Source organism: Vanellus vanellus, assembly GCF_965231255.1.
Source record: "Vanellus vanellus genome assembly, chromosome: 5".
NCBI lineage: Eukaryota > Metazoa > Chordata > Aves > Charadriiformes > Charadriidae > Vanellus > Vanellus vanellus.
Window position 1 is genome coordinate 51,343,391 of NC_138910.1, and position 69,670 is coordinate 51,413,060.

Here is a 69,670-nt window from a genome sequence, read left to right on the forward strand (position 1 = left end):
CTCCTAGATAATACCTACAACCACAAACACGTATCCGAAGGCAAAGAAATGTAGTTAACCTAATTAGAAACCACAGTACACAAGGGTACAGCTGATAAGGAGGTAAAAATCTTTTAATAACAAGAGCATTTGTAAAGAACGATATATATTGGCAAGGTTCTTGGAGGGGGGAAGGCTTCAGAAGAGAATTCATGGAGATTATGAAACTAATGGAAATATGATTATTTTTTTCTCATTAGTAAGACATTGCTAAGAAGAAAAAGTAAGATTAATAATTTGGGACAAATATAATTAAATATCTGGCTCAGTTAAATGTACAAAAGAAGCAGTTGTTCTTAGTGTGGTTTGTAGATGGAAAAACAAGGACCCCTATGAAGGATGTAGCAGAACATTGGGGGCTTCTTTCTAACTGATATATCTAGTGTCAGGCTAAGGGGTTTTTTCTTCACAATAAATAATAATAAAAAAAAGCTGTTTGCCCTGTGTTGTACAAATGCGGGTTTCATTCTGTTTCTAGATCATTTGTTACTGCAGATTTCCTTGGTTAAGCATTAAAATAAAATAAACGTTCACCATGCCCACGAGGGGAGTGCCAGCTCCTGGACCGAAAGCCAACAGAAGGAATCGGAGCGGTGTCGGGCGGGCAGGCTCGGTCGGCGAGGACCGGTCAGGTAGGGCTGAGCTTGGTGGTTGCCAGGGTTGTACATCTGACTCTCTGTCCTTCCAGTTTCCCTTTAAGAGCAGGATGCTTCTCTGCATTAAGTTTTGCCTTTATTTAGGCAATTGCTGGTATTTTAGGGTGTTAATATCTTTGCAGCAAGATGACTGCTAGCAGTCTGTAAGAAGGGAAATGGCTTTACAGAAACAGGCAAACTGTTTACAGCATCCCTTTGTGTTTGGGTACCTGACAGCTTGGCACAGTCGTGTGACTAGTGCTTCGTCTCCCATAGTTAGAAGGTAACTGTTGTTCTAGGCTTCACCAAAGTTTTAACAACCACTAAAAAAGGGATTAGCTGCCTGTGTTCTAGATGGAGTTGATCCTGCTTCGGGATAAGGGAGTAAACATCTTGTTGTGGTTTTTCCTAGCCCTGTATTTTATCATTGGTTTTGCTTTCTCTTACCAGCAGAATAAATGCCGTTGAAACGGTTCTGACATGCTATTTTGCAGAGATCCCCAAGCTGAGGGGTACCTCAAAGATGCTTCACCACATCAGGCCTGCTTCTTCCTCCCTGGAGCACAGTTTTGTTCCAGAAGAGGTTTTCCGAAGCCTGACCTGTGCCAGCACATCTCTCTACAGAGCAGAGAACTTATGGTCCCCGCAGACCACCAAAACCCCAATAGGCTTCAGGGTGAGCGTGTTTCCATCTCCTGCCTTTTTCTGTCCAGAATTGTCTGTTCATTCCCTGGGCAAAAGGAAAGTTTGCCGACCTTGTAAGATAAAATTATCTTATAATGCATCACTTTTCTGATGGTGCCATTTGATGCAGATACAAAGCGCTGCATTCCAGGGACCTGCAAAACGTGCTTGCACCCTGGTCCTGCTGTGAAGCTCTTACCAAGGCTGTTTTGTCCGCACCAGTTTCTTTAGCCCTGAGACAAAAATAATGATGCAGAGCTTGTTTAGACAGCCACCCTGACCTCTCCCACTCCTTGGCACGTTTCTCGCTAAGAAGTGACAGCCACGTGTGCCTTGTCTGCAGGGCTGCCTGCAAACCCCAGATCGGCTTTGGCATTATCCTAATCGTCGGAGCAAGTTCAGACACCTGACAGACCACCCTGTCAGTTTGACAGGCGCTGGAAGGTAAGCAAAGAAGGGATAAGGAGCCCAGGGCAATGGGAAGACGTTAGAGGTGGGAACACAGAGCTAGGTCTCTCCCTTGGGCTTTTTTTTATGGTCGGTGACTGCGCTGCCTAATGGACCAGCTGCCCCGTCTGAGTTTGGGGTGAAGAGATTCGAGGGAAAGATGTTTTGGGCATAACAAATAAAAGAGTTGCTAAACCAGCAATTCTTGGAACAATCCTTCCAAAGCATGCCAGACTCACAGGGATGCTCTGTGATCCATGATTAAGGAAAGAAGCTCTTCTGGCTTTAATAGACTTAGCAGGGAATAGCTTTACACTTCTTGGCAAATAAGAGATGCTTAATGGTGCTAGGGAGTGAAAAACGTTTTGCTCTTTATAGGACATTGGATATGTATGTGATAGGGCGTTGGCAGCAGAAGTGAAAAATGGATTGACAATGCCTAAAAAACATGATCTCATCTGTCTTTTTTGGCCCAGGGGAGGGAGTCCTGGCCATGAGCCTGGCCTCAAGCTGAGCAGAACAAACTCGTGTGTGGCTTAGGCTGGAAGTTGGTGGGTTGCCTGTGGTCTGGGTCACTGAACGAGATCTTCCTCTCCATTTCAGGGATGTCTCTTACCTGTGCGACGTTGTGACTGGCCAAGAAGCTAAGAAAGCAATGACTAGCAGAAGCTCTTCTTTTGAGGGTCGTCAGGACCGGAGAGGGAGCCGTGGTACAGTCCCACGTATTCCTGTGAGTGCTGCCATTCATGTGTTTTTCTGTGTCTATCACTAGGTGGGAGAAAGGAGGTCCTCATATGCATGTCCTGACGTTACCCTGGTCCTAAAACTCATCGGCTCTCCTTGCAGCTCGCAGCTCCCTGGCTTCCCCACCGCAGTTCGGTGTAGTCATTTCAATCTGCTTTCGGATGTAGATTGTTTCTGTTGGGCTCTGGATGCGTGGAGCAGGAAAGGGAAAAGCAGTATGAAAAGCTACGACATGAGCTTCCCTCTCCCAGCTGCCAAACCCATGTCCTCTTCGGGAAGGAACCAGGAGTGTGTTCAATCTTTTACGCTGATGTCTTGTGCTCTCTCTCTTTTCCATCCCTAGCGAGCAACCCTAGCAGATAGTCTGGTTCCCAAGGAATTTCATATTGTGAAGAACAGGGGAGTTTTGCCCTTGAAGTACTTCGATGAGTGAGTGATTTCTGGTTTGTCATCAACTATTCAGAGTGGGGGCATAAATGATGAGAGGCTGAGGACACTGGCCAAATACACCTCTTGCTGTTGGGAAGGGGAGAGTATAAATGGGAGGTTGTGCAAATCCTGTGCTAATGACTAGGCTGTGGTTAATCACACAGTGAAAGGTGTGACACTCCTTTTCTTTGTCCCTGCTGCTTCGGGGTGGCTAACAGAGATTTCCCTGTACAATACTACTGCTTCTCAGGGGAGTTTCAGTAGTTGGACACGAATGTAGAAGCTGAAGTCTGGTTTGATCCCTTGAGGCAACTTTTGGAAGTTTTTTGCTGTTGCCTTTTTTTTTTTTTTTTTTTTAACAATCTTGATTAGTTTTCCTGTTTTTCTTTTAGAACTGCTTTCTGCCAGAAAGCTGGGTGGGCTTTTGGTAGTTCTTACTCTCACTTTCTGCTTATATAGACCTGCTGACATCTTGAATCTGACCACTCTCAGTGCTTTTTGTTTGATTGTTTGCGGTTTTTTGTTTTGTTTTGTTTTAATTCTTCAGGCTGTATGTTTTGAATTGAGTTTACCAAGCCTTGCCTAAAAAAGGCTACTGAGAGTCCCCTTGGTCCCTCTGGACAACTTACTAAATTTAAAGGAGATTCTTTCTCATTGTTCAAGGATTAAAATACTAAGATTAGGAGTGAAATCCTCACAGCTTCTTTGTCAACATGATGTAACAGAACATTGTCGTCTTATTTCGATGGTCTCCTGTGATCAGTCTCTGGGTGGGTGTGATGTGGATATGTGGTGCTTTTCTGGCCCCACCAGCAACTTTTAAACTCACTGATCACTTCTTAGCCGAGTACCATGAGAGTTCTTAAAGGGAGAAGGTTCCTACAAGATTTGTGTCATTAGCAGCAAGAAGAAACAGCTCCAGCTGGGGAACAGCTGCAGGAGGTCCAATTCTCACATTAGGCTCTAGATGCTCCCACTGAAGAGCAACTCCATAGACCTTTCGCTGCCTCTCCAACCTTCATCAGCTTGTACATGGGACAAAGAGATTGAAGGAGAGAGTGGGATCCTGTAGCTAGCACTGGAAGGATTGCTTTCTAATCAAGTTCTAACATTTGTGTTCATTTCAGTAAATACACAACGCTGCTTGAAGACCGTGAAAAGAAACTACGGCTGTTCCCATCCATGTAAGTACCACTCTGCACGAAGTTGCTGATGGGAAAAAAACCCAACAGCTGTGTGAATTTCATTTCCTGGGAAAATATCGTAACATGCTATACAGAATAATGATGTGTCTCTTTCTGGTCTGTCAGGAAACCTTCTGGGAGATTAGAGGTCATCCAGCTGATGGAGGTGATGGACAGCATGTTGGAAAAAGCTGGAGTAGACAAGATAATCAGAGTAACAGGACCTTCACAGGTGGATAACTCACTTGGACCCGAACAACTTTCTTGTACCCAGAAAAATAACATCCTGTTTTCCCCAATGTTTATCCCTGCTGTGCTTAAGGTGCCTCCGAGCAGCTAGTTTCTGCCCAAGCCAGCTGTCTGTAGGTACTGTAATAAGCAGGCGTTTCCTCTCCTGAGCTTCTGTTCATCTGATCCACAAAGAACAAACAGTTAGCTTGCTGGTGTAGGAAGTTACATTTCTGGCAAAAATGCCAGAAAGGAATGCATTTGTTATTACTACTATGGAGGAATGAAGGCAGTAGTTGTCTCATCTCTTTGTTGGGAGACAGGCTGCTGTGTTACAAAATGGACTGTTGGAAACCTTCACACACCTAAAAAGCAGATGTCAAAGAACATGTGTACCTTGCTTGGCCTTATTTTCTGTTATTTTTGCACAGCAATGGAGAAGGTTTAAATGGATGGGGAAGGATTTCTGAAAAATGTAGGGCGTTGCCTCAGCAGGAACTCCAGCTGGAAGCAGAGAAGCTCCAATGGATGTTTACAAGAGGGTAGTCAGGATGGTCCACAACATATTTGAAAACAAACCTGTGAATGCATGCAGGATGGCTCTTTCCCTTCTCCTTTATACCTCCACCAGTGTTTTGTCCTCAAAGGGAAACCTACTTCAGAAGAAATGAGAGATCTGTGCTAACCTGTGTTGTTAAAGGAGTAGGCAGGCCAGGTTTGCAAGGCTGTGATTTTTCTTTCCTGTTTTGCCAGCTGCACAACGCGCTGGAGCTGATGAAAGCAGAGCAGAACATCTACAACATCGTTTTCCATGAGCTAATTCGGCAAGTCAGCGTGGACTGCGTGGAGAGAGGACAGCTACTTTCGAAGCTCAGGTCATCGTTAGCCAACTACCTTTAATCTTCCTCTTGATTTATGGCAGCGTTCTCTTGGGAGTAGCATAAGCTATTGCAGGTTGTTCTTAATGTCCTTGCCCAGCAAAGCTAGCCTGTCGCAATGTAATCGGTGTGGGATCTGATGCCAGGAGTGAAATAGGATTACCCCGCCTAGTTAACAACTGGGGCTAATAAGCATCTGTTAGGTAACCTGGGGCTTGACAGTGTGGGCACCTTATTGGTGTGACATTGAGTGGAAGTTTTCACATGTGAATAGCTGGCACTTCCCTTGCAGCTGGTGTTCCCATGCTCAGATTACCACTATTTGTAGCAATTAAATTGTTCCAGAGTGTTTAAAATCCCCAGTCCAAACACTCAAAAATTTGTTTTCTAGATAGCTTCCTGTGCAGTGAAAGGAAAGGGTCTTCAGATGGGGTAAGAGAGATCTGCACTCTAAGGTAAATACCCTTTTTTACCCTTTTTACTGCAGGCAGAGATACGTGGGACTCCTAGAGAGGATTCCTGAACAGATGAAGACCCTCTGCAAAAAAATGATGGCACAGCGGTTGGTCAACAGACATACTACAGAAGAACTACTCTATTTTAAAGAATCTGTTAGACAGCTGGCCAGGTATGAATCCTGCCTGATCCTAAGAAATTATCTCTATGCCCTAGGCTTAGTCCATTGATTTTGTTCAGTTTTCTAATCTTCCTCCCATAGGAGCAGGAAGATAGTGTTATGATTTGAAGCAGAGCTACAGGGGCCACACTTGAGCCTCCTCACACTCTCACTGAACCCTCTTAGTGCCAAATAATATCAAAGCCACCTCCTTTCCTTTGCATGCTGGAGGTTCATTGGTGGGGGACTGCAGAAATGGGTTGTTGGAGCAATATGCGTGCAAGGGAAGAGGAGGTCTCCAAGATATGTTTCACTCCTACAGTGAGATGACTATGTAGGAGAAAGAGAGCCCTGCATGATAGTGTACAGCCCACCAGTCTGTGACTGCCAGAGTAGACCTTTGGGTTGAGCTAAGTTGCATTAAGAACGTTCCCTGCTGTTTCAGTGAGCTGTGTGAGGTACGAGAACATGACCGCAAGGTGACCAAAGAAGCAGAAAAAGCTCAAGAGGAGCTAGCTGCAGCCATGCAGGAGACTAAGGCGAATGTAAAGTAAGTTGCTTTCAAAGTTGAAGCTGGGAGATTTCTGTGATGTGCTGGTATCATTCTTTTGGGGTTGTTGGGAAAGAGGTAAGGACAGATTTCCTCCCGGGAAAGAGAACTTAGCTGTTTATGACAAATGCCATTATTTTTAATATAAATCCTAAACTCCTCAAAAGGATAGAAAGCTGTTCAAAACTTTTCTGGTTTTAAAACGTGGAAGTTGCATTTGTTGCTTAGGGTCTGGTGCTCCGTTTTCTTCACCCCACATTCACAGCTGGTGAGCTCTCCATAGTCTAGCAGAGCCTGCAGCTCTGAACTTCTGAGGACCTGCGGACATCCTCAGATACCTAAGAAATTGAGGATTTACATGGCTGGTATCAGAGTTGTGGTGAGTGAAGAGGCAGATGGATTCACTTACAGAGATTTGTATTCATACTGATCGGAAACTCACAATGGAAATAACAGAAAAGTGTTGTAAGGGCTCAGGGAAAAGGACCTGTGAATTTACAGACTTTGTGGAAGGTGACCGAGGAAGGAAGGAGGAGGAGCAAATGACTAAGAAAACCCTTAGGAATTGGGAGAAAGACTTTAAACGCAAATGAGAAACATAGGTGCACACATTTCATTGTTTTTCCCTTCTTCTAGCCTTTTGGAAGAGTATCGAGAGTTATACGAGTTACAGAGAAGACGACTGGAAGAGCAAGTTCTGCTGTTAGCCCAAGAAAGAGACATTTGGAGCTCAGCAGTGTATGACCTGGCTCTGAAGGTAGGTGCAGGAGATCAGTGATATGTTGCAAGGTATAAGCCATGGTAGCTAGCAGTCTTGTTCCAAGGGCAGATTTAATCCTAAAGAAAATTTTTATTCAATACGATTGGGTAGCAACACATCTTATACCTGCCCTGACCTCATTTCCTGAGGTCTGTTGTATTTCACGTGTGTTTTTTTTTTTAAATGAAAACCAGTTAATTTACACAGCATTTCTGGTACTGATCTCCAGGTTCCGTGCAGGAAGAACTGTGAAACTAATATTTCCATTCAGAGATGGGTTTGACTAAGAAGTTTCCTATTCCTCATAATTTAGAATATCGTAGCCAGATTCCTTATACTTCCTTACAAAATATCATTCTCGGTTTATTTCTGTGCTTCCTTGTTTGTGTGTCCCTCTTCTTTGTGATCTCCTACTTTATTCCATTCAAGTTTAAAATCTGTTCACAGAACTTCTGGGGCTGTTGGGGAGGTCAGAGGTTTAATTGTAAGGAAAGTGGACTCAGCCACTTGATCTCCATTTCATTTACGGTAAAGCTCCCATGTTACTGTCAGATGCCTTTCCTCTCAGAATAAAACAGGGCAGATAATAAACATTTCTTTCAGATAATAAACAGAAACCAGCTTACATTGGTTCGCAGGCTTCATGTTAGTGGAAAGACACTGACCAGCGTTCTCAAGCATTTCATAGTCCTCTTGGCCTCAAAGGTAGGGGCCTGTCTGTGATGGGTGCCCGTTCAAAGTGTGTGTATGCGTGGTTTATGTAGCTCTACAGTTCTCAGTAAAGCATTCGGTACTTCACTTGTTAACTGAAGTTTCAAATCTCGGTCTAGTTTCAAACAAGCATTAAAATTTGAATGAGTTCACTCTCTGCTTTTCTCTCTTTACTCCATGTCCCCTTTTCTCTGCCTCAAACTTTTCTTTCTCTTCTGTTTCCCCTTTTCCTTTGTGGCTTTATTCCCTCTCCCTGTTCCTTCACCATAAAACCAAAACAGATCCAGGGTAGTGTAATTTTGGCCTCATTGGTATGGGGCTGCATGCTATCGCAGTAGCATACAAGCAACAAGGAGTCAAGCGTTCAGTTCTGGCACGCCCAGGGAGGGTGAGCCACCCTAGTCCTGTCTCAAAGGGTTTGTGAGGGCTGTGCTGTGGAATTACAGATATTTCCCAGATCTCTGATATGTACATATCTCAAAATAGCTAGAGCAAAGAGAGAAATCCCTCCAACTCAGATCAAAATAATCATGACAACAGTCCCGTTTCCCACCCTCTTGCCCAATGCATGCAGGACACAGGAGACCTGGCTGATCTGCAGGAAGAGACCGAGCAGTTCAGGGAGAGGTTGAGTCATGTTGGAGCAGAAATAGAGCGTTCCGAGGAGTCCAGCCAGGGGAAACTGCAAATTGTCTGCAGCAGCCTCAACAAATGGCTTCAATACTTCCATTGCAGTGACTCGTGAGTGGCCCAGAGGGACCTGGGGTAGAAGTCAACTCCCTCAACCTTCACCTTGTGACAGTAGGTCTCACTGGCCCAGCACAAAGTGTGCCCTAACTCTCAGGTGCAGTGAGGTTTGGTGCCATTTGTATGTCCCTCACTGCTCTGCTTTTCTGCTCAACACATGTATTTTGATAATCACGTCCCTAATGGTAACTCCAAGGAGACAGTGTGGGTTTGTGGCTGAATTCAGTGGAGCAAGGATTGTATCCCCCTTCTGTGAACCAGAGTGTCCTTTTTGAGGCTGTCATTGCTTTAATAGAATTCTTCTATTTAGTTTGGTTCATTTTAACTTGAATGCACACACATTAATGCTTTGATATAGCCTTCAATTCTCTAACATATAGATACAAAATGAGACTCTGAGACACATGATGTTTCAAATCCAAAGTCATTTTGTATGTTAAGGTGATTATATTTTGCAGGCTTTTTTAGTTCATTGTGATATGTTAAATAAAACAAAGTATAAATGCAAGTACAAAACGCAGAAATATACACAGTGTGTGTGTTAACAAAAGATATCAGTTTATAGATTTCAATCATAGAGTTAATAATGTCTGAATTTTCAATATGTGCTTTGATTTTCATCTTTGCTGGAAGTAACGTATTTTCTTAACTGACACCCAGTGTCTGTGTTGTGTTGAGTGAGATAACAAAAATCTCTGGTTGAGCACGGCCTGGTGGGTTTCAGTTCTCTTTCAAGTTACAATTTGTATCACAAACTTGGTATGTGTAGAGTATATATCTTGACACTCGGTTTTACCTTGGCTACTAAAGGAGTCTTTTCCTCTCAGCTCTTATCCCTTCTTTCCCTCTGCTTTAGCTCCTCTCCAATGAATGAAAAGCTACTGGATGAAATCCTACAAGATATCAAGAACCTGATAAATGTAAGATTTTGGGGGGGTTGGACATATTATTGAGTAGTATCTGCTCAGCAAATTACCATGTTAGCTGAGCCACACCGAGCATCTCTGCCTATCACAAATGTGAATGAAAACACGTTAGCTCAAATCTTTTGTGCTGAAGCTTAAACTAAGAGTCTACACATGAGAAGTAATAATTGACCAATACCGTGGTTCAGCCAGTGCATTAAACTTAGTCACACATTAAGCACTGTCTGACAACAGCTTTGGTGACTGATAAATGATATTAATCTGCAGAAGTGCTCAGAATTGTGACCGATAAGTTTCCAGTTTATTGCGCTATCTACTCACTGTAACATCTTTATGCTCATGGATTCCTTACACTTCTCTTATCTGATTTCCATCACCCTTCTCTTGCAACCAAGGGGTAGTCCAACTTTTGGGGGCACAGCGAGCTTGCTACTTTTCTTTCAGATGCTAAAAGAAGACCTGCAGCAGTATGGAGGGGAGGTGCACTTAAGAAAGACGGAAAGTCTGAGGAGTGCTGCCAGCCTGCAGGAGCGTTGGACAGTGCTGGGACAAACAGTGCTGAATCGACACCGGGATTTTGCAGAAGCATTGCCTCCACAGCATGCTGTCTTGGAAGAAATAAACCAAAGGGCATGTGAACTCTACCGGCAATACAATATAAGAATAAGCGGGAATAATGGTAAGGAATGACCAATTTTGCAGTTCAGTCTTTCCTTGGGGATGCCAGGAAAGTAGTGGGTAAGAAAGGACCAGTTGACATAATCTGTACTGGCTTTTTCCAAAGCTAAAGTCTAAGCCCCATATATGTGCTGGGAATCAAGAGCATTCAGGGGATAAACTTCAAGAAACTTGATATGCAGTCACACCTAAAAAGAATATCTGGAATTTTAAATAGGATACAGTGCAAAGAACGTACAATGCAGATCTGACACAGGGAAGTTATGTGCTATGTTCAGAGGGAGTGTGGGCACTTTGTGATTATGCATGGAAAAGAAAATAAATGTAAAAGGAAAAAATGGATATTTAAAATGTAAAGCAAAGCATCACTTTGGAGATCATTAACCAGGTAACGCTGTCTCAGAGGGTAATACTTTTTTATTACTTTATCATTAACACGAAGTTATCTTAATCTAGATATTGAATTATCTTGATAAAAAAGTATGTAAATAAATGTTTTCTTTGCTGATATAAAGTTATCATGTCCTGTGTAAAATAACAAACATATGTTGGGTAATTTGCAACTAACCTTCTCAACCTTTGCCTCTGCAAGACCTTGACTCGTTTCTGATTTCAGAATTGTTTAATCTCTGATGTTTTTTTAATGATCTTATTTCCTTTTAGCAGACTGAAACTAAACTGAACATGTGCCGTCAAGAACTGCTACTTATGTTTACTAAGCTGCTTTTCATACTGTCATCTTATTCTTTCACTCAGGGTTATCCTGCGCTTTTCTCTACATTATCTTAGGCTACATGTTATATTTCAGCCTACTAAAGGTGCTGAGATAGGATGATAAGTCTGTCCATCCTAAGAGACAGCTAAAGGAAATCAGTATTCCCAGTAGTTCTCATTAGAAAAGGAGAGAAAGAAGAAGGAACAGGTCCGTAATTGGCTAGACACCAGCATGGCAAAAAGTTAAGAGCAGATTGTCAGAAGCCTTGATAGTTAGTCATGATCTGAACAAAGGGCTAGGCAGCACAGCGCAGAGATCTGCTTCAGCCAGTAGAGTCCAGAAAAGGGGATTTTAGCTTATTTTAACAGAGGCTTTGGGAACTGGACCATGGGAAGGGTATTTTCTTGCTCCATAGAAGGAGTGTATTTTTGAAAGGCTTGGATTCATTTTTCATAAATGGCCTTTCAGTAGAAAAGCAAGGTATCCCTTCTCTTTGCATTGCATTTCTGGTAAGAAACAGTGAAAATTAAAAAGAACATAGGGAATAGGTAAGAGAAAATATAAGAACATGGTAATTTTGTCCTGTAAGGCAGTAGCACTCAGTTACCTGAAGTATTTATTATCTTCTAAGATCTGATTGCCTGATGTCAAGCAGCATGTGGCAGAAATAAAAAGGGTTTGGTGTTTGATGACAACGATTAGAGATGCAGAGAGAACAATGAGATATGAGATTGTTTTAGACAGGATATCTGAGGACTTATATGAAACCTATGAGGATTGCCTGCTTTTATTCAACCTTCCTTGATCACTTAAAATCTTTACAGTGTACCTTCTTTGTGAGAATAAGATGGTTTTGATTTTGAAATTGGCACTTGGGACTAGAGTGACCTCTCCAGTGAGCTCCAGTTAGGTATTTTCTTTTGCTGGGGACTTGATTAAGTTTATAAAGTAAATGCAATGACATAGACATCCTTCACAAAGCAACCCACGATTTAATAAGGATCCAGAATACTGTGTAAGGACTAATACGGCCAAACCACACATAAGCAATCAGAAGTGACTGTTCTACCTCATCCCATGCCCTCCTGGGATCCACCTCTTTTTTTCTTTCCTCTTAAGATGATGCTGCATGGCAGAAAAACTTAAGTTCATTCCTACCAGTTCTCCTTGGTCTCCTGGTCATTAAAAACTAATGCCTGGTTGAGAGGCTCCCCTTGTGTGCTCTGAATGGCTTCACCCTGTGGAGGGTAACGTCCTCCCTTTCGTACCAGTCTGGACATCCCAACACCACTTCATTGCACTTCTCCCAATCCAGACAAGAAGTTAACCAGTTCTACCCCACAGCTGTACAGTGGGGAAACCAAGCCATGCATCAAAATTATTGAACTATTTAAAAAATTGTCATCACCTCTATGTGCCTAACATGGCATCTTTTCTACAAGATGTCACAGAAGCCAGGACCTCACCAGGATTTAAAGAAAGCTTAAACATTGGATATCGAGAGTAAATATTGTTACATTTCAAGCATATTCCCCAACGAACAGAGAATATCCATCAGCATGTGCCAGATGAGTGAATGAACAAGTAATTTACTGCCTTGTCCATGCATTTTTGCACATCTATGCATACTGTATCACCTGCATCTTTGAAGAACTGGATTGCAACTGCAAAGCTGTTTTAAAAAGAGTTATATTAAGCCTTTATGTAATGAGGGAGCCAAATCTGCCAAAACAAGAAGGAAAGTCAGGGCTTCAAATCAAGCCCATTTTCTTTCAGCTTACTTTGAATTCAGTGCTTACTAAACAGCTCATTCTTAGTCTTAAGTGTAGCCAGTTCCCACATAGGCTGTTCATCCCTCTTGGCATCCCTCTTTGAATCCAGCTTTGTTTTTGTTGGCTAAGAGAATTATAATTAAAAGTTCATATTTTCTTCCCCCACAGGCACAGCTAGGTTTTTGACAGCCTTGATGAGAAATATGGAAGATTGGTTATTAAAGGTGCAAAAGCTGAAGAGAGGTTCTGGCATGCATGAAGCTGAGCTGCAGGCATTTTATCACAAGATTCCTGCGTGGCTGGCCCAGGTGGATGCAGCAATGAGCTGTATAGGCTCCAGCAAGTTGGATGAAGCTGAGAGTGACAAGAAACCACATTTCCCGTAAGGACAGGGTTGTTAATTGTGTCTGGGCTGGCCTTGTACATTAAACTGCACTCATAAGAAAAGTGCATTTTTCTGTGGGGACCCTGGTGCAGGAAACTGGCAGTGGGATAAATGTGATCAGCTGAAGTGTTAAAGTGATTGGCGACTGCCTTTCATTTGCTTTGATTTGGCAATGTCTGTGGAAACAGTTGGTGGCTTCAATATCTCTCCTGGAACATCACTGTCTCCCTCAGAACCGCCACCTGCTTTGGAAATCTTGACATTTGAAGAAAAACAAAAATATGTGATTCACTTACAGTCAGATTTGTGGGGGCATATTCCTCCTTGTGATGCTCCATTGTCTTTGGTAAATATCATCAAGAAATAAATTATTTGCAGAGCACGTGCATAACATATGTAAGAGATTACTTGCAAATGCCAAATTTGCCCACAACTATAGCATTAACAAAAATGCCTGTGTAATTTTTCCATCATGTGGTGCACTAAAATATGTTGTTTTCCTCGAGTTGGGAAGCAAAAGAAGCCATGAGATCCTCAGGTCTAGTGCACTATACATCACTTTGTTTCTGGATTTGGGTTTTTTTTCAGGGTGGTACCTAGAGAATTTTTTAAGATGATTCAGCAATGGGTTCTGTCTGTGAATAATGAGGTTGAGAAGAACATCACGCATCTTAATGAAAAAGTAAGTGCAAGCCTGAAACTTCTAGGCATAAGAGCACTATATCTAACATTCACCCTTTCCTTTAATTTCCATCTGGCCAGAGTGCAAATGTGCAGAACGCTTGTTTCTCTTTTGACACCTTTTTTCCTGTTTGAGTTGAATTGTGTCTTTTATATTCCAGCCAAAGAAGCAGACAACTCCTCTAAAAATAACTCTAAGGTCTCCTATACAGCGCATGAACACAATTTTATTGTTTCATCTTTAGCAAGAATTTCCTTTGGAATAACATTGATATTTCCTGTTTAGAGAGCTGTTTTGGCTGCTAGCTTTCTGTGTTTTTTCTTCTTTCTCCCAGGATTGTAGACCAGAGGCTCTCAGTATGCATTTTTTAAATGTTCTATACGTGTAGTGTGTGATTTTTGGTTTATTGCTGAATTCTGGAAAAGAGAAAGTGCCATGTGGCTGATAAGCAGCATATGATCCTAAACAAGAACTGGGAGAAGGACAGATCCATGATAGGAAAATATGTGTTTGTAATGGGAATGAATATGGGAGAAAAAATGGTAAAAACAAATGTATCTGTCATTAGGTCAGTCTGCAAACTGAACTAGGTAGGACATTGACTTATGTGAAATGCATTGACTTCAGACTACTTTGCAAGACCGGTCATTTATTACTGGTTTAGATTTGCTCTGATGTTTTGTGCAGGTGACTGAACTGCACCAAAACCTGACCCTGTGGCTGGTGAATTTGCTGAGACACATGACAGCAGATCACTTGTCCTGGGAGTGTCCCCAGTGGCAAGAGTCAGACACCAAGATGGACGAGGAGCTCAGACTTCTTGGGGCTCGTAAGCTGCAGCATGGAGCTGAAGAGCTGATTGCAGAGATGGGCAGACTCTCTGGTTCTATATTCAGGTAACAGCAGAGGTTTTCAACTTCATCTAAGGAGGTTTTCTCAAGAAAAAAATGTGTAGTGTGCTGAGAGATAGATCATGGTGACAGATCACATCAATTTGGCTCTCCTTGGATCTTTTCCCAGGTCCTAAAAGGGACTTACTGGAATTTGTAGGGAGCCTAATAAGATAGGAACACCTAAAGAGAATAGCAGTGCCTGCTTTATACCTAGTACTGCTATAAAACATGCTCGCATCTGTGATTGCATGGGCTCTGTCAAACTTCTGAGGATGACCTCCAGAGGACCTAAGGGCAGTACAGGCAGTGAGTCTGCAGTCCAGGCCACCTGGAGCAAAGCCTCCACCTGATTCAGGATCTGTGCTTACACATCTGCTGTGGGTTACTACAGCACTGGCACAGACAAGCTGTCCGGGAGGTCATTGTGTGAGCGGGGCAGGCAAGGATTGCTCTTCTGGAGACTTCTCTACTGCAGAGGTCTGCAGATAGCTCCTGTACCTTGCTAACAGCAGCAGAATCCTGGCTGAAGGGAACAAAGCACTTGAGGGAAGTCCTGCAGGGCTGATGGCACTCTGCATCTTTGCAGCCGCTGCCGCGAGATTGTCAATGCAATCGTTCGAAAGAAACGGTCTGAGATGGATTTAGAAGCTGATTATGAGCTGGAGGAGCTGAATAAGATCAAGGTAAAAGTTGCCTGTGTTTCCAGCTGTCTAGGTCTGGGGTAGATAGGACTGCATTTGCTTTGTAAAAGGTAGAGAAAAATATATATGAGGGTTTCAAGAAGGAGGAAGACTCATGCTACTCCAATGGATTACCCTGGTCTCCCAAGTTTCCTACTGACTCCGCAGTCCTGGAAAGCAGATAAACCTGGAACAAGTCATGTTCAGTTTTAATATTTTCCTTACCCTGTTTCAGGGTACATATATAAGGGCTCTCCTATGAGATTTATTCCATATGAGTGGCAGTAGATTCATCTCTGGTTCAAAGCTTGTCAGAGCTGCATACATCCAGACTTGAGCGGTGCTTAGGAGTTCCTGGAGGTGCTTGGCAAAATATACCTTTATACAGATGCAATTGAAACTTTTTGCAGTCAACTGACCTGAGCTACCACCTCCTTATTGTACACTTGCAGATAAAGCCCCCTAATTGTTACCGCTGTCATCACCAGTGTTTAGCCAAGCTTTGCCTGCACTTTAGAAATGCAAGCGGTAGACACCTCCTCAAGCCCAAGGCTTCTTTGAGTACAGGGCAAATGGCATTGCTTCAAGGAATGTAAGAAGCTTCTCTTCAGGGATTCAAAATACTTGTGCTTCCATTCTGCGTTACCTTAGCGAGTGAAAAATTAACCCCTGGGATTTACACTCGTTTCTCCCTACGTGGGCTGGAGTAGTGGCTGTGATAGAGATTAGCCAGTGGCAGAAAGCTTGGAGAAATGTGTCTTCCTTTCCCTTTGTAGGGTGAGGATGGAAGGGTCCAGGTAGGTCCCTGGAACAGATAAAGATAGAAAGGTGGAATTATTTAACTGACTGAATGAATATAATAATAGCTATTTTTTCTGCTCAATAATCCTTCAATAATCATCTTCTGTTGTGTCTTCCCAGACCGAGTGCTGTAATTGGATTCAAGTGTGTAGTCTTCTCCTTTCAGAGATCAAAGGCACTCCGGTCTCCTTTCTGGATTTAGAAAAACTGAGAAACCTCTTTGGATTGGAGGTATATATAGATTGCATTTGCTGTTCTAGGTTGAACCAGTTGGAATGAAGGTCTGCTTCAAAACTTTTCCTTAAGGAAGTAGCTACAGTTCAGTTTGGGGGAAGATTTTTCATGGAGACCTGCACACACTCAAAGCAGCAGCTAAGGACTATGAGGTGTTATGACTGTAAACTGGTTAAAAATCACAGTGCTGCTGATAAGGGCAGGTCTAAGGCAAAACTAGAGCTTCAGTGGAGCTAGAAGACTTTACCCTGCTGGTAGATCAGTTCCCCATGGTCCATGATAGCTTTTGCTTCACCCATTAGTGTGGACTTTGGAATCCTGGTGGTTGCCTTGCTCAGGTGATCAGGCTGAACATCTAGGCTAATTCCTCATGTGGCTAGATGGATGTCTGAGACTGCCACTGACAATTAGGTGTGTTTCAGAGATGGTTGGCCTGGCATTGCTCTACTTTCAAACAAAACAGGTTAAATTCAGATGATGAGGAAATGGATTTAGATTTATTGTCTTGAACAATTTGTTTGCATCCGTTCTGAACTCAACCCCCCAAGGAAAGTAACACTGTTCATGACTATGTGCACAGCCAATGGTGTAGCTCACATGCTGCCTCTCTCTTTCTCCCTGCCATGGCCTATAAAAAGCACAGGTATGCCACAGTGGGTCCCACTTATGTAATGTTCAGTAGTTAGCATATTCATTTATGATTTGAAATATATTCATACTCAGGACCCTTCCAGCTAGCTGAAGTCCAAGTCTAAACATGTGCAAGAGAATGTCAGAGACCAGTTAGATTTGCCTAGGTTATCTGGATGGACAAAAAGGGATTGTGCTACTCGCCTGATCCTTATGGTGCCTTACAGGAATTGCAATTGAAGCTTAAGCCTCAGGACACTTCAACTCAGAAAGAGCTTGAAGCTGAAGATGCCAACAGCAATAAGAAACCAGTAACGGAGGAAGAAACATTAGAAGTAAAAGAGGAAATTGCTATTATGCAGGTGACTTGTCTTAGCTGCAATATGCTACTTTCCAGCAGGACCTTTTAAATTATTGCTCGGTGTACGCTCTCTCTCACGGCCTTACAGCTGCCTTGAAGAATGCCACTAGGCTAGTGGCATCTCCTATTTCTTGTTCCTTTTCTCTCTCAGCAGCAGCCAGGTGCTGGTATGGATTATCTGACCAAGGACAAAGAAGCTACTGCAGACATGATCAGATACGTAGGACATGACTCCAACGTCCACCTGAAGTCTCTGAAGTCAGACATCGTCACAGTTACAGGGGTAGGAGTCTTCACTGCATGAATGGTTTTAGTATGTTGACAGAGATTTGGAGATGGGTTTTAGCTGTCTACTCTACTCAGGCTCTGTTGAGACCCCCTTTAACACTTGTGTTATACCTGCTGGGGCAGTGAAAGGTGCTGGTGTTTTCTATGATTCCTCTCCTCTTGCAATTTTAAATAATCATTAGAACAGTTACCACAGCTGTAATTTGTCCTCCTGACCCATGCATTACTGTCATGGCCCCAGGACATTTGTGGGACCAATAACGGGTGATGTGCGTAGTCTGAACCAGGACTATTTGCAGAGGCTGGGATGGTGAAAATGGTTTGGTGCTGAGTACATAGGAAGAATTTAAGAGGATTCAGAGATTCAGGGAGATTCCACAACAAGAGGGAAGCAAGAAGTTGAGGTTGTTTTGGCCTCCTAGGTCCTTGTTTTCTTCACTTGCCTTTGGGATGGTGCTGTTTGGTAAAGTTGCTCTTCAGAAGTCATATGGGCCTGCCTTTTGCAGTCATTCCCTTGCCAGTCAGTCATCCAGAGTGGAACCTAGAGGTACAGGAATTGTGGATCTTTAGCAAACTGTCACTGGATGGTCCTGTTCCTTAAGCATGCTGCATTGTTGAGTGTGCCTTGCCCTTCATGCCTTAGAGGTGGGCAGCTAGTGCCAAGTGACAGTGGGAGATGCAGGAGCATTTCTTTATGGACTTTGGTTTATTTTACAGAAATTAATCCCTGGAAATCACAACTACCTTCCAAAGCTTAGAGTAGGAGCCTTTTAACACTTACTTTTACAGAAAAAACCCTGGTTGTCTTCTTCAGATGAAGAAAACTTACGTATGCCTGTTGGACCCTGTGAGGAGCTGCCTCCTTCTGTTCACTGAATGTTGTTTTGTTGTTTTCACTCCTGTTCAGGCTACAGCCATCTCCAGCCTCTGTAACCCAGTGAATGCACGAGCAACCCAAGACTATGAGCCAATGAGACTTTCATGTCTGAGTCAGGAAAGCACTTCAGTCTATTTTTAATGCCAAGATCAGTTCAGTGCCTAAACTAGCCTCTGATTTTACATGTTTTGCTGATATTGAGCTCTTGTCTGTGTTGTGACTGTGCGCTGAGTCACCAGCACCAAACCAGGCATGTGCCGCAAATGAAATGCGGCATTGTTGCTTTCATGTTCACTTATAGAAGGTTTTGCTCTTCCCAACCAGAGGGAGATGACTGCCACCAAGTCGTCAACTCCTTTTTCTCAGAAAGAGTTTGAAGCCCTAGCAGTGCTGGAACATCTGCAAGTACAGCTCCTGTGAGTACTGGTCCTGTGCTGGAGGCATGAGCAGGGCAGGGTTTCAACCCAGGCAAGTGCCTGTTCTGCTCTCTGATAAGGTTCTGCTTCATCTGATATCTGTTGGCTTAATTTTAGGTTTCCTTCTGTTCTGATTGTCTTAGGCCATTGACTGTGACTTATGTTAACTGAAATATGACCCATGTCAGCTCTCCTCCATCTGTGTGCAGATTTTCCATTTTGTGTACTCATGAGGTACGTTGCAGAGGTACCCATGATGGTTTTCTGCAAGACTTCTCAATACTTTAGGTCATGTTAGCACTGCAGGGTGCTATGTGAATGCAGCTGAGTGCTTCCAGGGCCTGCTAGTACCCAGGAGCTTGGTACGTACAGCCATGAAATGTTGTGCCTAAGTGTGGGGAAAACAATGAAGGGACACCCAAGAAGCACATTAAGGTTTGTGTTTGGTAATGACTTCTTCCATGCTTAAGCAGGCTTGGGCACTCTGAACTACATTTCCTCATACTTCTTGTTTTGTCTGTGAGCTTGCATTATCCAGGGTAAGCTCATCTCATTAGCCCTGCTAATAGAATTGACTGTGCTCTGTATTTATCCTTGCACAATGAAGATCAACATCTCACCCTTTGCTAACAAACACTGGGTTTTAAAATTAATGCAATTTGCAGGATTTACATAGATGTGCCATGAAGTCCCTCATAGATCTTTTAACAATGCCCTAATCTGAAACCATAAATGTGTTTTATAGAGTCAGTCAATCCTACTGAACACTTTGGCTTTATAAATCTTTCTTTTAGGTATCCTGCCAGCAGCTGCTTAGATTTCAGATTTCAGCATTATCTTTGCTTCTGTGTTTAAGAGAGACAGAGATCCGTGCTCAGAAGGCAGAGGAGAGATCTGAAGGTCTTGAAGAGAAGCTGGAAGAAGCTCTGCAGAGAATCAAAGAGCTAGAGAGTGAGCTGGAGAAAGAGGGGAAAATCATCCCAGAAGCAACACACAAAGAAGGGCAAGGTCAGGAGAATCAATGTTCTGAACCCTCTCCTAGACTCAGAGAGGGAAGCAATCTTTGAGGATACTTCATTCATCTCCCGTTTAGTGCAGCACCCGCTCCTCCTGGGCACATCCTAGGGTTTTGTCTAAACTCTTGGTCAGAGGCCAAGCAAGGCAGCTTTTACCATGACTCTAGATCAGGACAGAAAGAATGGCTGAATGTGGTCTGTTTTGGATAGAAAGTAATTTTGTTTGATTTTGACATATGACACAGGGTCTATATCTAGGAGATCACTGTAATTGGCTTCATCTTCCCTGTAAGTGAGTGTTCCCTGTTAAAGTCAAGAAGATTTGTTTAGGATCACTGATTTTGGGGTAGAAAAGAAATCATATTCCAGGCCTATTCACTCAGAGGCCACAGACCTTTTGTGTTTACAGCATAGGACATTATTTCTGTCTCCAGGTGTTGTTTGAGTGCTGCTGACCTACTGATCTTACTAATATGGTGTTGCAGGGATTTCTTAAGGTCCCATGTTTGTTGTGGATGAAAGCATTTCCTTGTGTCCTTTCTCAGCTGGATCTGCACAGATTTAAGATGTGGAGAAGGAGAAAGAATGGGAATTAAAACACCTTCCCTTAGTCCTTCAGTGTATCCTCTCTCTTTGACATCAAAGTGGGAGGAGAGGCTAATTTGTTTAAGAATGTGATACCTTGGGCACATTTTTCTCTGCAGTATTTTTAATGGCTTTGGTTTGTTGCTTTGTCTCTCTTTCAGAAAAATATTTCCAAGAAAGTGTCTCAGAAGTCAGGGCCTGTTCAAGTCCCAAAGCTTCTACCTCTGACGAGTCCAAGGGATCCAGAAGAAGCGAATATTAAAAAACAGCAATGCCTGAGTAGGTTCTTAGTGCCCGTTCATAGCAGCATCTCACCCCCAATCCACTGCCATACTCCTTGTCCACTACCCCAACATCTCTGTGCTATCTCAGCATTTATGCTGTTCCTCTAGCTGGCTCTATCACTTCCACATCTGTCTTCTTTGTTCTCTACCTCCTCCCACAGCTCTGATATCTTTACAGCTTGTCTTCCTTGTAATACCATTGTTACCTCAACTTTCTCCTAACTAGATCTCCCTGTCTGTGCATCCTCCTCCCCACCCCTTGCCTTGTGCTTGCCTCTTGTTTGTGTTCATCAATCTCTTCTTGCTGCTTTAGATCATTCTGCCTTATCCCTGTTGGATCATGCAAGCAAGTAATTTGTACCTCTTTCCTCTTGTATCAAGGTGTTTTTTTTTCTCAGTGCCAGCATGGCCTGGTTTTGTATCTGATAATGGCTACCTCCTTCATCCTCTGGGCTTCAGATGATCCTGTTACCACCTGACTGGTTAGGAAGAAATTGTACAGAAATTGTACAGAATTGTGCATACAAATTTTTGTTCATCTTTGAATCTTCTTTTGAAGGTCTTGTCCTTCTTTCAGAAGGCATGAAGCTGAGCATGATCCTGAAGGTCTTTCTCAAATTGCTGCCAAAGGAGAACTGCCTGTAACCAGGGTCACAAAATCAGCTGCCTGTTCGTTATGGCTCTGCAATTTGACCCAGTCTCAGCTGGGAAGAGTAGGCAGTGAAACTGTCAGGAATCACATTGGCTCGGACAACCCCTGCCAACTCCCTCAGAGTAAATTCTAGTTTGGAAACACCATATATTACTAATACTGCAGTACATTTTTAAATTATATTTTCCTTCTGCAAGGTTTTTGAATGTAATATCTCCTGAAGGTAAAATTACAAGTTTCTGCCAGCTCTGTGTGTGTAAAGGGGAGATCCTGGTGGAACAAGGCATGCTCTTTGGAACTGAGGATGCTCTTAGCTATAATTTGCCTTTTCTGTAACTGCAGAAAAGTTATATGTTTGAAAAAGCTATGCCTGACTTCTGCAAATATGAGTGCAAACAGGGTGATGTGTGTGCCCTGACGTAGTACTGCATGTCTCTTGACAGTCATTTCTCAGGCTAAGTGTTGTTCCTTTGAGACATTATCTGTAGAGGTGTTGGTCTTTGATGTGTCAAAGAATTTTGGTATGGATGGATCATTTTACATGGAGTTAGAAATGCAGCCAGAGAAGTATTCAGAGAAAGGATCGTCTGCAGCTTACTCTGTGTAGTATTACACCCTTTTGCAGTAGGTTGGGAAACAGGGGCCTATTCCAGCAGCATGAGAAACAACCAGAACCACCCTTAGAGAAGTAACTTCACAGCTCACGTTCACCAGTGGAAGATTACAGAGCTGTTCCACTTCCCAGAGCTAGTTTTCCATGAGTGGATCACTGCTGAGATCTATTACAGGCACACAGGCAGGAGCCACAGCCATCCTGCTGCCTTCTCCTGAGAGGACTGCAGTGGCAGAATGATTTAGATGTGAGGTTACACCTGGAGCTCAGATGCTCCTGTGATCACCGAGAAGTTCACAGGTGCATTTTTCCCACTTCTCAGCCACTTGTAAGGGGGCTGGTTCTCCAGGTGCCTTGCTGTAAAAAGGAGGGCAAATACTTGTAGAGTGAGTATTATGGGAGCATTGAGAAGGGGACTCCAGGGAGCTGAAGGGGCTGATTAAATACAGAATATGTGACACTTAGTAGAAGTGAGATCCTTGTCATTTGCAGCAGTATTAAGCCAGTACCTGCTGGCCACTCTCGTGACATAGCTGCCTTTAACAGAAGTATTACTGATGACATGTGCCAATGTGTGTAAGTGTTACCAGCAGGCAAAGAGGGACTGAATAAAATGAGTGAAAATGCAAGAGTGAGCAACCTCTGGTAGGCACATGCATGGTGGCCAGTTACTGTGTGGGCAATTAAAAGAAGGGCCACAAAGTGCCCTCTATCTTGGCCTCTACAGACCACCAGCAGCAGAATTTTGGGCCTGGGAATGGTTGTGCAAAAGAGGTCTGCTTTGAAGCAAGGGGAGATGCTGCAGGTCAAGTAAAAGGGCAGGAGCAGAGCTGACGTCTGCTGAAAGGGCACCAGGATCTGAGAAACCAAGTGCAGTGGTATTTCCTTTGACAGTGCTCCATATCTTTGCCAACGGAAAGGACTGCAGTATCTGTAGGTTCCTGGTCATTTCAAATAGCTTTTGGCAGGAAACATATATATAGGAGTTCTGAGGATTATAGTTTTTGAGGACTTTCTCTGTTCCTTCCTTGTGTGTGGAGGTTGCTAGGGCAGCTGCAGCAGGCAAAGGTATTGATATTCTTGAGGCTCTCAGCTGGCTCTTTCCCAGAGGGGTTGGAATTCCCCCTTGTCTGCTCAGTGCGAGTTGGTTAAACGTATCACCTTTAAAATGTTTAGAGATGCCCACAAGCTCTGATCTTGTCCTGCCTCACCCCCCAGTGGAAGCAAGCAGCAGCACAGCCTGTCTTTCCTCTGCACAGCTGATGTGCCTTGCGGGGAAGTGCCAAGCCTTAAAGGAACTAGGGCTAAACACCTTGGTTGCCTGTGCGTGCATGTATGTGTGCATGGGTGGTGATTGAAATCCTATATCCAGGACTACGCCATGGGACCCAGATCGTTCCCTCGTTGCAGAGGAACCAGGCTGGCAGCACCCACCAACCTGCCTGTGTGCTGAGCCCCTTCCCGTTCCCCCATCGATTGTCAGGCTCCCACCCCTGCCTGCCCAGCTGTTCAGTTTGGGGACCAGGGCATTTAAGAACATGGGGGCTAGTCTTTCCTTCCCGCCAAGGTGATGGGGCAGGATGGATGGATCAGACTCCAGGGGCCAAGCCCCACGGTGTCAAGGTGTATCTGACCTTGTGAAGGGATGACACCCCTCTTCCCTCAACCCCTTGCTCACACACGTGCCAGGCCTTGTGCTCCGTATTTTTCCCTTTCCAAAACAAGCGGAGGCTTCTTCCATGTACAATCCACTTTATATTACAGGCCAGGGCTGCCTTCCCTTGGGCCTCCAGACCAGGACCTGCCAGTGGGCTGCCAGTAGATCAGCCTTTTTGCTCCTCCCTGAGCAGGATTGACCAGGGGCAGTGTGGCAACCGTTTCTGGGACAGCTCTTAGAGCATGGGTGAATCCTTCTTGTCTTCAGGGCTTTCTGGGAGCTTTGTGGTGGCTGTGAGGAGGCTGCTCGCTGCCGGAGGACTGTGGGTAGCCGGAGAGACCAAGTTCATGGCATCCAAAGGCAAGGGCAAGATGAAAGCAGGAGGTTTCTCTGAAGTAAGGGAGTGCAGCGCATGGAGGTAACGGAGCTGAGCAGCAGCAGGGGCACTGGACAGGATCTCAGCTGCCATCCGCAGGGACTCAGAAGCAGCCTTTTCCCCCTCAGCAGCAATCACCTACCAAGCAGGTGAATAAAAAAGGTTTTTGTGAGGCTGGGAGTAAGGGGGCATGGACTGGTCATTACAGAGGGAGGTTGCCACCATGAAATTCCCCGGGCCAGTGTGATTATAATATTCCTGCTGTCTGAAGATCACGGCATGTACTACACCTCTGTATGGTCCCAAAAGTTTGGAAGTTCATGTCTAACTTGTTTTTACTAGGCCCATCAGGGCTCACAATTGGGCATATACACTTGCTGCAAAAGCATGGGAGAGGGAGCCCCTAGGCTAGGCTTGTGGGAGGAGTGCTGGACACCAACCTTATCAAGGTTCTTGAGCAGCTCAGTGCAAGGGATGGAGACCAGCCTGGGCTGAGCAAGGTGCAGGGGGGCAAACTGCACATGACAGTGGTGACAGCCCTGCACTGGGCTCCTAGAGGACAGTGAAACCCTGAGGAACAGATCCCAATGGGGATCACTGTGGGCCCAGGGATAACCCCAGACCTCTGTATGTCTTTCCGTCCTACTTGTATGTCAGGTACCGGATCTGGCACTCCACTGGTCTGGACCAGACTGTTGCTGCGCCTCCCCTTGGTAGACACAGCTCTTGAACAGGAATTAAAGGAAACATCTTCCCAGAGCTGTAATCCTTGTGTGGCATGTCCCAGGGACATCAAACCAGGGGTGGGAAAGGAAGGAAGGACACTTTGGAAGGAGATGAGAAGTATTCAGAGTTGGCATACCCGCACTTTGGCCTGTCTCTGGGCCTCTGCTTCAACAGCCAGGGACTGCCGGACTTCAGCAGGCAGCTGCACGTTGTTGCTGTGGTAGTAAAGGACAGGGATTAGCTAGGCTCTAGGCTCTCCTGGCAGCACTGGACAGTCAATCTGAGGCTTGGAATGGGCTCATCGGTCAGTCTCTGCAGATCAGTTCACTCATGTTCTTTACTCCCTGGGTGTCCCTCTTTGTGTGTCTCACTTTAGCCTTCTACCTCCATTCCCATCCTTCTTTTTCAGCCCAGTTTTCTAATGACCAGGCTTGCATGATCATTAGGCAGCAGAGACCTCTTCTCTCTGTGCCACTGAGTCTTGAAGTCTAAGCTCTCTCTTTGTGAGAAAGCAAAGAATCAACTGGGAGACTGCTCTCACGACAGGCACAGGCATTTCCTTCTGTTTATAGATTTACTCATTCACTGCTTGACTCTCTCTTCCATGGCCCTCTGTGTGATGAGCAAGTCCTTTCTGCATGGGGTTCTGAGTGATGAATCCATCCCTACCAGTGCTAAGACCCTGGGACCTTTGATCTAGTGAGACACAGAGGGTTCAGTGCCTGCTGTGCCTCTTGGGCTACCAGGATTGGGGGCAAACTGCCTGCAGCAGCAGTGAAATGGTGATGAGATCCCAGCTAAGGATCTTGCCCTGGCTGTCAGTGCAGGAGCAAGCACAGTCTTCACATGTGGAAGTTTTACATGGGGCAGGGAAAATAGGAAGGCGAGAGGTGAGGCTCTACCTTTCTGCAGAATGGCTGCAGGGAAAGAGCCAGAGGCAAAGCAAGAAGAGGAGCAGGCAGCAGTGAGCAGGGCAGGACAGGTACTTGCAAAGGGCCAGGGAAGTCCCCTCTACCAGCATTTCCTACCTACATTTCTGTTCTCTCCACTTTGATCCCCCAGCAGCCTGTGACCGCATCCAAAGCCACCTGTGAAGAGGAATATTTTTAGAGCATGGAAAGAACACCAGCCCTGGTCTAGGCCCCTTACAGGGAGTAAGACAGTGCAGGGACGTTAATTAAAGGCAGTTAACAGCAGGACTGTAAGGCAGATTTATTAGGTTTTGTGTGCTATTTGTGAGGCCCCTCAGAAATAAAATTACTTTGCTCACTTTACTTTTGATTTGTGTTTGCACCAGGGGTTTAGCATGATTTAACTAGTCCATACTGATTCAAGTGTGGAACCAATTCAGTTCCATAGGAAACATTCAGTTCCTGACTGGTATCATCATGTGTGTGTGTCATGGCCACAGAGAACTGCTGCTGGAGATCCCATGTGTACTGGGTTTATGGCAACTCACTCAGGCTGCAGAATACATTTCTTGTAAGAATCTCCTCTCTGGGGTAAGTACTGAAGCTGGGGTATCACAAAGCACTGATGAAGGTGGTCTAAGTGGTTCCTCCATGTCCCTCACACTGTACTGTCTGCTACTCACTCGCCATGGCTGCCTGTGGGGCTCACACTGTATATCCTTCCACTAAAGTGACGCGAGTCAAAAAACAAACAGAAGAAAAATCTCCTATTTTTCTGTGAAGGAGGCACATGTTGTTATTGTACCCTACTGCAAACCAGTGTCTATGATTTTGAGGGAAGATCACCTGAGCTTCTTTGTGGAGCCTCGGTTCACCCCTTGCTCTGCTATCTCCCCCCTGTGGAAGCACCTTTATCTCCTGACCGATGCTCTTCCTCTCCAAGAGAAGTTCAGAGAAGGCTCGATGTGCCAGGAGGCGCTTCGTGGTGGTCTGCACCAGCAGCTGGATGGCACTGGAGATGCTGGTCAGGGTGGTGAGGAGAAGAGAGGCATTCTCCAACCGGTAGTAGCAGATGGCATCTATCTCCAAGGTAACCATGTCTTTGGTCACCACCTAAGCAGAAGACATTAGGGGAGATGGAGCTCGTTCTGACAACTCTAAGGTAGCACAGAAAAGTACACAATTAAAAGAATGACAAAGACTAGCTGGATGGTTAAGTCTTTGTAGTTTCTACCTCTGCTACTGACTGACCTTGGGCAAACTATATAACCTCTGGATCTCGGTTCCCTGAGCAGCATCTTTGTGTCTGTCTCTTCAGTACAGCTGCTGAGCTAGGGACTGTGAGTAGGTAGTCATCCTATGCTGTGTTTCCCTGCCCCCTGCTATCTGGTCCATTCCTGTTCTGAGAGCATAGGTTGTGTCCTGAGGTTATTGTATCTCCAGAAGCATTTGCTGTACACTATGGGGGTGAGCCTGGAGATGCTACAAGACAAAGACAGTCCACTGGCAACACAGCGGCACAGACATGTCCTAAAAGGAGAAGAGGGGCTGTGGCTACGGAGGTTGCAGGTTCAAACACTAGAAGCAAGGGTTCAGGCCTTTCTCCCTTCCAGGCTTATACAGGAGCTGAGTACTACCCTTACATTGTTGTAAGATCTTAGTCTGAGCTCCTGTCCCCACTGCATGCACTCCTCAGCGTGGTGGGTAAAAAAACTTCGTCCAGTATCTTTGGCCCAGCCACTCCCTATGGGTCTAGGTTTCCACTAGAGCACATGAAATTGAATGGGATTAAAAGCAGTAGTTTTAAAAAAGAAGAAAATTCACTATGGTGAATTTTTGGCCTTTTATTTTCTGAGGTGTTTGGGTTACTTTGGGATGTTTTTTCAAACTTTTCTATGCAGGGATGAAGTCTGGAAGCTTAAGGTGTAACATTAAAGAGGTACAAATATTAATACAGAGAGAGGGTGTCAGCTGTACCTGATGGAAGGGGATCTCTAGGGTTTTGAGGCGGAGGTCTATCTTGTGATACGTGTCCAGGCAAGGAAGGAAAAAGAAAAGGCCTGTGGGAGTAAGAGAAAGGCTGCTGGTGATAGTCAGAACCATAGAAATTGCCTCTCCTTCTCTGGCGAACAGGGGAGGGTTTGGCATGCAGAACTACAAAGGAATAGTGATACATAGGCTCAAATGCTGAGGCTGCTTCTGTGATGGGAAAAGCCATTAGAAGCTACTGGCCCTTAAGAGGAAGGGAGCAAAGACATCCCATCTCCTGTCTGGCCATGCCTGCTTGGAGGGCACCAGCATGTGAGCTTTGGTAGAGTGTGAACAAGAGGAGCAACATGGCTGGGGAGAGCTCAGCAGACACATTACCAGGCCCTCTGGCTCTGCCAGGAAGGAGACGCCCAAGTCGGAAAACGATGGCTCTCTCATACTCCCGCACTACCTGCAGAGGGAAACAAAAGCTAGGTTGGAGAGGATGGTGTAGGACTAGGGAAAGGGAGGATGTCTGTTCTGGGAAAGCTCTGCAAAGGCAGGATTTCAGCAGGTATGAGCTACTGGAGTCACCTGTCACTGAGTCCCTTTACCCCTGCATGCAACCTGGCCCAGAACTGCTGTCTGGCCTTCTGTGTGTGCAGTGTCAGAGCAGCCCTGTGACAACCCGAGATTTGGGAGATCAGCCCATATTAGAGCTGCCCAGGGTTTCCCAGGAAGAGGCCAACATTCTGCTTCCTTATAGCCTGGCCAAACTTGAACACCTTGAGCTAAAATTTTGCACATTTATTGTTAGCCTCCAAGGGAACCATGCGTGCGTGTGCTCGCACATGTAAGATCTGAGCCATAATACTGACACTTTCATTGAGAACAAGATGCACATGAAATTTCCTGAGAAGTGGGAATCAAAATATGCCTACTTGTAGCCATGCTAGAAATCTGAGAAAATGAGAGGAAGAGGGAAAATCTGCTATTAACTAAGAAATCAATCTCTCAGATTAACTAAGAAATCAATCTAAAATTTTTAATTCAAACCCTATTGTCATGATTTGGGCCAGACTGGCCACTGAGGTGAACAACAGATGCTCTCCCTCACCTCTCTCTTCAAGGAGAGGAGGGAGAGAGAGAAAAGAGACTCATGAATTTAGAAGGAACTAATTGTAATGTAATGAAATATTGGTATTCATTACAATGTAATTGTAATGAAATATTAATAATAAAATAAAAAGGAAATAATGAAATATATACAAAACCATATAAAGCTCCCAGGATAATGATCATGTCACCAGCAGGCACTGGGGAAGTCTCAGACTGGACTCAGTAATGAACGAGCACTGGATTCTGGATCTGGATTCAGGATCGGGATCAAAGGCAGATCACAGAATCACAGAACGGTCAGGGTTGGAAGGGACCTCTGGAGATCATCTAGTCCAAGCCCCCTGCCAGAGCAGGGTCACCTACAGCAAGTTGCACAGGACGGCATCCAGGCGGTTTGGAATGTCTCCAGAGTGGGAGATTCCACCACCTCTCTGGGCAGCCTGTTCCAGTGCTCTGCCACCCTCAAAGTAAAGAAGTTCCTCCTCATGTTAAGATGGAACTTCCTATATTAAAGTTTGTGCCTGTTACCTCTTGTCCTATCACTGGGCACCACTGAAAAAAGACTGTTCCCATCCCCCTGGCACCCTCCCTTTAAGTATTTGTAAGCATTAATAAGATCCCCCCTCAGTCTTCTTTTCTCTAGACTAAAAAGACCCAAGTCCCTCAGTCTTTCCTCATAAGAGAGATGTTCTAATCCCCTAATCATCTTCGTAGCCCTTCGCTGGACCCTCTCCAGCAGTTCCCTGTCCTTCTTGAACTGGGGAGCCCAGAACTGGACACAATACTCCAGATGTGGCCTCACCAGGGCAGAGTAGAGGGGAAGGATGACCTCCCTCAACCTGCTGGCCATGCTCTTCTTGATGCACCCCAGGATGCCATTGGCCTTCTTGGCCACCAGGGCACATTGCTGGCTCATGGTCATCCTGTTGTCTACCAGGACTCCCAGGTCCCTTTCCACAGGGCTGCTCTCCAGGAGGTCAGCCCCCAACTTGTACTGATGCATGGGGTTATTCCTTCCCAGGTGCACTACCCTACACTTGCCCTTGTTGAATTTCATAAAGTTTCTCTCAGCCCAACACGATGAATAGACAGAGTCCTCCTTAGACACTGGCCATTGAAGAAAGAGGCCTGACCCTTTGATCCCTCAGCTTTTTTACCAAGCGTGAGGCAGATGGGATGGAATACCTTGTTGGTCAGGTTTGGGTCATCTGTCCTGTCTGTTCCTCCCTGCACATGCGACCCCTCTATGCTTTTCTGCTTTCAACCCTCCAATGGGGCAAATAACAAAGTTAGCTGGCCTTGGATGTTATGGCAATAAGCATAAGCAAGAGCCTCTCTGCGTACCATTCCTTGGCATCAACTATAAACATAGGTCTTATCACTCTGAGAGCAGGCAGTTTTTGCACAATATGCTGTTAATTTCAGTAGTTAGAAGAGGTTTAGCTAAAAAGTAAAATTACTGAACAGAAAATTGGTTCTGTTTTACCTCAAACCAAGACACCTATTTACCTTGCTGCTGCCACACAGCCATCTCTGGGCTGGGTAGGCTGAAGGTTATGTTTGAAAGTTAACAGACCTGCAATTTGTTTTAAAAAATGCAAACTTAAGCCCTTGCCTGCCGATATTGCAGCAGGAGTATTTGATAGGCAGTGATTGGATCCATGTGCAATCCTCTGTTGCTGCAATGTATGATAAAGGATAAGTAAAAATTAATGAGTTGAAGAAGTGTAAATAGAGCCTGAGACCAAAAAAGCTTTATGCTCATGTCCAATACATGCTGAACCAGTGAGTTACATCCATATGAGACACTGAATATTAAACTTAGAGAGGCCCCGTGACTATTCTCACCTTCATGCAGAACCAGACAGAAACGGGGAAGGTCATTATGACGAACAGGAAAGACAAGATGGTCAGAAGCCACTCACAGACACCCAGACCTGGAGTCTTTACACCTAGGGAGAAATCCAACATGACTATGTTAGGAAAGGACTGCTCCCAAAATAGTGATGGCCTGACAAGTGCCTGCACAGATTAGCTTCAGTGTTGTCCTTTGCCTAAACCCAGTGTATATGAACCATTTGGCTTTCTCTGGAGCTGTGTTAAAGAACAGTCCCTGCCCCAGGTAGCCAGGAGCTGCCAGGATGGACTGACAGATTTTGTCTCTGCTCTACTGGCAGAAATTGAGCCGTGCTTCTCCATAGTGCCTTGACTAGAAAGCAGCCTTTAGCTTGAAGACCTCTGTCTACCAAGCAGTGTTGAAAGGCTTGGAATGGGCAACTTGTTGGCTGAGCTGGGATCCCAGAAGCTTATTTGCAAAGATAAGCTAATGGCAAAGAGAAAGATTGTAAATAAGAGGTAGCTTTCAAGATGCACAGCCTGAAGTGCCCTTCCCTACCAGAGCAACTCATGTATGTTTGGAATAGGATTTTAGTTGCATCCCAGCTCCCTAAAGCAGCAGGACCGAGCCACTGGTGCCACTGAAATCTCCCTGTGGTCTACAGCAGTCACACCAAGGTGCTGGAGGCTGACTGGGGTGGTCAGCCCACAGATGAATATTATGTTCTACATCTCCCCAGAGTGAATGTGGGTCATCTTGATCTGACTGCCCTTGCTGTGCTCTTGCCTGAGGGAAAATCTGCAGGTATTGCATGAAAATAGATAGATTACTTCTGGGTGTACCTAGACCCAGAGAGTGGACCATGTTTTCCAGCAGTGAACTTAGCGTCCCTGCATCCCTCACGTTTTGGATTCCTTCTAGCCCTTTCCTTTGGAGCTCTCTGCAGAGCCACCAAGTCCTGAGAGAGGTTCAGGTCCCAGGAACCTGTGCGATCACTATAGCTCCACAGCACTGCTCACTAGATGGGATTCCTGTAACTGAGGCAGAAAGAGGCAGTTGTGAGAAATTAGTTCCCAGAGAGACAGGAGCAAGTCTGAACCTTTGTGTAACTCTAGGGCAGTAGAGCTGCTGGCATGGAAACAGACAAGTGATGCTGGCTCCTGTAATACACATCCTGTAATATAGCATCTGTGGTGATGCTGGGTCCAAGCAGGCCCAGCCATCTTGCCAAAAGACTCATGATGCTCCCTCCTGTCGTGGCAGGCTGGGAATCTGCCTAACCCATGGCATGGAGAGGAACTGCTCTGGAGGGTTATCCAGAAGAAGAGCTACAAGTGTGCACTTCAAGTGCAGTTCTTCCCTGCAGTGCAGTTCTTTGGGCTGTGAATTGGCATTAAGGCTAATTCCATCTACCTAAAGAAGGACAAGCAAGAAAAGAAAGAGAATAGAACACAAACAGAACTGGGAGCAATAAGCTGAAGCATAAAGGATGCTGGTGATGTAATTGCTTGTTGCAAAGTTCGTTGCTTTCCTAGACAGTGCTGATGAGCCTGGACTGACTGCAGAAGCTGGCTGGAGTCTCCCATATCCTGTCCTGATGATAACTACATCTCTGTGCAAGTTGGGTGTGCTGACACTCACTGTTCAGACAGTAGTCATGCTGTGACCCATCCAGGGTCAAAAAGCCCATAACTTTCCAGCCCCTTCCCTTTGATAAGCCATACCTTCCTCTTGCTGCTCGCTGTCCAGCAACGCCATTGCCTCCATTTCTTCATCAGATATCACATCATCCACGTCCACCACTGTGGACGTGTGCACCCTACCGTCAGTCCCTGCGGTGCTCTTGATCTCCTTTGCTTTCTCCTGCTTTACATCTCCCCTTCCTTTGCCAGCTTCTCTGCTGCTCTCCCTCTTCTCTCGTTTGCTCTGTGTAGCTGGGGACTCTCTGCGTCTCTTATGAGACTCCCTGGAAGAGCTCCGAGACCTCTTATCCATTCTCATCTGTGCCGAGGAGCATGCAGCTGCCTGTGGGAGTAGGATGAATTTGTGCTTGAATTTATTGCTGCAGGCAGGAAAACCAGGCAGGGGAGGAGAGAAGGGGAGGTGTCAGATCAAGGAGGCTTGTTTCAAGTTTATCACAGGCTTGCCAGACATAATGGATAGTGAAGTGAGCAAGCTGTTTCCCAGCTGGTCTGCTTTCATCACACACTGATGTGGAGATGGGAAGGAAGGTTAGACCTGGACAGGGTGGACTCCAGGAGGACATTCTTTTTATGTAGAATCATAGAATAGTTTAGGTTGGAAGGGACCTTGAAGATCATCTACTTCCAACTGCCCTGCCGTGGGCAAGGACACCTTCCACTAGACCAGGTTGCTCAAAGTCCCATCCAACCTGGCCTTGAACACTTCCAGGGATGGGGCCTCCACAAGTTCCCTGGGCAATTTGTTCCAGTGTCTCACCACCCTCACAGTGAAAATTTTTTTCTTAGTATCTATTCTAAATCTACCCTCTTCTGGTTTGAAGCTATTAACCCTCGTCCTGTCACTACATGCCCTTGTAAAAAGTCCCTTTCCAGCTTTCTTGTAGGCCCCTTCAGATACCGGAAGGCTGCTATAAGGTCTCCCTGGAGCCTTCTCTTCTCCAGGCTGAACCACCCCAACTCTCCCAGCCTGTCTTCACAGGAGAAGTGCTCCAGCCCTCTGATCATCTTTGTTCATCATCCATCTCCTCTGGACATCTTCCTGCCTTTGGAAAAAAAAAAACAACATCTGAAAAGCACTCAGATGATTTTCAGTATGTGGTTTCTGCAAAGCTGTTGAAAATGCAACCTAAACTTTTAGACTTGTCAGACTTAGCCACTTGTCAGACATGTGGCTCCAAAGACCTCAAATGATGAAGTGGCCCAGAACAATAAACACCAGAGTAAAAAACCTTTACTGGTGAGACCAGTGGCTTACTCAGGAGAGCTTTGAGGGGGTGTTGCAGAGAACGGCTGAGTGAGCAACATCACACACTGGTCTGCTCTCTAGAAACCCTTTGGCTGGCACAGCCAGAGGGACATTGGCAGCAAACTCCCTCTCTCTAGGGTCACCTCAAATTTTAGCAGGGAGGGAAATTAGCTGGTCCCAGTTCAGCCATGAACTTTCCTCAATGGGTACAAAGCATGGAGGTCATTGCAGGGTTAGAGCTGTTGAATCTAAATTGCCAAAAGAGTTTGTGGCTAAATGCCTCCCTAGTTTTCCACAGCAGGAGCGCAGCAGAGCGAACACAGGAGCTTTTTTCTTTTCATGCCACACAGCCTGTGGTGACATCTGCAGAAACTTCTGCAAGAAACTCTTTTAAAAGTGTTCTAAAGTCATGAACCATATTAAAGATACCAGCACCTGGCTAGAAATCACACTACAGCAAGACAAGGCTGGAACATCAAGCGGTGACTTCCCTGTCAACAGGGCAGTACTGAGCTCAGGGATGGCCCATGTCTGGTGCGGAGGAGCAGCTGGAGGGAGCTGGGAAGCCGGCTGGGGAGGTACTGCTCTTGTTTTTTCACAGATTCCTATTTTATTAGAGACTTGTGGCCTGCCAGGAGTCAGGATATTGCAGGCAGGGAGGGCAGGAGCACCAGCTCCCTGCTCTCTCTGCTCCGTCGTGCTGGGTGCCTCATCAGCAGGTCACCAGGGAAGCCATGGAGGGAGAGGCCTAGTGACAGGGGAGAAAAGTTGGGCGGAAATGAGGTGTAATTAGTAAATTCATACATTGTCTATATTTGCTTTGGAAGCGCTCCAGAAACCTTTTTTTTTTTTTCAGTTAACCAGTGTAGGGCAGGGGGAAGATGGGTCTCCAGCTGCCCAAAGGGCAGGCGGCCTTTTAAGCAGCAGCCGTTAAACCGATACTCAGGCCCACTTTTGGGCTGCGCAGCAAGTCCCGTTTGCTTTCTGGTCAAAAGCAACCATGGGACATTGAACACCCCAGGGCTCTTTCGCAATGCGCCAACTTCTTCTGTCAGAAGCCACGGGTTGGGGGGGGGGGGGGGAAGGGTGGGGGCGGGAAGGACGACGCCACACCTAATGATTTTTTACTCAGGAGAAGGCGGTGGCAGCAGCTCCCTACAGCCCCCCGGGTGTCGTTCCCCACCGGACAGGCTGCCCGCCACGGTGCGGCAGCAGGAGGCCCCTCAGTTGGCGGGCGGCGACCGGCGGGCAACTGAGAAGCCACCCGCTGCCGCAATGGAGGGGGACAACTGCGCTGCGCTGCGCTGCGCTGCGCTCCGCTCCGCCCCGCCCCGCCCCGCCCCGCCTCGCCTCGCCTCGCCTCGCCCTGCCCTGCCCTGCCCTGCCCTGCCCTGCCCTCGCGCCCCGGAAGGGCGGGAAAGGGAGCGCGCAGGCGGAGAGAGGGGCGGGGGCGCGGGCGCGGGCGCGTATGCGTATGCGTATGCGTTTCGTGAGGGAGGCGGTGGGATGGCGTGGTAGGTGCGAGCGGTGCCAGCGGCCCTTTGGGGTCTCTGTTGAAGAAAGAGGGGAAGGGGACAGGGGACGGGGTGTCGGAGGTGTCCTCCGTCCGTGTTTTAGGGGCAGGGGGAATGTTTTTAGGGGGCAGTGGCTCTGTGGGGCACAGGGAGGAATCCCCGAGCCCGGGTTTAGGGGTATGGGGATGGCTGTGAGGTGTGGTGAGGCCGTGGCGGGGGGGGGTGCGGACCCTCAGGCAGCAGTTTAGGGGTGTAGGGGTCTCTGTGGAGCGGCAGGGTTTGTAGAGGGCAGTCCCTAGGGCGGGGGTTGGGGGTGCACTGAGCTCTGTGGGGGCGCAATGCTTGGAGGGCCTGCGATCCCATGGGGACAGGCAGCAAATGCTGGAGGAGCCGTGATCTTAGCTGGGACAGTGGGTGCCGAAGGGTGGCAGCTCCAGGGGTGCAGGGAAGGGAATACGGGGGGTTGGTAGGCAGTGGCTGTTGGTGAATCTGGCTTGCTGTGCTTTCCCTCCACCAGCATTTAGCTGCTAAGTGGTGAAGTCTTTTGCCTGTACTTGAGCAGCTGCGGTCCTAGTTGGTTTTCTGTTTGCTTTTGTTGCCCCTTTAGTGTGGATGTGTCAAAGCAGGCACAGCTTATGGAGGTGCTGAAGAAGGAGGTGAGATCGCTGCTAATGGCTTCAAAAGAGGGCTTAACCCCAGCGCAGCTGGAGCAGGAGTACATGGCCATGATCGGCAGACCTCTTCCTCTATGTGACCTGGGCTTCCGATCTACTTTGGAGCTGGTGGCAGATATGCCTGAAGTTGTCAGAGTCTGTCCTTATGAGAAAGGCACTTTTATCCTCAAAGGTGAGGTTTTGTTTCCTTGTGGGTGGAGGAGTTGTTTGGAACCACATACTGGTATGAAGTGATACTCCAAAATGAGGATGTGCAGGATGAATTCCCAGGGCTGTGGGTCATAGATCTCTGTTACTCTTTTTCTCGTGTAGCTCTGTTTAATTTCTTGTCTTTGATACTTCTTCCTGTATTTTGATCTGCCTTTTAATGCTTTTTCCCCTCTTTCCTCCTGACAAATCACAGAGGCTTCTAGTTATTTTTGTACACTTTGCATTCTGCACTTAAGTTCAGAAACTGCAGTAACATTTCTTATGGATACACTAGAACTGGTAAGCATTGTTTTTCCTGTAAATGCAGACTACAGCAGGAGCCAAAACCAGGGATGAGGCCTCTCGGCAGAAGCTGTAAATGTTTCCCTACCTGACCCCATAGGAATTTTAGTATGTATCAAAGTATTGTCCCAAATCTGGGTTCTTTACCTGGTGTGCAACCCAATAACACACAGAACAGAGGTATTTCTAAGTTTATTCCATTAATGCGCAGAAATGGGGTGCTCGTCCCAAAACAGGAGCACACCTTAGTTTCAAGAATCGCTACTTTTGGTTCTTGCATATTCAAACAATTAATACGTATTCATTGTTATTCTCTTTAATGATTGGTCAAGAATTCTTCGCTTCCCATGTAAATAGTGTGCAGACTCTGTCTTCTTCTTCCATTGTTCTCTTTTGAGTAGGTGGTATCATTTGGGTAGGTGGTCAATGAGTCGGTTGTTGTGATCTCCCCTGCTGGAATTACCTTTTACCTACTTCTCTGATCTTGGCAGTTCCAAGTGGTTTTCTTGGTTTGCTGACCAGGCCTACAGTTCGTCACTCTCTTGACAGGAATACCCTGCTTATCAACAATATTGCATTGTCTGGTGGTTAGTTCCTCGATTGAATCATAGATAAATCATGTCTAGTTACTATTTCTCTATTTTAACATTATGTAAATAATTAAATAGGGTTGGGGCAGTATAGAGGACTTGAGCAGTAGCAGGTTTCCTTGGTTGCTTCAATTACATTTTACATTTAATTTTTCTAGTTTCCTTTTCTTTGTGGAAGAGCTGTGGAAACAAATGGTAGCTGCAAAGAATTGATTGAGAAGGGTGAAATGGTTGGTGGGTGTTGTGTTTTGTTTTGTTTTTTTTTTTTCCAGAGTGCTACAGTAAGACAAGAAAAAGTTGTTTAAAAGTACGGAAAAGACCTGGGCTGCTCCCCAGGGAGACCTTGCTTGGGTGGGTGGGTTTTATAGTGGGTGACTCTGGCTGAGGGGAACAATGTTGTGACCTTGTATCCAAGAATTTGATCCACCTTCCTACTTGGATTTGGATTTATAGGGATGAGGGTGCAGATTGGTTGTTGGGTATTAAAAATGGTTAAGTCCAATTTGCAAAGGGAGAGGAATAATGGTTGCCCTGCTGGAAATCGGCCACAATTTAGTGTGATTGCTTTTGAAGGAGACACCTGCTTCTGAAAAGGGTGGGAAGAAGAGGAAAGAGAGCTGTGTCTGTGTAGAGCTTTTAATGGTTCATTCTTTTAGTAGCCTAATAGGTAATTTCTTTCTGTTGTAGCCATTGCAGATGAGACTACCAAAGCGATTGCCAAACTGGTTGCCAGGCAGAGGAGAAGTGCTAAGGCACGGAGGAGTGCTGCTGTGAAGGGAGATGCTGCTTCTCCCTCTAAGAATCCACAGAATTGCCCTTGGAAGGGCAGGGCTCCTGTCCTGCCAGTGACAGTGAAGGCTGAGCTGCAGGATTTGCTGAGTTCCTCACCGCTTCTGCTCTTGGACTTTGATAAGGCCTTCTTCAGACGCTTTGGCCGGGCATTCCAGTACACACAATATGGATTTTTCTCCATGTTTGAAGTCCTCAGGAGCTTGTCTGACATCATTGTGGTTGAGCAGACAAGAGCAGGTTCCTTGCTGACCCTGAAGAAGTACCTGGCAAGTGAGATAGAGAAGGAAGAGGTGCCGCAAGGTGAGGCACAAGGTGAGGCGCAGGAAGAGGTGCCGCAAGGTGAGGCACAAGGTGAGGCGCAGGAAGAGGTGCTGCAAGGTGAGGCACAAGGTGAGGCGCAGGAAGAGGTGCCGCAAGGCGAAGCGCAAGGTGAGGCGCAGGAAGAGGTGCCGCAAGGCGAAGCGCAAGGTGAGGCGCAGGAAGAGGTGCCGCAAGGTGAAGCGCAAGGTGAGGCGCAGGAAGAGGTGCCGCAAGGTGAAGCGCAAGGTGAGGCGCAGGAAGAGGTGCTGCAAGGTGAGGCGGTGTGTTAGTTAACTGAAAGCATGTAGCTCTCACAAGTGCTGTGGCCAAGCAACTGTGTTTCAAGTGGACGTTGCTGCATTTCCAGTTGCTGTAGTAGTCCTGCTTCCCTTAGCTTTTAGCCCAGAAGGGCTGTGGGGTGCTGCAGAAGCAGCTGTCACAAAGGAGCTGCCTTGGTAGCAGAGAGTTTAACTGGAAGTTTTCTACAGGTTGCCACTGTTTTTTGGTACGAGGTGAAACAAGGGATGTTCAGCCTGTTCAGAGTGCAGAGTTCCTGAATGTTTGTGGAGGACTTGAATTTCTAGTTATTCCAGGTAATAGATAACAAAAATAGAAAGATCTCCTGAATGTCTGCTCTGCAGGCTGATAAAGCCTTTCTGATGCACTTTTTGAGACTGAAGGCTTAGCACTAGTCTGAAAGGCACAGCTAAAATATTCCACAAAAGAAAACAAAAGAGACTGCAGATGTCTTCAGCGTTCCCATAACAGCTATGAGAAGGCAGAAAATTGCATACAGTTCCTGCCAAATTCCTGACTTTTCTGGGGAAAATTCATTTTATCATTCTAGCAATTGATTTAACCCTTAGCATGCTTTCAAGAGCAAGTGGTTTTTGTTTTGTTTTAATTTATTAATGCAGTGAAGGATGCCTCTCAAGTGAATCATCATGACTGTGTGGCTGTGAATGCTACAAGAGAGGAAGACAGCACCACTACTTTCAGACTTTCATTTTCAGATGTCTTCTCTTTCTGCTTAATATGTAACACTGTATCAGTCCCACAAAGAATAACAGCCAAATTATTGTCTTCATAGGAGCACCTGCAGTTGAAATGCCTCCTTTGGAACCCAGCTATGAGACAGAGAGCTTCCACCTGACAGCAGAAGAGAAGTTAAAGCCAGTGGAAACACAAACAGTAGATTTGGGTGATGGCCTCGAACAAGTAAGTGGCTGGATGAGTGATCTGTAGCTTTATCATGTTGTAATCTGGGGGGGCTGATTTTCACTGGGTTTTTTGTTTGTGGGGTTTTTTTTAACTGCTTTTGTTTCTGTTGAGTTTGTATTGCTGATGCACTGCTACTTCCAAAAATTTTTCTACTTGTTTTAGATGAGTCTGGAGGTTACCAGGCTCATACTGATCTGGTATATGGCTTCATATGCCGTCCAGACTTGGTCTTTTTCTTATCTCATTCTGGTCTTGAGATCTATGTTACAGGTCATCTGAGGCCAGTTAAGCATCATCTTGCTCCTTGATAATAGTGGTGATACTTTTTGGTGTACTTGCTTGTAATTGGACTTTAATAACTTTGTTCTGAGACTAGCTGTGTGGAATTTCACCTGCTGCAGTAGGTAGTGCTTAAGCGTCAAGCAGCTGCGTGACAGAGCTGGGGAATGATCCTCAGAGACCTTGATTCTTGCAGTCTCCACTCTGCTATTTGGTTGGACTTTGAAAATTTTGAGATTTTGTTTGGTTCATTGGTTAGGTTTTTTTGTTTTGTTTAGCAGTGGTTTTTTTAGAAAGGGAGGGGGAAGAACAGTACAGAGGCTCTGAACTACCAAACCTGATTGGGAGAATTTGTTTGTTTCCCCTCTATTTTTTTTTTGTTTGTTTTGAGCATCCTTACGCCTTCTTTTTCTCAGGAAAATCCTCCTACTGAGAGTTGTTTCCCTGCAAAGCTCATCTTTTGCATGTACAGTTGAAGTGCAGAGGTAGGCAAAGGGTCCCAGGAGTTCTTCCTGACTTTGGTGGTGCTTCATAAAATATACCCTTTAGAAACTTTTGGCAGGCTTTTCTGATCCTTTAAAGAAATTTTAGTTTGATATGATGAAGTTCACAGGGAATTCCCCTAGATCAGACAAAGTCTGCTTGTAGGGGGGGATGTGGTCCTTGTAACTCCAACCTGTAAGATTTTTGTTCCTATCTATTGCAGAGGGAACCTGCTTAAAGATCCTAGCAGGATAAGTCTTGGAAGGTGTTTGTACAACTAGTATTCCTCATGAAATACCAAGTTTGCCATTTTGTTTTAAAAAATCCATCATGGGGAGGGAAGGGGGTTGGAATATGTGACTTGGCATATGAACACTCACTCATCGGGATGCTGCGAGGTAGTGGGGAAAGATGCGACCTGATCCCCGCCCTGCTGCAGGGTATCCAAATTTCCACCACGAGAGACTAATAGTGGAAGCGTTGTGAGGGACAAGGGCTGACTCAATCCGCTTGGCCCTGAGAAGGGTAAAGTATACAGAGCTGCTGCTCTCGGCAGCTTTTTCTCACCTCCTTGAGCAGAAGGAAAGGTGTCATCCGCACCACTCTTGGCAGCTGCCAGCCCAGCTTATGGCAAGGAGTTAGCCAGCCTTGTAAGGCATACCTCTTGTAAGCCTAGTTTTGCAGAGTAATGTGTTGGTTTATCTTTTTATAATTGTGTTGCTTTTTTGTAAAACTGGTTTTAAGTACACATCTTCTACATCTTTGACAGAAATGTCTATTATCACTACCAATGTGTGAGCCAGATTATAAAGATCATGTGTGCCTGTAACAGTCTGATATGAAGAGAATTCTCGGAGCAAAACTGTCCCTTAGAAGTAGCACTATTCCCAGGCACTTTTTAGAGGAAATCCTGAAATTTAAGGGTTTTTTAGAGGTGATGCTGCTGCTCAGGCAAGAATTCCCTCAGTTGCTCTTTAACTCGAAAATGTTAACTCACTGTTTGACTCAACGTTTTAGTCAAAATTTTTAACTCAAAAAAAAAAAGTATTCATGCTCAGTCTGCAGAAGGAGAGAATCTCATCTGCTTCTTTAAAAAATGGTTCAAAGAGCCAGTATTGCAAAACCCCATTGTTTGCAGTTGAATGTAGCCAGATAAGCAATGGGGGGGAGGGGGGTGTGTGTGTGCTGGAAGACTGACTGATGTATAATGCAGTGGTAACTTGTAGCATATTCATGATGAGGGAAATTGACATAATTTTGACTTCTTATCATTGGAGGAGTGCTGTTCATTGGCACAAAAGAAAGCTCTTGAGGCAGTGAAAGTAGCTGTTGTATGATTAAGGTTCCCATCTGCACCAGTTCAAGTGAAGTAATGTTTTCAGCAGTTAAAGAACAACGCAAAATTGTAAACTGTGCTAACAACTCACTCGTGTACAAATTTGTCTAGAGTGAGAAAAGAACAGAATTTGCAGGTTTTGTTTGGTTTTATCCTTGGGAAATAGCTCTAGTGTGAAAGTGAGATGCATTTGTGCTTTCTGTCACTTTTGAATAATTTTCAGATAGAGTTTTGCCGGTTCAGTCATGTACTGTGTTGTGGTCATGGAACATAGAAATAGCATCTTTGGGGTAAAATCCAACAAACAAGTGGGTTGTGTTTGGTTTGTTTGGTTTTTTTTTTTTTGGTGTGGGTTTTTGTTTTGTTCTGCTTTTTTAGCAATAGCCATTCAATACTTTTCTCTAAACATGTGATGTGACTTCAATTCCTTTCCTTTATTCCTTGCAGGAATATGAGCAAGGTGTTTTTGTTGTACCCCTCTTTACACTGGAGGAAAAAAAGGAGGAAGGAAGAGAGAGAGTGTGAAAACAAAAGCTTCTGTCACAGGGAAAGTTTTAATCCAAGTTTGCAAAATTTGTTGGGATTCTCTGTTATTCAGTAATTCACAGGTCCCCAGGAAAGCAGAACTATTCTTTTTTACCTTAAGGGAAAAGCCAGTTGTATGTGATCAGTGCATGACAAGACATCTGAGTGCCACCTTCCTCTTATCCCTTTGTAGCCTCAAGATTTGGAGCAGTCCCTACTAGCCAAGTTGATAGTGACTCCAGAAATCCCCCCAGATGCTGTTCAGGATAGAAGCCTTTGCAGTTTACCACCACTGGAGAAAAGGTGCTTGGTGGGAGTCTTTGTGGAATTCATTGTCTCTCCTAGCCAGTTCTACATCCACGTCTGCAGCAGGGAAACATCTGATAAACTGCAGGATATGATGTTTGAGATGAGGTGCGTACATGCTATGCTCATTCAGTACTACTACCCATTGTGCATGTGTTTGCGCTGAGGGAACAGGGTGCCCAGCTGTTAGTTATGGTCACTGCTGGTTTGATTACTTGATACGGAGGTGCCGGTGCTGTACTGAAACACGTACTCATAGTGCTTACCTATTCCTTTTAACTAACAAGCAGAAAGTACGTTTAATAGTAATTCATGGGCTTTTTTTTTGGCTGTGTCCTAGACAGTCCTAAACTTTAAAAGCCTGGAAAAGTTATGGAAAGGAGCTTCAGTGTTCCTTTGCACCTCTCTGTTGTCTGTACTATTGTTGCTAATGTGCTTGGTTAAGGCTTTTACTTCCATCTCCAACACTTACGAAAAAGCAACAGGTAACAGGCCTTTTGGCATATCTATATTTGAAAGCAAAACCCCATCAGTGGCTTTGTTTATGTCAGCTACATTGTGCATTTGGGATTCTATTCCACCATGACAGTACTACAGTTGCTGTTAATTGTGTGCCAAAGTAAGTGCTTGATGTCCGTGGGGCACATGCAAAGTGTGATTACAGATTTTGCAGACAGATACTGTGTATATAAGCCAGTACTCCAGAACCTGGTTCATAAGAAGCAGTGACAGGTCAGGGTAATGTTAAAAATTAATGACTAGAATGACTGTATTTAGCCTCTGATTAATCCCCATTAATTAACTTTTACTTGGATCCCAAGAATATCATTCAAGTGTTAAAAGTTTGGGGTTGTATTTTTTATTGTCATTTCAGTTTAAGTGTATCAGAACAGAGATATAAAGCATCTACTAAAACAACTCCTGAAAATTCATGTCATGGGGACTTCGAGAAATGAGGATTTTTCTGAAGCCCTGTATATTTATCTTTGTTCATCTCCTGCATCCTACCAAGCACAGTTTTTCTTTATGATCTTTTGCAGACACTGTTACTCAAATAAACTTGTTTCTGATCGTTATATCATGCCTGAGTCTTCAGTACAGCCTGGACAACTTTGCTGTGTAACGGTCTCGAAATGGTGGTACCGTGTTGTCATCCACCGTGTGATCAATGATCAAGAAGTAGAGGTGTTCTACCCAGATTATGGAAACCTTGAAATTGTCCGAAAGTCTTGGCTGAGATTCCTCAAGTAAGTAAATTACACATGGGTGACAGAATCACAGAATGGTTGGGGTTGGAAGAGACCTCTGGAGGTCATCCTGTCCAACCTCCCTGCTCCAGCAGGGCCACCTAGAGTAGGCTGCACAGGACCATGTTGAGATGGTTTTTGAACGTCTCCCAGGATGGAGACTCCACAACCTCTCTGGGCAGCCTGTTCCAGTGCTTGGTCACCCTTATGGTAAAAATCCTGCTTTCCAGCTGGTTGGCCCCCAACATGCATGGAGTTGTTTCTCCCCAAGTGCAGGGCTTCGTTGAACTTCATGAGGTTCCTGTCTGCTTATTTCTCTATCCGGTTGAGGTCCCTCTGAATGGCAGCATGACCCTCCGGTGTATCAGCCACTCCTCCCAGTTTTGTATTATCAGCAGACTTGCTGCAGGTAGAGTGTCCTCCATCATCCAGATCATTAATGAAGATGTTGAACAGTATCAGACCTAGTGTTGGCCCTTGGGGTACAGCGCTAGTTCCTGGCCTCCAACTGAGCTTTGTACCACTGATCATGACTCTCTGGGCCCGGCCTTTGAGACAGTTCTCAATCAACCTCGCTGTCTGGTCATCCAGCCCATACTTCATTAGCTTCTCTGTGAGGATCTTACATGACACAGTGTCAAAAGTCTGACAGAAGTCAAGATAAACAATACCTACTGCTCTCCCCTCACCTAACAGGCCAGTCATTTCATTGTAGAAGGTTGTCAAGTTGGTCAAGCATGACTCTGTGAATCCATACTGACTACTCCTGGTCACCTTTCATAGAATCATAGAATTGCTGAGGTTGGAAGGGACCTTTAAGATCGGGGTCTGGAGGACAAATCTTATGAGGAATGACTGAGGGAACTGGGGTTGTTTAGCCTGGAGAAGAGAAGGCTGAAGGGAGATCTTATCACCCTCTACAAGACCTGAAAGGAGGTTGTAGAGAGGTGGGGACTGACTTTTTCTCCCTGGTGACAAGTGATAGGACGAGAGGAAATGGGTTCAAGTTATGTCAGGGGAGGTTTAGATTGGATATTAGGAAACATTTTTTCACTGAAAGGGTTATTAAACATTGGAATAGGCTGCCCAGGCAGGCGGTGGATTCTCCATCCCTGGAGGTGTTTAAAAATAGGGTAGATGTGGTACTTAGGGACATGGTTTAGAAGTGGTTTTTCTTGTCATTCATGTGGCTGAAAACAGTTCCCAGGATTAGTTGTTCTATTGCCTTCCCAGGGATCAAGGTGAGGCTGACTGGCATGTCTTTTTTTCCAGAAAGACATCCTAGCATGCAGATTTCCTAGAAAGGATCTGGGTTTTTATTGCTTAACAGTGCCTTGTAGGCACAACTTTGCTTACATGCTTGAGATAACATTGTTTAAGACCTGTTTTGCTGATCACTCTGGGCCCTATGCTCATCAACCCTGTCCATCACTCCCTCATAGTGACTTTGGGCAAAATCATTTCCTGTTTCTGCCTTCATTCCTCATTCTTTCCTCTTGCCATTTTCTGTCACTTTGGGGCAAGCTCCCTAATACTTCTTCCTGGATTCCGTGAATGGATGTAAACATCCTCCTGAATGGACATCAGTCCAAGTGGGATGCATTTGCAGTGTCAGAGGTAATCGTTCTTCTCTGCAATTCAGTACCTCTTCCATATTTGCTTCTTTCTTCTCATTTGCCTCTATTCATGCCTGGCCATTGGCATTCTTTGGTTCAAAAGTCATTGCTCTTGGTCCTTAACTTTGTAATCACAAGGGGGTTTTGATGGGAAGATGCTCAGGCGAGGGAAGGCATAAGGGACCAGTTGATACTGCTATTTCTGCGGTGCCCGTTCTCTGGATATGGACCATTTTCCAAAGCTGCTGTTGGGTTTTGTTCATAAGTGCAAAATCCAATATGAGCCTCTCTATTCCTAAGCTGATTTTAAAACCCAGAAGAGGAGGAAGGTCTGCCTCTTTTTGCTCTGGTTTTGCTGTAATGGTCATGGCTTTGTTTTGTATTGTAGGTGGTGCTACTTGAAGCTCCCTGCTCAGGCCATCCCTTGTTCCTTGGCATGGGTGAAACCTATTGAGGTATGTGTTCACATGCAGTTTTGTTTATTGACATATGTATGAGCGCTATCAAGTAGAGATTGGCTTTTTCTCCTGATAGGGGCAAGCATTTGGGTTAATTCAGGTCCATTGACGTTTACAGCAGAATTGTTGCTGTTACAGTCAGCAGAGTATGACTGTGTAAGTCTCTGTCTCTGCAAGCGATCACCTTTCCACTGCCTTTTTTCCTTATGATCAGAGTATTCTTGCTTATGTTGTTGCAGAAACAGATAGCTACTGTTAAGCAAATGAGCAAACTTGTTTCTTCCCCTGCCAGTAGTTATCCAGGGTCCTTCTGAAGCCTTGGTAGCTCCAGCCCTCTGTTTTAAAAATTGCTTCTGTGACGGAGCTTTAAGTGAGTTGTTTGGATGCAGTCAGCATAGCCAAAGAATTGTAGAGGCCGTAAGAAAGTTCCTCTGTGCTAGGAAACCTCTTGGCCAAAAAGCCTGAGAAATACAATCTCTGAAGGAAAGCATGCGAGCAGACTTGCTTCTTTTGTGTTTTAAAGACATTATTTTAAAAGAGGTATTTCATCTGTTTTTTGAGGGTTAAAGAATCATAATTTTCATTATGGTGAAGCTTAGATGCTTCTTAAAAACTTTTGATACTCTTAACATTTGTAATCACATGATTCCAGGAATGTAAAAAGAAAAAGCAAAAGCAACAAACAACTGTATTTTAGGCAATTGTGATAAAATCACTGGTGAATGCCATCGAACCGTGTTTGGAAATAGGTATTTAGGGTGAAAGGGCATTCCCACTGTAACTAGCATTGCAGGCTTTGAGGTGGTTTGATTTAGTTCAGTGCTGGGAAGCTTGTCTGCCTCGCTTTCCTGTATTTGTCCCTAGCCTGACCTAGCTTAATTGCCTTTTTGGCAAGTGCGCACAAGGGAAAGTCTCAGACAGTAGATGTTGGTCCGTTTATAGTAACTTTACATTCTTGTTTCTTCTTCAGGGTACGTGGTCCAATGCAGCAACTCTCCTGTTCAAGAAGTTGTGTGGCTCCAAGCTACTTGTGGGCATTGTGGATGAATATGTGAATGGCATTTTACACCTCTTCCTGTGTGACACATCCACCGAGGAGGATGTCTACTTCCACTGTGTCTTGAGGGACGAGGGATGTGCTGATGTCTGCGGAGAGAACATCCCTTCCCAGGTCAGGAGGGAGGCATGTGCTGCTGAAAGGAAAGGCAGAGAAAGGATTGCTTGGGTGCCTGTAATGGGAAGATCTTTAGCTTGAAGCAGGTAGTTTTGTGAAGAGCAAAACTGGTATTCCCTGCTTTCCTGTAACTTACCGTTTTGTGACTGCATCCCATGGTGTCTAACTATGGTGAGAGCTTGCTTTTTGGTTAAGGAGAAATCTGATGATATAGCAGAGATGTTCTGGTTTAGTAGAACAAATTCTTTTTATCCTGTCTTCTAACAGTGGATTAGAAGGTTTTGTTGTTTGGAGTTGATGAGCTTGTTAGTATTGCAGATTCATCTGGAGTTGACACACATCTTGTATAAATAACACAGAAAAGTAAAATAGCTATAGATGTACTGAGCATAAGGCCAAATTGAGATGGAATTGAGGGGTTGTTAAGAGATGTGTTAGTTACTTCACTACTTGATGTTAATTCCAGCAAGTTTTGTTAATCATAAGTTGAGGTGCCTGATTCATCCAAACAATTCATAGAATCATAGAATGGTTTAGGTTGGAAAGGACCTTGAAGAATTCCAATCCCCCTGCCATAGGCAGGGACACCTCCCACTAGGCCAGGTTGCCCAAGGCCAGATCCAGCCTGGCCTTGAACACCTCCAGGGATGGGGCCTCAACAAGCTCTCTGGGCAACCTGTTCCAGTGCCTTACCACCCTCAAAGTGAAAACCTTCTTCCTAATGTTCAATCTGAACCTGCCCTCTTCTAGTTTAAAGCCATTCCCCCTCGCTACATGCCCAAGTAAAAAGTCCTTCCCCAGCTCTCCTGTAGGCCCCCTTTAGGTACTGGAAGATCTCCCCGGAACCTTCTCTTCTCCAGGCTGAACAGCCCCAACTCTTTCAGCTTCTCCTCATAGGGGAGGTGCTCCAGCCCTCGGATCTTCCTCATGGGTCTCTTCTGGACACGCTCCAGCAGGTCCATGTCCTTCTTATGTTGGGGACTCCAGAGCTGGATGCAGTACTCCAGGTGGGGTCTCACGAGAGCAGAGTACAGGGGCAGAATCACCTCTTTTGGCCTGCTGGTCACACTTCTTTTGATGCAGCCCAGGATACGGTTGGCCTTCTTGGCTGCAATCGCACACTGCTGGCTCATGTTGAGCTTCTTGTCAGTCAGCATCCCCAGGTCCTTCTCCTCAGGGCTGCTCTCCAGCCATTCCCCGCCGAGCCTGTATTTGTGCTTGGGATTGCCCTGACCCAGATGTAGAACCTTGCACTTGGCCTTGTTGAACTTCATGAGGCTGGCTTAGGCCCACCTCTCCAGCCTGTCCAGGTCCCTCTGGATGTCATCCTTCCCCTTCAGGGTGTCTACCTCGCCAAACAGCTTGGTGTCATCGGCAAACTTGCTGAGGGTGCACTCGACCCCACTGTCCACGTGGCCGACAAAGACATTAAACAGTACAGGCCTCAGTAGCGACCCCTGAGGAACGCCACTCGTCACTGCTTTCCACTTGGACATCGAGCCGTTGACTGCAACTTTTTGAGTGCCACTGTCCAGACAGTTCTTTATCCACCGAGTGGTCCATTTGTTGAATCCATGTCTCTTCAATTTAGAGACCAGGATATCGTGTGGGACAGTGTCAAATGTTTTGCACAAATCCAAGTAGATGACATCAGTTGGTCTTCCCTTGTCCACTGCCACTGTAACCCCTTTGTAGAAGGCCACCAAATTTGTCAGGCATGACTTGCCCTTGGTGAAGCCATGTTGGCTGTCACCAGTCGCCTCCTTTTTTCCTACGTGCCTCAGCAGAGTTTCCAGGAGGATCTGCTCCATGATCTTGCCAGGCACAGAGGTGAGACTGACTGGCCTGTAGTTCCCTGGGTCTTCCTTGTTTCCCTTTTTGAAAATAGGGGTTATGTTTTCCATTTTCCAGTCGGCAGGAACCTCGCCAGACCGCCACGACTTCTCAAATATGATGGCTAGTGGCTTAGCGACCTCATCTAGTCATTGAAGACTAGTTATGCCATTAACAAACTGAATTATGGACATGTTCTTGGTTTAAAAAGTCCCTTACTTTGCCAGTGAAATGTACAATGTTGGCCAGCATAACCATGGTAGATTGCACGTTGTGCCTTGGACAGGCATTCAAGTTGTAAACCAGTGCAGAGCGCATTTATGATGTAAACCTATCTGTGTCGTTATCTGAATGTCTTAGTTCAGTTTCAATGAGAACTGTGTGGATATGAAAACCCTCAGAAAGGTACTGCCATGATTTTATATCTCAGCAGAAAGTAAGGCTTTTCAGCCCAGAGTGCTTGTATCTGTTTTATTCAGTAGATGCAGAATGTGTGTTTTGGCAGGATTAGATCCTATGATTGTATTTTTGCATGTGTATGTCCAGTTTTGGGGGGAGGTGGCCATTGCTGAGTAATTTTGTTGCTGGAGGGAGAGGCGTTGGTTTTTTGTAGCAAGACAATTTCTCCAAGAATTTAGAGTTAACTTGTGGGTGGTGTGCTTCTTCATAAAACATATTAGAAAATTGCTGAATCCTTTTTATTCTTTGTGGTAGTTACAACATGGTTTTCTTGATTATACTGGGATTTGTTTTGGGGTGTTTTATTTTTTTTATTCCTAGGGATTCAAGGAACTGAATCCTTCGGCCTTGTATGTTCAGCCCAGTGGAAAGCAGGAGAATGCTGAAGTTATGGAGCCAGACCTTTGCTTGCAGCAGGAATCTCTAGATGCAGATAGTGAAACAGCAAGCTCAAAGCTGGGCAGGGATGAACTGTGTGACCAGGTGGGAGTTTGACTGTGGAGTAGCTGTCATTCAATGAAATTAGCTCCAGGGGCCAGTTAGGCATGTATTGTTTTAGTCCCATGCAGTTCTTTGTGGAGTTGTTTACTCTTAAATGTAAAAGCTAGTGTAATGTTAGTAACTTATAAAGCAGTCATTTTACCTAGGTTTTGTTTTAGCCAACTGCATTTCTGTGCTAGAGAAACTCTATATAAGCTGTATATCTTGGATATTAATGGCCTTCCGCTGTCGATACATCGTCTGAACTGGAGGTTCCAGACCAGCAGCTTTATGTATTTGGAAGAAATTACTGTGACTGAGACTCTGCAAATCTGAGTTTATTGTAATTTTTGCGGAAAAATCTGGTTAACTGTAGCCAGTTCCATGTGTGTAGATGTCAGACATAGCTGGCAATTTGGAGACTAGAGGAATGTAAATGCCTTCAGGTTTTCTCCTGTCTGATGTGAAGGGTCTTAGAATCCTTTTCCAGAAACTGCAGTCCTCTAGATCTCTCTTCTGTAAGACTTCAAACATATTCTTCTCTGCTGTTCTGTTTAGTTGCCCAAAACAATTACTTCTCTTCCTTTGTGCATCACTAACACGATCATCAATGTCAATTATAAAATTACTCCAAAATGTTTTGAACTGGAATGAAATGTGTCTAATATGAAACTTGTTACTGCTCAGCTAGCATTTTCTGGTAACTCCTCCTGAGCAGTGGGAAACTCCTTTTGCATTGTCCAATCTTAGATTTGCCTTGTCAGGATTAACAACATGCCCCCCACTCTTAAGTGCAAACTGGTGGGATACTGTGTTGTATCAGCTCTTCTACGTTAAGACACTTCTCCATGGTAAAATTTCTCAGAAGGCAGCAAGCAATAACCATAAAACATTGCTTGAATAAAACTGTACTTTCCAAGTGATAAGTTTTACTGTGGAGGAGAGAAGTTAAAGTGACAGTTAGTTTCTTGTTCACATTATTTCTTATTCTTCCTGTCCTTTCCAAGTAGCCCAAACTTCTCCAGATAGAAATGTTAAAACTTCTGAGCAGAACAGAAAAGCTTCTTTGCATTTCTCTCTCGGTTGATCTCTGAGTGGTATCATCTGATTGCTGTGTAACTTGCTCCAGTGCATCCTGCTTTCTTCTACCCATGCTAGCTGTACTTTTTCTTGCTTTGTCCATCTCCTTAGCAATGGCATCTGTCTGCCAAGGAGATACAGGATGATACTCAGACACCTTTGGAGGAAGTGGGTGTCCCAAGAACAGCAGACCAGGACCCTGAACTTCCACAGGAGGATACAAATGAAACTCTCACAGAGCTTATGGAAGTGGTTAAGGTAAGGGTGTTTTTCTCAGCTATTGCTGTTGAGAGGGGTTGTTCTTGAGTTTAGATACTTTGAATAACCCTTTGATTGCTTTGACGTGTATTTTCTTAAAAGTGACTGACAAAGAAATGATGACTGGCTATTAGCATGGGCTAAGAGCTATATGTTTCCCTCTTTGCTGTTGTTTTTGGTATTATTGATGGTACACTCTTGCGCCACTGGCATGTCAAGGTATTGTGGAAACAAGACTGACCGTTTCAGCACTTTATAGATCAAACCTGACCCTTCTTCACTCCTCTACTTCCCCTCCATTCACAGTCCTGAGGGTTACTGGGAGTAACTGGAGATTACTGTAGGGCTACTCTGGATCACGCAGCCCTCTCTTCCTGGGTTAAGAGGGTGGGTTTGGGAGGGTTGTGTTTTGGGCTGTGATTTGAGGCATTATGTGGCACTGGTATTGCAAGTTTTTTTCTTAAATAGCAATGATGAGTCTAACAAGGCCTGCAGTATGGCATTTTGCAAACACTCTGCTCGGGGTTCAGTGGGAAGCCTGTATCACTCAGGATTTGTTGAGCCACAGAACACATTGCAGAGCTGGGAATGGGAGTGTGCCTACAAGGTTTTGAACAGCCACAGCTCCTTACGTGTCTGGAGGTTGATAGTGGCTGAGACAAAGCACTTCCTAGAAGGAGGAGAAGGAAAGCTGGAAGAATTGATGGCTCTGGAGGATGTTACCTGAAAGGGCTGGAGAGAAAGCAAGCTGGGGAAAAGGATCTTGAGGGAATGAGAGAAAAGTTTCTGGTAGCAAGTGTGGGGGGAAAGTATGATGAGATGAGATGAGATGAGATGGAGGCAGGTGGGCAGATAGTGATAGGATCCTTGTGAGCTGACTTAAATGCTCCCCTGCAAGTAGTAAACTATGTGAGTTTCAAAGTATAGGAATTTCCTAACTGGATCAGAGAAGTCCCAGGCACATTTTCTGTCCCTGGCTGTGAACTCTTTAACAGTCTTTAGAAGAGAAATTCTATTAAGAAAGACCGTGGGATAAAAAAAATAATCCTGTCTCTATAGATTGGGGGGGAGTGAGGGGGAATGCATCAGTTAGGTAGTTATGAGGACAGACAGGAAGGTTTCCATTCTCTGATTCCTGCTCATCTGTTGGCCTCAGGGTTTTGTGGCACAGCATCACCAAGTGGTATTCCCTCCTTTCTGGTTTTCACTTCTCATGTGTTTCATTTCAATGGCTGTGGTCTTAATTGTGTGAATCAGGAGGAAAAGTAGATACTGCCTTACTTCCTGCCCCTCACAGCACACTCTAGGGTATCCTGTCTCGTTTGCCTCTTCCGTAAACTGAACAGCCTCTCTTTTTTTTTTAATTATTTCCATCCCAGCTTTTTCCATTGCTAACAGACATTTTAGTGTCCACCCTTGCACTCTGTCTGTTTCTGCTCTGCTGTGGAGTGGCAGTGACACTGCCTGTCCCCCAACAAGGACAGTGGTGGGTGGCAAGAGGATATAACAATCTTTTAACTCTGGTGTTTAATTTTTTTTCTTGTCCTACCACTCTGGTTTCTACTGCGTGTTAGGCAGGGGTTTTCAGTGGGCTGGTGGTATCAAGTTGAGTAGTTGGTTCATTGGACTCCAGTGATGCCTGTCATCCAAATTATTCTGTCTTGGCACCCTGTCAGCACAGAACTTCTGTTGCCCAGCCATGCAGCTTTCCTTGCTGCTTCAGGAGCACCACATGGTTCCCTTGTGTGGGTCAATTTAAATTGCTTAAATCTGCTTGTGTAAAAACAATTATTTTGTTCTGGGCTAATCCTCTGAACACGCTCTCACCAAAGGGTGAAGCACCTCTAGATGGTGATTCACCCCTTCTGAAGATGGATACCTTTCTTCTGCTGCCTTGACAACAGAAGAAACCTAGAGAGCAAGCACCTAATTTTTCAACAGCTGTGGTCGGGCAAGGTGAATTGCTGCTTGTCTGTTATTCCACTATTTTTCTCCTCCATGGTGAATTAACAAATACAAACATTGGCTCTAATGCCTGTCTATGACTGAGACATGGGTGATCATCCCTGGAATTTAAGTTTAATTTGTATTCTTAAGCAAAAATGCAGAGGACTTCCTCTGACTCAATTCCCACTCCCTTGCAGAAACTCCCTCTGTTGTTGCCATCATTTGTTCTGTGTGGGGCTGCTGAGAGATGAGCCAGCTGTTAATTCTTTGCTAAGAAATGGTGATTTGTATCTTGTAATAATCTGTCACTCTTTTCAGCTTGCTGTGCAGGAGAAGCTGCCCTTTGGCCAAGGTTGTGAGTAACTAGTTTTTGGGGGGTTTGTTTTGTGGTTTTTTTTTTTTTTTTTTTTAATCATCCAGTTGCTGACATTCCAATTCTTTGTGGACTTTGAGAAATAATAAAGATCAGGGCAGCTAATGAACTGAGTGTGCGCTAATCACACCCTCTCCTGAGTTTTTTATATACATTTGCAGACACCTCATTCTCTTGGAGAGTCCTCAATGCCTGCTGTCTTATTCAAGTCAGTGGAAGACTTTTACACCTCCTTTACCTACTCCAAGCAACCAGCAGAAATGAGCCAAGATGACCCTGATCAGATAGAAAGATTTTCCAACAAGGCCCAACTTCCTGAAGCTGTACATCCCTCTGTTCTACTTATGGCAATACCGTTTATGCTGGACAACCGTAACAGTACGAATAGATTTGTCAGTAAAATTTAACACAGCGGAAAGCTGAGCAGTCCGTTACTGTGCTATGAGTCTTGCAGTCACTGTTGGGTGTCCTAGGACTGGTGCCGCTTCTTTGCTAGAACAGCGGAAAATGTTGGTATTTCTGTGGGATGGAGATGCGACAATAATAAATGGCTGGATGCAATGCATCGGTTTGACCTTTGTGCAGCAAAATGATTTTCTAAATGTTTAATGGGAACAAATGAATTGAGGGTTATTTCTCTCTCTTGATTTTTTTTGTCTTTTCTAGACTTTTTGCTGCTTTCATGCAGAAGTCTTTGTTTCTTCACTCCATGCGTTAGCCTGTGTTCATTTCACACTGAGAGTCTCTCAATCTCCCAACCATATGCGGCAAAAAGCATTTTTTTAACCTTGTGAGGTCCCTGTGTAGGTGTTCATCTCCCAAATGATAGAATTTACAATGCCCATATGAGAGTTACCTGATTTACAAGGTAGATTGACTTGCCAAAAGGCAGTGCCCATTTGTGCCTTGTAACAGAGCTGTCTGCCGTTTGTCTGGAGTGGAGGCCCAGTTCTCCAGACAGGAGCTACTCAATTCATATCTGATTTCCCACTTGTGGGGAAACAGGGGTGAGCGCTGGGATGAGAGGGAGAGAGGCTCTTGGATTATACCATGTTGGGCTCATCAAATAGGTGTGCAGCAGAAAGTCCTCTTGCTGTGACCTGGTAAGGTCCAAGCAAAAGGAATTTGAATCTAAACTGGAGCTCTTAAAGTTGCCAATGTAGATGCCATCTTTCTTTTCTGTCTCCCTCCTTATGCAGATGAAGAGAAAATGAAGAACAAAGACCTTCCTGGAGGTCTTGCAGTTGGCCTGTGCATTGCCAGTGGGCTATCAGACCACAGGCCACCTCAGAAACTCTATGTGCCTCCTACCACGCTATCTGCAGTGTTGGCAGCTGCACGCTTAGCCACTTCCAGTGACTACTTCCGGTGGCCCCAGAGCCTGAGACAGAAGGTGTGAGAAGAGGGAGAAGCTGGAACTGAAGGCGCTGCCGAGGAAGGCTGCCTTACAGCAACAAAGGCTCTCTGTAGGACCGTGCTGTCTTCTTTTTTTTTTTTTTTTTTTGTTCAGAAACATTTAATCCCTTGAAAAACTTGGAGTCTGACATCTCAGACGTGCCCAGTACATGTGATAAATGTTATTTTTATTTTCATGAAAATAGTTTGGTTTTGTTATGCTGATGGTGTACTGATTTATTGTTCTTTATTGTAATGGTTCAGGAGAACAGTTAAGTGTCAAATTGTGTTATATATCCTTTAAGTTTAGGAGAGGGAAGCTGGCTACCTGTCCCTCCCTCTCTCAGTGCACGAGCAGTTTTGACATTGTGTGGGGAGATGTTTTTGGTTTTTAACACTGTGGATGCTCTACATGCTCCTTGCTGTTAGGAGAGGTCGTTGTATCCCAGCTCAGGCCTCAGTCCATGTAAGTGCTGGTAACTTGCAACAAGATGACCTTCCCCAAGAAAAATGCGCTCTGATTTGTTGATGAATTAGGGTTCCGTACATACGAAGCGTCAGGAATCCCATGTTACATATATCAAATGCAATCTATTAACAATCCAGTGAGAGAAAGCTTGACACTTGGTGTTGGCCATGTTTATGTAGCTCCTCGCCTGTAGCAAGAAATCCTCTCAGGCTTGAGTTTATTAATGCAGATGAAAAGCTGTGAAAATAGAAGCGCCCTGGTTATGAATGCTGCCATTCAGCTGGTTTGTGGGTGCCTAGGCTGTTCTTCAGGTCTTCAGGGACTTCGGGGCTGCTCTGACCCCATCTTCAAACATGCCAGAGGAGTGCTTCACTGCAAACCACGAAGAAAAGCTCAAGATAGGGTTTAACATTAATATTGGAATGGGTAAAAGCCCAAAATAAGAAGTTTATTGATTAAACTAGATGATCTTCAAAGCTCTCTTCCAGCCCAAACCATTCTATGGTTCTATGACTATTTTGTTTTCATTTCAGCATGTAGGAGTGGTTTTGGATGTAGAGAAAGAAAATCTGGAGCTCATTAGGAAACAACAGGATGGAGAGCTAATGAAGGAGATGGAAGCAGAGAAGTGAGGAGCTGTGGCTTGAGCAGAGGCTGTATGAGCCTGCGGGGAGGTTCAGAGGTTCAGGCTTCAGGCTGGGGATTTGTATCACACGTGTTTTTCTCCTAGCGTAGGGAGCAGATGAAATAGAGCTGAGCTCGCTCGGAGCTGTCTGGGTGATGGAGTGCTTGTCGCCAACAGCACCCTTTCTGCTGCAGAAGTCCCCCCTGGTTTCAGGGAGGTGAGAATTGGGTCTGGGGTGGGGTGTGCCCAGGAGCCCCCCATGACGTCCCGGGGCTGCAGCGGGAGCCAGTGGGCTGGACGAGCTGTCACCCTGTCCCCATTGCTGCCGAGTCACTGCTAGGTGGCGGCCGAGGCCAGCTGTCGGCGGCTCGGCTCCCTTCAGCCTACAACTCCTCTGGGCAAGGGTGAGGAGCTGAAGAGGACCCTGCTGGGTGGGCAGCATCCCCCTGCCCGGCTGGGTCGGAGTCTGCCTTTGTCCATGCTCCCTGCAGGTCCTGCGGCTGCCTGGAGGTGTAACAGGGGCCTTTTGGGGATGGGACCCACCACTCCTTGGTCAGGCTGTCCCAGGAAATTGGGGATGGGGAGATGCTGTGGAGGTCTGGAAGGGGTGTGTGTGTGCACTGTGCCAAAGGGACTAATTAATCGGAGGGAGCCAGCAAGCGTTAAGCAGCACTGAGGCATCCCCCTGGGACTTCAGAGCTCCCTAATGTGCCAATTTTTGGAGGGAGGGGGAGAAGGAGCGAACATGTTCTGGGCTATTACCACTGTGCATCACTCTTTTTGCACGCTCTCCCTGAGAACCTGTTGGAGGCAGGGTACGAAGCTTCGCTGTGGTCCCGGCTACCTTTTCTGATGCTTAACTGGTCAGGATTTTTTTTTCCTGTGAGTTGTTGCCATTCACGTGTCTGCAAGTGCTTGATTAGTTTTCCATACCCTTTCAATCAAGATAAAATGTGTGTGAAGAACTGAGCCTTAACCCTGAGCCAGGACACATACACCCCCAGCGCCTGGAGTACAGAAAACCCACTTGGAGTCACTCCCCTGCTCCGCAGTGACCTGGGCTGATCTTCCCAGCCTTGCAGTGGCATCTCCCTTCCCAGAGCAGCTCAGGTTGTGTTTCTACACGCCCGGCAGGACCCTGTTTCTACATTTGTTACTTAAGGCAGTGGAAAACGAGAAAGACACCTCTGGGACTGGGAAGTGATGCTGTATTCATGTCCCTGCTCCAGGGCATTGCCACGCTGCTGCAGGAGAGGTGGCTGTGCCAGGGCCATGTGCTGCGGCACTGGAATAAAGCTGAGCAAGCTGTGAAGTTTGGAGGGACCCAACCCCGCAGAGGTGTCTGATGAAAAGGAGGAAGATGGTCTGTGCTTCAGCAACCCTCTCTCTGCAGGTGTCAGGTCCTCTTTAAGGACCTCCTCTGTGGAGCATCTCCAGTGGGGCACTGGGGGCCCTTTCAGTGGAGTGGTGTCCCTTGTCCCTTGTGTGTGTGCAAAGGGGACCCCCTCCACCAAAGGAGAGCAGCTTTGGGTGGAGCTGCTTTCCTCTCCTTTGCCCCCAGTTTCCACCTTCCCCATAGCTGTGGGGCGGCCCTGCTGCTGGCAGAGGTTATCGACCAGGAGCTCCTGGAGGAGAGGGCCAAAATGTTTAGAGCAAATTAAAAATTGAAAGGTGGCGCAGCTCTGCAGCTCTCCCTAGAAGCCAGGGTTAAGCAAGACGCCAGAGAGGTGTGTGCTCTGGGGACTCACTAATGGACTTGAGCGACGTGTGGGGTCTGGGGTCAGCCCTGCCAGGTGGATGGAACCGGGCAGTTCTCCTCCGCTGGGGTGGTGGGAAACGTGGGGTCCCCTCGGCTGGGGCCATGCACACGAGAGTGGAGCTGGACCTGGACTAGCTCAAGAAGGACCCTAGTGCCCCCCAGCAGCCTCCAGTTGCAGGTGACTCTGGGAAGGGTGAGGAGTGATGCGCTGGGCAGAGATTTTGTTTCAGGGGAGTTATGGAAGAGTTTTTTTGTGGCGCCTGTGAGCAGCTGCCTGGCCATGGTGGTAATCGGGTGCTTTGAGTTTTAAACGGGCTGTCAGGAAGCATTTGGCTGGTGGGGAGGAGGCTGGAAAATGACAGCTCACTTCAGATGAACAAAGTGCTGTGGAAGTGGCCAAACGCCTCCCCCCTGGTACCCAGCGTGCAGCCGGGCTTGGCAGGAGCTGAGGTTGGGGTACCTGAGCTGCACACCGGGGACGTGGCGGGTCCTGGGCTGGCCCCTGCGGTGGCTGCTGCCACTGTGGTTGGTGCTATCTCAGCGTGGTTGAAATTTTCCAGATTGATGCATCAGCCCATCCCTTCCCCACCCCTCTGTGCTTTTCGGGTCGGCCTGTGCTTTGCAAAGTGGGGGTCAATTCAGCAAGTCATTTGGGCTTAAAAACCAAAATCGAGTGCTTCTGACCCCAAAAACCTTTCTCTCTTTATTTTTAGATGTTTTTTGGAGATGGAAATTTAATCTTTTCCTGTTTTAGGGAGGATAAAAATGCACTCAACCCTCCATCAGATTGTTTCACTTGACCCACAAGTAAATGCTTTTCTTTCCTCTGACCTGGAAGGATTTCTTTTTCTTTCCATTTGACAAGAAAAAGGAAAAAGCCAATTCTGAGCACAGGTCACTGCAAAACAAGGTCTGGAGCTGGAGCTAGCTTTTCAGCCCGAGCGCTGTGCCAGAACCCATCAGCTCTTCCCACTGCTCCCGAGCGCACGCATGGGTCCCCAGAGTGGTTCCCTTTTTCCTGCAGTAAAAAGCCCCACTTTCCCCTGCTTTTCGCTGGGAGCAAACAACTGCTGAGTGGGAGAGCAGCCTCTTGCTCCCGGGTTTCAGATGAACAGAGACTGGGATAGTGCTTGTGCCTCGCTGGCTTTTCGGAGGGTGACTTAGCGGCCATCCCTGGGGTGGTTTGTGCAAGTTAACCCCCACTTCATCCCTGCAAAAGCCCATTTGGGTTGGGTTTTGCGGGAGATGCTGAGATATTCCTGCTTGCAGGAGGGAGGATGGAGGGGCCCGCCCTGGGGCAGCAGCGCTGCTGGAGCATCTCTCAGGTGGGAAATGTGGTCAGCGCTGCCTTTTAAACAAGGGCTGTGCCCTGGGGCAGATGGGGCTTGTTGCCAGCTGTGAGGGTTTGTGCACACACTGTCCTGCAAAAATAGGGGCTGTGGGTGTCCCACTATGCACCCACTTGCGTCCCAGTGAGTCTTCCCGTCTCCAGCTCGGACCCGGCTGCTTGGGTGTTGTTTCCAGCATCAACGGCACCGCTCCTAGCGCTGCACCCAAAGGAGGGGGAGGAGGGGGTTCCTTGCGCGATGCCTTGAGCTCACAGGGGAGGAGAGGAAGAGGTGAGCAGCATGTGGCGTGGGCTGCTCTGCATCTAAAGTTTCAGGCAGTAGAAGTAAAAACCCACAGGGACCAGTTGAAATTGGGGCCATTTGTGGTGAAACCCTTCGCTGGTGCTGCCCAGGGGGAGGAGATTGGCTCCTTTCCATTGACGATGGGTTGGCAGGGCAAGCAAGGAGGGCTTTGGGATGGACGAGGTTTCCCCCTGGCCCCTGCCGCCCTCGCCCTGCGTGTCTGCTCCCACCCCTCCCCACTGCCAGGAGGTTTCTTTTCTGGTTCAGCTCTTCCAAGGCAGAGGCTGATTGCAAAGGGGTTGCAATCTCACTTGTGCTTTTAATCCCACTGCTGTCAAGCTCCATTAGGAGGTTTGGCATCATCTCGCTACCTCTGGGCCCAGGCCGCCGCTCGCCCAGCCTGAAATGAGGACAAGCCTGGGCTACGCTGGAGCGGGCAGGGGCTGGGCAGGCAGCGATGCTTTTAGGGGCCATCGCCACCTCCACCCCCACTGCCCTCCCCAGCACTTCCAGCCATCAGGGAAGCTTCAAGGAGGTGCAAGACCAGCTCGTTTTGGTGGCCTGGTCACTTTGGGAGCAGGATGGAGAGGAGTTGGGGTGGCAGCAAGTTCCATTCACCGGGTGTTGAGGATGTTTGAAAACCTTTCAGTGCTGCATCCTCAGTCCGCACTCTTCTCTGCACCAGAAGCACGACTGCACTTCAGTAACCCGCTCACAACCTCCCCCTGCTCCTGTCGCAGCACGTGTGGCTGTATTCACGCTGCGTGCAGCCGGGCATCCCTCCCCGTGCTGCCGCAAGTGGTTCCCAGTGCCTCAGCGGGAGGTAAAGCAGCCGGAGAAGGCGGTTGCGGGAAGCGGAGCTAATGGGCCAGAATCTGGGGCTGAGCATTCTTCCCACCCTGGCAAAATGGGCTGCACGGCTCAGCGATGGGAGGGGAAGGTGCTGTTGTTCATCTCCACCCCATAAGCACCTCCCGGGATTTCCAGGGAGCCAACACTCCAGGCAGACATGCTGTGGTGAGGCTGGGGGCTGCCCTAGGAGCAGCCCGGCTTATCATTACTCTCCTGAGCTTGTTCACAGCAGTTTTGCAGCCCTGTCTGCCTGCGGGCTCGCAGCTACCTGGGAAGAAGCTGACATATGATGAGACCATGTAGAAAGGCAGGGAAGATGTGAATACAGAGAGCCAGAGCCCTAAAAGCACCTGGGGGCTGGCTGGGTTGTCATGGGGGTAATGTCTCTATTTTTCCCAATGTCTCTGCCAGCTATGCCCAAGGAGAGCAGAGCCAGGCTCATCTGCCCGTGGCCAGGAGCAGCCAGCACCAGGGTTTGGCAGGCTCTGCTGTGTTGATTAGGGCTGGAGCGTGGCTTTGAAAGGCAGCCAGGGAGGCTGGAGAGGGTTCTGCTGCAAAAAGAAAGAAGGGAGAAAACCTTCCAAGGGGCTGCCTCCACAGTGGAGGTCTTCAGCCCTGCCCCGTGCAGGGGCTTAGGGATGCTGGTGCTGGTCCGGGTCAGGTTGGCACCTCTGCACCCCCTTCCCATCGCTGGTAGCTCCTGAGCTTTTCTCTGGCCAGCACAGGAGCCTGGCTTCCTTCCCGTGGGTTTGCCCTATGCTGTCATGTCACATGGACAGCCCAAGGCTGATCCCTGGAAGGATGCTCCGAGCGAACCGCTGAGCTTGTGTTACCATGAGCCCAGACAAGTGGTCGATGTATGTGTGGTAAGGTCACACTTGGCTGGAAGGAGTTAATTTTCTGCTCCATCTATCTTTCCTTCCCAGTCCCCTGGGCATCACCCAAACTCCCCCTGGGACCATGAGGCTACAGTGGGCTTGTCCCTACACTTGGCATTGTCCCTGCTTGGAGCCGCGTGAACCGCAAGTCCCACAGGGCATGTTTTCCCCACAAACCAATGCTGCGGCCATGCCCGTGGCGATCGATGAGCCTCTGCCGAGCCAAGCAGGGCTGCGGCTTGGCAGGTGCAGAGACTCAGCCGATCGATGCACTGCGCTGCCCGAGGAAGTCCCCTGCTCGCACCGGCATCGCCTCCCCACGCCCCCTCTTCCCTAACCGGGAGCTCTTCCATGGGCACCAGGGCAGGGTGAAACCCCCAAGGTCTTATTTTCCTTGCTGGAGAGCCTCAGGTTGCTTGCACGGCACAGCATTTCCTTCCCGGGGCTGGGAAAAGCTGCTTGGCTGCATCAAATATTTAGGCTTCATATTTGTGGGAGGGAGGAAGGAAGGAAGGATGTGGCACGTGGCAGCGCTAAACCCACTAAGTGATGGGGGAGCGGTGGTGCTTTACCCATGGGACCCCCACGTTGGCCAGGGAAAATCCTGCCTCCCCATGGGTGCTGGGTGAGAGGGGTGAAAATCAATGTTTTTTTTTTTAATTTCTCCATGTTTTGCATGGGCACTGCCATTCTCAGAGCCATCCCAGAGGATACAACTGGTGGTCTTTACCCAAATGTTGACCCTTTTTTTTTCTCCCCTTTTTACCCCAAACTTGCCCAGACCCCTTGCGAGACAGCCTGCTCCCTTTGCACGGCTCACTGTGTCTCCTGGGGAGGATGAACCTGGAGAGATGTGTTTTCCCAACTCAGGGCAAACATCCCAATTTGGGGCTGGAAATGTGACATGGGACTTTTTCCATGTATCTCGACTACCTTGGGGTAAGGTAAAGAGCATCCACAGCCCCTGGCAGGGTTTGGGAGCATAAGGATAAAGCTCCGTGTTGCACATTTGCCACTAAACAAGGAAAATAACTAAGACAGATGGTGAGCAGCCAATGGCTCCTTAACCAGGCACTTAAAAATTGCAGCACAGGGTGAAAAAAAAAAATAAAAAAATCTCTCCTGACTGCTCCAAATGTGACTGTAAGTGGCTCATAAATCAGAAAAAGCAGCCTTGGCCCGGAGCTGGGAGAGCCTCCTGTGTGAATACGGGGCACCCAGGATGCTTTCTGGGTGCTTTGCTTTGCACGTGCCGCTGCTCGCACTGCCGACGGCTGCGAGGCCCCCTCGGTACCCAGGATGTGCAAGGTTTGTGCACCCCCAGGGCTGCACAGATTTCCCTTCGGTAGCTTCAAGCGCTGCATCTGGGTCCCCCTGGGGCTCTCCCGCTGCTTCCTGTGCCCCCGGGATGGGGGTGCTGAGCCAGCTCGAGGAGGGAAGTCAAAGTGGCTCTTGAGCAAAGCTCTTGCTCCCAGGCTGATGCTCTGGGAATGAGACGGGTTAATACTACGCTGCTGCCTAATTGCTGTGGAAAGCTGTAAACCCCCACCCGGGGAGGAATATTCATTGCATATCTGGATGTAAAATACACAAGGGCTGAGCTTTAATGACATTTATCTTTGTTTGGGAAGGAGACAGCATAACTCTCGCCTAACGACATTACCCGAGGCTCTTTTCTGCCCCTCCTCCAGTGCAGAGACAGATGCCACCGTGGCGGCGGGCAGCCCTGTGTCCCCCCGTGTGTCTCCTGTGCAGCATGGGGCAGCTCTGGCCCTCGCCGCCCGGCTTGGAGCTCCCAGGCGGTTGCATGTGATGGAGAAGGATCCTTTTTTGGGGGGGAATGCAACCTCCTTTGACCAGTTTCCCAGGGAAAACCACCATCCGACCCATTAAATGGGTGTGCGGGCACCATGCCAGGTCTCTCCTCCAGACCACCGGGATAGAGGGGGGGGTCTCTGCAGTGCCCTAAATGTATCAGATTTGGGGGTGCGCAGCTGCACAGAGACCTCCTGTGACACCGATGCATAGGCACGTGCTGTCCCTAGGTTGCATGGTGAACACATCCCTGGCGGCATCACTCGGATAATGGGGAAATGGGGAGAGGTCAGGGCTGCTGGGCAGCTCCTGCTGCATGTTTCTTGTGCGATGGTGTTGGGTTTGTTTTCCAGTGCTTGGCAGGCGAAAGAGAACCCACCGAGGTGTATAATGACTAATCCACATCTGGCAGGAATGTGCTGCGAAGGGGAAAGCTGTGCATTAACTCTGCGCTCCCCAGAGCCCTCCCCAGGGAGCAGGCGGGCTTGGGAGGCTGCGGGGATGTGCTCCCAGGGCCACGCTGGGAGGGAAGAAGGTGCGGTGAGGGCATCACAGCATCGCCGTAACAAGCCCTGTTCTTTCTCCTGCCCCCCACCAGAAACACAGGAGGGCTGGCCAATGCTCTGTCTGACTCCCAAGGTCCTTTCCATCTGCTAACGCCCCCATTTACAGCCCAGCAGCCCTGTTGTCTGGAGTGTACAAGGCAGGGAGATAGCTTCAAACCCATGAGGAGCAGGCTGGACGCTGGCGGGGATGGCATTTTGCACCGTCAGGCTTTTTTCTGATTGATACAGCCGCCCCAGGCTCACTAAAAATGAAAATAAAAGCAAGATCCAGCGTTGAACAAAATAAATTCCCATGCCAGCAGCTGCGGGTTCACGCTCCTGAGCATCCTCCGGCATCAGCGTTTTGGGCCAGTGGAAACGCTTGCCTGAACAGGAAGGAAATTATTGATGTGCTGAGGTGCACGAGTGTAGGGTGTAATAATGCAAGGGCACCTGCAAGCGCTGGGCTTCTCTGCAGCGTGGCCGCGTGTGTGCACACAGACGTGGAAGCCTTGCAGGGGTTTGCACGTGCGGGTGTTGCTAGAGAAGGACCTACGCAAGGACTCGCCGCGTTATTTGGCTGAACGCTCATCCTAACAAATAAGGGAGTGAAGTATCAGTGTGCAGTACTGAAGCCTGTGGGCTTAGATTTTTACAAGAGAATTAAAACCAGAAGGGAATAAAAAGTATTTTATGATTTTGTTTTAAAACTAGTTAGTAAAATCCTTTTCAACGCTGGGAAGAAGGAATCCCATAAAACTCACACCAGCTTCCTGAGCTGAGCTGAGTTTAGCTGCAATACTTACAAGCTTTAAAGTCAATTGTACATGCGGGTACTGCAATGTCTGAGGACTGCGGAGGGTGAGATTTTGGCAGGTTTATGATCCCTGTATTGCCGGGGCACCGGTGTACCCGGGGCCGGAGCAGGCTGAGCTGTGCCACGCTGCGTGGGGTGCCCCACAGGCGGCAGATCCTGAGATGCTGGCGAGGCAGGGATGCTTTGCAGGTGCTTTGTGTTTCCTTCCTCCCCCCCCCACCAAAGAAACTGAGATAAGAACTTGAAAAGTATTTTGGATCAAACTGCTGCTTGGTTTACCAGCAGTACTAACCCCAAGCATTCCAAACACGCCAGTTGGGCTTCCCAAACCACGTGTTTTATTTAAAACTACATCGACTGAAAAGAACAACTTTGGGTTTAATTTTCTTTCCCACTGCGGAGCACCTGGTGCTCCCGTTTCCAAGCTTTTCCCAGCTACCACCAAGGTGGGAATCCCACTTTTTGTGTTCTGTTTTGGTCGCCTGTGTGCTGCTTTAAAAAATAATGAGCTGATGACAGGGAACATGTCTTGGGGGGGGGGAATGAGACTTGGATTGAAATCACATGAGCTGATAACCCTGCTCGCCAGAGCGATGCTGTTTCACGTTCAGTTTGTCGTGATCTTCTGCAACGCCCGCCTGCTTCGGCCCAGAGCCACCAGGATGATGGAGGAGCTCGATCTGGATCTGGGCAATCTCAGCTCCACATTAGCCAAGTGACTCCTTAATCCCAAAGAAACTCTTTTCCACGTCCATCCATGGAAACAGCAAAATGTCAGTTCCTGAATTAGCCGTAATAATGCCTCCCGTGGCCCTGGCAGCGCTTTCCGAGGGGAGAACCGACTCTCCCTGCATCCTGGGCTGTCATCACCTCCTCGCATCCTGCCCAGAGCAGCCCAGGAAATTACTTTCTCACTTCTCCTAGCCTCCTCCTCCTCTGTGCTCGCCTGGATGTCTCTAATTCACATCCCTCCGGCAGCTCTGAAGCCCAGCTAAGGGAAAATGCCTGTCTACTACCCTCCGCAGAAATACTCCGCGTGCTCGTCTTTCTCGCTTGATACTTCTCCGTATTTACCAGCCCTCTGATGTGCCGGGGTCAGTAATGCGGATTTCTTTATCGGCAGGGGAATAGGGATGCTTCCCTCCTGGCCTGGGCTGTGTGCGGGCGTACGTGTGTGCCACGCAGCCCTTCGCCTGCAGACGCTTAAATCCTGCGGCACAGAGGGTAAGTGCTGTGACAGGATCCACTTATCTCGCCTTTGCATTTCATAATTCATACTGCCCTTTTCCTAAAGCCGTTTGCATCCAAACGAGTGTTTATTCCCTCCCGGCTCAGCTCTGCCGCTGGATCCTGGGGAGGAGTTGGTGGGCCGGGCTGCCGGCACTGGCAGCGAGCAGCTGCGAGGGCTGGGCTGGGATAACGGGGAGAGCAATCCGTGGCCAACGGGATGCCCTGACTGAGGGCGAGGGGGATGGAGGAGAAGGTTGAGTGGTGTTTTCTCCCCAGCTTTAGAGCTTGCTTTACAGGGAGAAGTATTGGTGGTGTCCCTTACTTAAAAATGGGGAAACTGAGATACGGGAGGATTCAACAGACTGGCTGTAGTGGAGGTCTTGCATTAATCTCACCGAGCTGCACTGCCTTGCAGTGGCTCTCATGCCCCGTAGAGAGCAAAATCGGAGAGAAACAGGCGAACGCATGTTCTCCTCACCCAGTAATCCTCATGCTCGCAGCGGTCAGCTTGCGGTGCAAGGCATGAGATTCGATTATCTTTATCGTAGCTCGCAGAGGCGAGCGGCTCTCCATTTCCAAAGGCGATGCCAGCTGCAAGCTGCACCTTCTCCGGCTTAAACTCTTGGTTTGGAGCTTCAAAGCTCCCCAGCAGCTGGAAGCACGTGTTGGGGGCAACACCTTTCTGCGTGCACGTGGGTTTGTGGCTCCCCAGTGCCGGCATGTTCTTGGGGCACCGCAACGATGGGCCGAGCTCCCAGCAGAGCAGGCAGCGTCGTAGTGCAGCCGATGTCATGCTGAGAAGCCGATGTATGCTAAAGGTCAGCTCCGTTTTATGGAGAGTCGTGGAGTGGGGGGTAATCTGGTTTGAAAAATAGTGTGGAGGCTTGGCATCCTCCCCCCTGCCCCAGCTCATCTTTCCCGCAGCCGTGTGATGAGGTTTTTTCTTCTCCCAGCTGTTTGCAGCAGCACCAGATCCCTGCCAGTGCTGGCAGCTGGAAGGGTGTCATTACCTGGGACATGGGGGGATGGATCAAGCTGGAGCCTCCAGACCCGCGGCACGGGGCTGGGGTGGTGGTGATGACAGCACCGGGGACACTGATGGGGCCGGGGGTGCTCAGGGGGCTGCGGGGGTGGGTTTGGGATGCCCAGAGATGCTGTGCGACCCGAGCTAGGGGATGCTGCTGGTTCGATAGTGCCCGGGGTGCTGCAGGGCTCGGGCTTGGGGGTGCCCTGGGGGTACCCGGGAGTTTGGGGGCGCTCAGGGGATGCTGCCAGTGTGTGCTCTCCCCCCGGGAGGGCTGCAGGCACCGGGGGAGAGGCTGGGAGAGGCTGAGCGGGTGCCCCCCCCCCCGCACCCTCCTCTATGGGGCAGGCGCCCGGGGACTGAGGGGGTCACAGCCCGGCGCCCCCAGCCCGGCTCCAGCCCGGCTGCCCTGCGGAGGAGTTTGGGGGGAGGGTGGGGGGAAGCCCGTGTCTGCGCACTCCCGCGACCAACTTCGGGGGCGGTGCGGGGCCGGGGCCGGGGCCGGGGCTGGCGGGGGCGGCGCTGGGGGGCGGCAGCTCCGGCCCCCGGGCAAACTCCTCCCCCGCTCGCCTCCACCCCCTCCGGCCGGACCCGCCTCGCCTCTCCCGCTCCTCCGCGCCGGTGATTATTCTTCTTGGTATTATTTATTATTATCGCTGTTATCATTAGCTTTATCCTCCTCCTCCTCCGGTCCTCCCCTTCCTCCCCCGGCCCGGCCCGCCCCGTACCCCGCCAGCCGCCGGACCCGGCTCCGCTGCTGCCCGCGCCGCTGCCCGCTCCTGCCCGGCCCCGGGCGCTCAGGTACGGCTCGGGCATCCCGCTGCCCTCTCCCCCCGCCCCGGGCACCGGCAGCTTTGCAGAGGGGTCGGGGCAAGGGAAAAAGGCTCACGCTTGAATTTGGGGCTGCGGAGGGAAGGGGAGCCCGGGCGGTGGGGGGCGATGGGGAGGGGGGCTGCTGGGGTGCCCGGGTGGGATGCTCCCAGCATCCTGCTCCCAGCATCCCAGGGATGCGCTGAGCCCCTGTGCCATGGCCTCATCCGGGCGAAGCTCCGGGGTTGTGGTTCCCTGCAAGGTCCTGACTTATATTCTCAGGGTTGTGTGGTCCAACTTTGCGTTGAACTGGGTTTTTTAAGTCCCCGTTAACTCTTCCGGCTGCTTGGGTGGATAGGATTGAGTTTGCCCGTCTCTAAACCCTACTTCTTCGCAGCTGAGTGAAGTTTTGAAAGTCCCAATCCCGGGGCTCAGCCTCTCGCTCTCTCGGTGGGAGCCCAAAGCCTCGCCATTCAGCAAGGACGTGATGGCCCAACAAATCCCCAACCTCACTACCAAACCTCTCCGCGGAAATGGTGGCTGCCTTTGCTGAAGTGGAGGAAATCGAATCCTTTTGTTTATTCCAAAGGATCTCTGTTTTATCTCTCACCGTGCTGCGGTAATTAAAGGAGACCTGCGCTCGAGTTATTCGCCTGGCTTTTGTTTTCTCCTAAGGTTATCCTGGAGGATTTTATTCCCTCCAAAAGGGCATGCGGAAACATTTAGTGTTTTCAGCTGGATTTTGTTTGCGTGCTATTGATTGTCTCTCCAGCGGAGAGATTTTTCTAAGGTGTGGTGGAATATTCCACCCCGACGAAGGCTTGTATTACTGTGGCTTTTTCTTTTTTCTTTTTCCCTCTCCCAGCCTTGTCCCTTGCCTGTCCAAGCTGCAGAGTTTCCCCATGGTGCTGGTTGTGGGGTAACTGGGTGTACTGGGGCTGCTGGTTGGCATTCAGTGTCGTCCCCGCAGGATCCGATGGGCTCTAACCTGGGCTTTGCCAGGGAGGGGGAGAAAAGGCTTTTTCTAGGAAGGGCTTTTTCACCTGTTGAAAAGCCAAGAGGGGAGAGCGGCAGTTCGCAATATTGTGGTGAACATCAGATCAGTGAGTCCGATCCCATTCCAGCGCCGTCTCTGCTGGGATGTGAGATCCTCTCCCGTCTCTTTCCAAAGCGCTGGGTTTCAGCCTGACCGCAGGCCTGAGGACAGACGGCTGTGGAGCCCTGCTCAGGCGAGGCAGCCCAGCCCCTCTCCGCTCCGGCTCAAAAGACTCCGTTAAGGGTGGAAATTGGGTGTGAAGGATTTTCCACTCGGCAAACCCTCCTCTCTGAAGAAGTGCTGAGCATCCTCCAGCCATATTGCATGGGAGCATTTTTGGGTGCACGGACCGATGGGAGGCCCAGGCAGCTGCCTGCCTGCTGGGAAGCGTTAGGACGGGGCGTTCGGAGAAGCTCAGATCCCGGCTGGAGCAGGACCACCAGCCTTAGCCACGGCCACAAATGGGAGCACAAGAGGTGCTCCTCTTTCCGGGGTCTGCTTTGTGGTGATGACTCAAACCCGGTAGCCCCCCAGGGCAAGCGGAAAGCAGAAATAAGGTCAGGCAGTGGTGTTCCTGTTGTTCCCTGCCGCGGCTGCTTCCCCCTCCAGCCTCTATCCCTGCTGCATCTGCTACGGGAGCCCCCGCCGCCCCCCATCCCTCCTGGCATCTCTGCCCGCTCAACCTTCCCCCTTGCTGCTTTCCCACCAGGATGAAATATTTATTGAGGCTCGGTTACCCTTGTTTTCTTGAAAGCGCGTTTCACACTTCATTTGCAGGAGACATTAAGAGACTTCACGGCGGGTTTTCCTTCTCGCTGGGCGCGTGTGATGGTGCGTGCGTGACCATCCCGGCCAGCCCTGCTCCTGCTTGATCAGGCAGCGCCGGCTGGGCGAGGTGGAGCATCTCGAGCGATGGATGAGTCTGTATCCCCGCTGTGTGATAAATCAACTAGAAAAAAAATAGCTGGTCTGAAATCCAGAGAAGAGTTTAGCTCTGCAGAGCTGACCCGTCCATGTCTGGTTGCATTGCGCCTCCTCACCCCGGCTGGGATGTGGCGGGTAAAAAGAGTGTGAGTGATCCCATAAAGCAACCATGGGTGAGATTTTCCCATGGCTTTACGGAAAAGTCACTCCTGGACCTTATCCTGGAGTGACTCTGCTTGGATTTACCCCAAAAAGCAGGGTTGGGGTTGCGTGCTGTGCTCCTGCATCGGCTCCAGCTCTCCCTGGGTCTGCGCAGCCCACGGGCTGTGGTGCAGGATCCCACTGGATGGGCCATCCCAGAGGAATGAATTGCCATTGGCTTGTAAAGCAGAGCTGCAGCTGGGGACCCGTGCCCATCCCTTGGGGTGGCCGTCCCTGTGTGGGCTGTCCTTCCACGGCACCCGGGTGGGATCGTTGTGGTTACTGCAGGCATCCAAACTGCGGAGCGGGAAAGGGGGCCCGTGGCTTTCTCGTGCATGCGTGGGACAGCTTTCCAGGGGGGGAGAAACCCTGCGGCGTGACAAAAACTGATCCATGCTGGCTGTGCAGGTAGAGATGGGCAGGACGGGCTTCCCTGCCTGGACCTGCTGGCAGGGGAGATGTGCTCACGTAACCCATCCCCACCGGCAGGGTTTTACACCTGCTCAGGTCTGAAGGCAATGTGATGAGCGAGGCAGCGA

At 47.5% G+C, this 69,670-nt stretch overlaps 3 protein-coding genes across 3 annotated transcripts; 2 read left to right on the plus strand and 1 right to left on the minus strand.

Moving 5' to 3' along the window:
* Window positions 1-574: 574 nt before the first annotated feature.
* Window positions 575-20,420, plus strand: AXDND1 (axonemal dynein light chain domain containing 1; the record flags this gene model as incomplete). Its single annotated transcript, XM_082484018.1, has 21 exons — window positions 575-671; window positions 1,169-1,350; window positions 1,702-1,802; window positions 2,409-2,535; window positions 2,893-2,978; window positions 4,106-4,162; window positions 4,289-4,394; window positions 5,144-5,265; window positions 5,756-5,896; window positions 6,330-6,434; window positions 7,071-7,191; window positions 8,480-8,646; window positions 9,509-9,572; window positions 14,498-14,706; window positions 15,290-15,386; window positions 16,305-16,415; window positions 17,276-17,410; window positions 17,561-17,692; window positions 18,899-18,990; window positions 19,847-19,998; window positions 20,416-20,420. 21 exons carry the CDS (start codon window positions 575-577, stop codon window positions 20,418-20,420), a joined length of 2,409 nt encoding a protein of 802 aa, XP_082340144.1.
* A 3,612-nt stretch (window positions 20,421-24,032) lies between these two features.
* NPHS2 (NPHS2 stomatin family member, podocin) lies at window positions 24,033-32,735 on the minus strand (the record flags this gene model as incomplete). The annotated part of the gene is made up of 8 exons (XM_082484155.1): window positions 24,033-24,311; window positions 25,036-25,114; window positions 25,932-25,987; window positions 26,720-26,923; window positions 27,788-27,870; window positions 28,178-28,250; window positions 30,746-30,849; window positions 32,459-32,735. The coding sequence occupies 8 exons, from the start codon at window positions 32,733-32,735 to the stop codon at window positions 24,033-24,035; spliced, it is 1,155 nt and encodes a 384-aa protein (XP_082340281.1).
* Window positions 32,736-35,189: 2,454 nt separating this feature from the next.
* On the plus strand, window positions 35,190-54,519 carry TDRD5 (tudor domain containing 5; the record flags this gene model as incomplete). The annotated part of the gene is made up of 12 exons (XM_082484019.1): window positions 35,190-35,197; window positions 35,805-36,043; window positions 37,641-38,318; window positions 39,136-39,263; window positions 42,083-42,303; window positions 43,236-43,442; window positions 45,447-45,513; window positions 46,487-46,687; window positions 49,304-49,465; window positions 50,654-50,800; window positions 53,282-53,498; window positions 54,326-54,519. 12 exons carry the CDS (start codon window positions 35,190-35,192, stop codon window positions 54,517-54,519), a joined length of 2,469 nt encoding a protein of 822 aa, XP_082340145.1.
* Between the last annotated feature and the right edge of the window lie 15,151 nt (window positions 54,520-69,670).